Source organism: Heterocephalus glaber, unplaced genomic scaffold (assembly GCF_053883595.1).
Source record: "Heterocephalus glaber isolate CG9 unplaced genomic scaffold, H.glaber_assembly_v1.0 deba00001600, whole genome shotgun sequence".
Classification (NCBI taxonomy): domain Eukaryota; kingdom Metazoa; phylum Chordata; class Mammalia; order Rodentia; family Bathyergidae; genus Heterocephalus; species Heterocephalus glaber.
Genome location: NW_028258372.1, coordinates 42,430,220 through 42,495,810, shown reverse-complemented (window position 1 = coordinate 42,495,810; position 65,591 = coordinate 42,430,220). Strand labels below are relative to the sequence as shown.

Here is a 65,591-nt window from a genome sequence, read left to right as displayed (position 1 = left end):
GGCAGCATCTGACATCCTTGAGTAGCCCTTCACCATTTCCGGTTCTAAACCCAGAGGCGCCACCAAGAACCCCAGAGAGGCAGTCTCCGCCTTTGAGAGAGACACGTGTTGCTTGGGACAGGGTGGGAAGTGGCACGCACCTAGCCAAATGGATGGTAGAATTTCAGAGCGGAGAGATCCTTAGAGACTAATGAGTCTAAAACCCCCAGGCAGAAATGAGGGGACTATACCAGGGCCTGCGTGGCGGAGGGGTCTGCAGAGTGGGAGTCCAGGTGGTGGGAGATTGAGAAAGGACAAAGACGAAGAGATACAAAAGAACAAAGAGAAGCAAAGCTGGGGCCAGGTAGGGCTCTAACTCCTGATGGGAGAAAAAGACCCCAGGCAACTGCAGCACCTTTATTTGTAGTGTAGAGATAAGAGAAGTGCAGGGGAAGGCAAAGGGGCTGGTCTGTAACCCTGTAACCGGAGCCCGGAGAGTAGCTAAGGTCTGCAGGACGTCATGCTTGAGGGTTTTCTGGGGAATGGACGGGAGGAAGATGCATCCTCTCCTCAGCCAGGCCTTGTTCCACCACGCCCTCTTGTCACCTGTTCTCCTCCTGAGGGACCCTGCCTCATCCACAGGAGGAGGCAAGTTGGGCCTGGCCAGCGCGATCTACAGCACAGCGCTCTCCCAGAACTAACATCATTGACTTAACCCAGCTGTTGACAGCAGAGTGAGGACTAGAGGCAAGAAATCGTGACCTCGGTCTGGTGCGTCCCCACTCCACCACTGCTAAGCAGTGTGTCGAAGCAAAACTAATTACTACACCCCCGATACCACAGTCCTCTCTCCAGACTCTTTTTGTGCCCACTAAACTCTCTCAGGGACTTGCCTGGAAAACCCTCAGACCAGGCAGGACAGACTTCCTTATCCCGTGCCAACAGGAAGGTGAGCAGGCCCCGGTGGGCATGCAATTCAGCCAAGGCCACTTAGCTTATTGACAGGGCTGGGCTAAGAACTCGGCCGTTAGCTCCACCCAACCGCTGTTTACCAGAGGCGTCCACGGAACACCAGCCTCTCAGGATGTTAAGGGGTGTTCATGGGCAAAGCAGGTTTGATAGATCTAACTAGTTTGGGGAATGCTAAGGTAAACAGCAAACGCCTTAAGCTATGCAGATTTCTCAGAGCCTTCCACCTCCGAAGGAACATCATAAACGCCTCTGAAGGTGGGAATGTTAGGCATGTCTCCCAAGCCCGTTAGGGAGGCTATGATGTTTTGTGAAGCAGTCTCACTGCACTGGAATCCCTCAAATCACTCCTTAGGGAAGCCCTGAGCACTAGAGCAGGGATCAGCCAGCTTTCACTACAAAGGACCAAGGTGTAACTGTTTCAGGCTTTGCAGGCCTCGCTGCCCCTATGGTAGCCCCTCGGTTCTGTCTGTGCAGCACAGGAGCAGCCAAGGTGGCTCATTCACCCATGGCTGTTGCTGCGATCCAGCAGAACCTGTTTGCAGAAACAGGAAGAGACTGCATTTAACCTTGAGCCATGACTGGTCAACCCCTGCCCCAATTCTTGAGGACTTTGCGACTCTGCCCTCTCTGGTCCGAGGGTCAGACCCTCCTCTTCAAGAGCTTCCTGGATGCCCTCTCTGGGACCTCTCCTTCTCTGAACTGCTCTGATACTTTTTGTTTGGGACAGAACAGCTAGAGCCTGTCTGGCTGCCCCATTTGGTGGGGGAGGGGGGGAGGGAGGGACAGCCAGGCACCACGAGTGCCCAGAAGCAAGGATGTTTTAGAGAAAGCTAAGATGTGGCGGTGGGAAGAGCCAGTACAAGGCCGGAAGAAAGGCCCAAGAGCTTGGAGGGAGGCAGAGATAAGATGTGGAGGTGCAAGGAAGAAAGCACACCGGGACCGTCCCACTGTTTACAGCCCTCCTTTAGGGGCCAACTGCTGCAGGGCTGGGGCAGCAGCTGCGCTTAAAGGGCCAGAGGCGAAAGAGCAGAGCAGTTCAACTCCACTGCTTGGTAACATCAGAGATTCCTTTTTAAATATCACCTCATAGCCCCAGCTAGAGCAGTGGCCCCACCTTGCCACGGGGCTAGAATGAGAGGAGCCTCTGCTTTCTAATGCAGGAAGCAGAAAAGCCACTGATTTTCATGAGATGGGGCAGCTTCCCAGGTCAGGGCCAGCTCCCCTTCTGTCAGTGCAGCTGCTGCTTGATCATGTGTGTCTACATGGCACATTCTGCAGGGCATTTGATGCCACATTTCTGAAAGGTGGCAGTGGTCGTCCCCATTTTACAACTAAGAAAGCCGAGGTCCAGGGAAATGAAGTAGTTATGCAGCGGGGAAAGGGCAGGCTGGAACTTGAATTCAAGACAGTCCAGCTCTGAAGCCTATATCCTCAGCCTCTGTGCCGCCCTGCCTCCCTCTTTGTTTGGATTTATTCCCATTTAGAGTTCTACAGGTTTGCTGCTTTCTGTCTTTTTGGCTTGTGTATGAAAAGTTACATAATCATTTCCTGTAATTTGTGATCTCTAGTCACTAATTAGCTTATTCCTTTCCTGGCCTAGTGAAATGTTAAAAAATTAAAAAAAGAAAGCAATTGGAGGAGCCAGGCTGAGAGCTAAAATCTCAGACACTAGCCCTGGTATTTGGAACAAGGGCTCAGGTGTTAGTGACCCATGAGGGTGGCTGTCTATCTCGGTTACAGAAACAGGTGCGCCCTAAGCCAACACTTCCCTGCTGTCCACCAGCACTCAGGGGTCCCTTCTCTGTATTCAGTGTGGTCTGAGAAGCACAGAAACCACTTCCTAGCAGCCACAGTCAGACACTGCCTGCACTGAGAAGCCCAGGAGTCTTGGGAGGAGAAGCAGACCTCCGCCGTGGAGGCCTGGACTGGCACTGAGCAGAGACCAGGGCCTCTACACAGCAGGAAATGGATGCCCAGTGTCACCCCACTGTCCATTCCTCATTAAGTGACACAGCATGGCTTACAGGTGCTGGCCACTGGGCCAGCGGGACACCCTGTGTCTCCTGGGCCCCTTTCATGAATGACACAGCACTGATTAGGATCCAGACTCTCTGTGTTCCACCTCTTCCAACTTCTGGCCTCCTGCTCACCCCTCACCTAGTTGCCTTCCGGATCCAGAACTACCAGTTCTGCTCTGAGCACCGAGGTTCACACCAAGTTCACTTCTCTCCTGAGTTGCGAGTTCCTGCCTCCCCACGCTGAGTATTTCAGGCAGAAGGGACAGAGTTGGGCTGCCATGTCCAAAGGGGTTTTCCAAGTTGCCCAGCAATTTGTCTGAATGTTGCAATTCACTTTGGACAAGCATTCTGGAAAAGAGGATCAAAGAATCTGTTTCTTGGGGTCTGGGGTGGGAGGGCAGTGCGCTTCCCAGAGGCAACCTCCTGAACGTCTCACCTGCCAGCGGTTTCCTCCCTCACCCCAGCAGTATAGCACAACCGAAGAGTACTCACAGCTCACAGCGCATTGCCAGAGAGCAAAGACTCCCCTCCTACAGAGAGGCACAATGAGGCTCAGATGGGCACAGAGTGCAGTGTTTACAGGGGCTATTTTTCTAGTGGTTGCCTGCCAGGCACACCTTGGGCTGAAGGCCAGGCCCAGACCAGGAACAAGGAAGCACTAAGAAGTCTTCAGAAGGACCCCAATGGCTTAGGAGAGGGGCTGGGCCCTGTCACCTGAGACTCACCTGTTGACTTTGGATGTCTACTCTTAAAAGTCTTCCTCTTTCCACTCCTCCCTAGCCAGGGTGCGGAGTAAGAAAGGGCAGGAGAGTGGCTTAGTAACCTCAGAAAATGTTTGTCTCTGCCTCACAGAATCAGAGAATAAAAGCTTTTTAGAAGTTGGGGATTGGGGATTATCCTAAAGGGGAATTGAGAGGGCCCTTGGACCTTGGCCAACTTTCCATTTCCATTTCTTTGGTGTTCAGTTCTACAGCTCCCAGCTCCCTTCTCCTCAGGGCGAGCCTCCGCCCCTCCCCTCCTCTGCCTTCACTCCGGCTCCTACTGAGTAGGAAACAGTACCACAAGCCCTCCGCCCGGGGTCTGCAGGAGTACGCCTTTCACTTTGGGATTGAAGGAGCTAAGAATCAAGGTGAGGGCCTGGACACGAGGACAGTGACACAGGGAACAGGTACCCATGACGGAGTAAGAGATCGGAAGCTCACACACTAAGTTTGGCCAGCAAGTCACCCTGCAGCCCCATTTCTTCTCTTCTTTGGCCTCCCTAGCCTCCACCACTCAGCTTGTCATCCTCTGATGTTTCCCTCATTGGCACAGGGCTGCCAGCGTGTAGACACTGTACCCTGAGTGCCTTAGGAAGGAGCCTGCCAAGCGCCTGTAGAATCTCCCAGTAGTCAGGGAAATGTAGAGTTCTTGTAATTAATCCTCCTCTCTCCCACACCTGGAAGTCTCATCTGGAAGAAGGCTGAGCCCTCCACACGTAAGCCTTAAAAACTCGCCCAAGCCCAGCTGACTGGACTGTTCCAGTTCCAGCTCTCCGGTGAGATTCCAGGCAACGGTTACACGCGGGCTGTTGTTAGCCAACAGCACATGCTGCCAGCTGAGCAACAAGGGCATCAGTCTTATCCCATGCTCTTCTCCCCAGCTCGAAAGGCAGAGCAGGAACAAGAAGAATCAATGCTGTGTTCCTGCCAATTCCAGCGTTATCTGTTCGTGGGGTCAGTGGGTGATTGGTGTCTGAATAGCTCCAGACATTCAATATCGGCCACAAAGATGCAAGGACTGGCTTGGGCAGACTCACTGTCACAATTCTATTTTCCACTAATTAATATAAAAATGACTCTGTCTCAGGCTTGATAGGGAATGCTGGATTACAGGGCTGGCCCGCCTGGGATTAAACATTGACTCCAGACAAAGGTTAAACATTGACCCAGCCACAGACCTGCTGCTGGGAGGGGAGACCTGACTGCAAACAGCATTTCGTCTGTTCACTCCTATCTTGCAGGTTTGGCAAAAGCAACAGGCACAAGAAGCATCCATCCTGCGTTGTGCCAGGTGGGCGAGGAGAGTGGAGAAGGCCTGCATGGCCTGAGGCTCCTTTCTCTACTGCGGGTTGGGTCAGCATCTTGGAGCCTCAAGCGAATGACCAAAACCTGAAAGTTGGATCCGTGTGAGCCTGACTCTCTCCAGTTCTCTCTGGATCACCCCAGGGTGTAAATATATTTGCTCTCTGTATCAATGTAATCCAAAAGATCTTACCTGAGAGAAGGCTCTGGGAAGTAAAGGAAATGTCACTGCTAGAAAATCCTGGCAATAGGCCATCTGTGCACCCTCCCACTGCGCACCCTGGGGAAGGCGTTTTGCGTCTTTCCTCAGACCTTTGCCGTTCAGCGGGGCCATGACACTCGGTGATGTTGAACCACAAGCACCTCCTAGTTGCCAGCCACTGTGCATATCATACTTAAACTTTATAACATCCTTATGGGGATAGCACACTTGGGCCCAAAGACATTAAATAATTTGTCCAAAGTCCCATGGCTAGCAAGTGACGAGGCTCGGATGTGAACCCAGGGCTGCCTAGGTGCAGAGCAGGGCCCTTCCCATGTGGCTTACTGTCTTCTGTCTGGTGCTGCTCCATGGCAGTGCTGTATGTGGGTGACAAAGCCTCAGCTGGACCTGTGTCCTTGGGGAGTAAGGATGCAGATTCTTGTGTCTCTAATCTCCCTGGACCTTAACTGGTCACAGTCATAGTAGATGCTTATCATAGGTTTCTGAAAAACCTCTTCTCCCAAGCTGTGTCTATGTCCCGATCCCAGGAACCTGTGAATGTGACCTTATTTGAGAAAAGAGCCACTATAGACATGATTATGTTCAGGGTCTTGAAATGAGAACATCATCCTCATTATCTGAGTGGGCTCTAAATGCCATCACAAGGGTCCTCACAAGAGGAGGCAGAAAGGTGTCGAGACACACACAGAAGGCAAAGCAGTCCTGGAGGCCAGGGTCAGGGGATGCGGCTACACACCAAAGAGCACCGAGGAAGGCCAGGAGCAGCCAGAGGCTAGGAGGGGAAACGAACACATCCTCCCCTAGAGCACCCACAGGGAGGGTGGCTCTGCTGACACCCCGATTTTGGATTTCTGGCCCCCAGAGCTGAGAGAGAATGCATTTCTGTTGTGTAAAGCCACCAAGGTTGTAGTTCTTGATTACAGTCCAAGGCAGCACTCAATCAAAACACAGAATCCTAGAAATGGAAGGGGCATGGGAACCGTTTGGCCTTGGCCTTTCCATTTAACAGACCAAAAGCCTGCAGATCTGAAGGAGGAAGAGATTTGGCACTGGTCGTCCAGCCAATCAGAGGCAGAATCAGGACAGGATACAAGTGAGCTGGCTCCAGAGCGCTGTCCCTGACTCTCTCCCCTGAGGCCCAGTCAGGAAGGGCAAATGAGGACTTGTACTTCTTGTTCTCTCTCTATATCTTTATAATATATACAGATATAATATAGATATAATTTTTTAAGCATTACTTTATAAAAGGAGGGTGGCTTAAGCAGATGAAGTGATGGCAAGATAACCACTGCTGTTGATGTCATGGAGCTGGGCACCTGGACCCTCTTGCCCAGTGCCTTCTCCCCCAAGATCAGTCACAGGGGCCCTGAGTTCCAAATGGGCAAACCACAGTGTGAGAGGGAAGCTGCTGACACCAATCGTACTACTAGAGTGTGGCGAAGCCCTAAATAGGTCACAGGATTTTGATTTCCTGATTCCCCACCATGTTCTACTTTTCACTTTCCCCTTTCTCTGATCTGGGCCCATGAGGTCGGTGGGCCGCGGGTCTGTCGGGTATGTGGGGCGTGTGTGGCTGCATGCGACATAGGTGTGTGACACGGTCCTCTAATGCAGCCTGGAGGCCACTGGGAACATGCACCAGGACATGATCGAGCACGCTACCCACTGCTGTGGGAGGATGGAGCTGAGAAAGAGAGCTGGTTGCACCTCCAGGCAGTGCAAGGAGTCGTGGTTTGATGGACGTCCCTCGCCCTTCCCATGGGCCTTTGCTCCTCGAGTGTTCATGCTCATATTCAGTGGCCTCCTGACCCTTCCTGCAGACCAGACAAGACCCAAGTTACTCCCTGCTTCAGGGGAAGTGGATCACTGCCAAATAAGAACACATACTCTGCAAATATCTTGACTATTGCGTTCAGATGGACAGACGTGTAAGGAAACTTTTGGAAGGAGCTGGTACCTGGCAGAAGCAGGCTTGGCCCCCACTATCTGTGCACAGCTCTGTCTCCTCTTATGCCCCTCACTGGATATTTACATTGGAAGAGGGAGGAAGAAAATTGCTAAAGCGGAAGGGAGCTCAGTTACTGATACTCTGTGGCCTCCCACCCTCCACCATGGGGCTGAGCCCAGGCTACAGTGCACAGGAGAGGACTAACAATGGTAGATATCCAGGTGGATTCGAGAATCCCAGAGCCAGTGGGGGATTGCACCTTGCCTGTCCTACACAGAACCTGGGTGGCCTGCAGTCTTACCAATACTCATTGCACCCCAGGTATATGGCCACAGAAGGCAAGCATTTTGGGGGGTACTCAGCTCTGCTGCTGGGGATCTTCCAGAGGCCCCAGAAGGATACAGTTCAGGTACAAGCAGCCGAGTAGGAGCTGAGGGGTCTGGCAGTCCTGCCAAAGGGGCTGAGCAATAGGACAAGGGGGACACAGATTGGACCACAAACTCTCAGGATGAAGAGCAATAAAGACCCGCTGACCAGGCAGGACAAGTTACATCTTGGTTGAGGGAACCATGTCCTCCCAGAGCACAAGGCCATTACGGAGATAAAGGACTGAAACAATGGGCCAGTCCCTCTTCTCACTGTCCCACGTGACCACAGGCCACCCCAGAGGAGAGAAAGGACAAATCAAAAGAAACCCAGAATAATACTGACTTTTAATCTGGAATGAAATGACCAAGGTATCAATGAATTAAACCCGGTTCCTTGGGAGTGACTATGGAACATTGGCCTGAAATTAAGCTCCATAGTAGAAAATACGGTTTCCTTTCTTTGCTATTGTCATCTGTGATCATGGGTTAATGTGCACTAATGAATGAGTGGTTAGCTAAAATAAGACTCAGGCCTCTGACTTCCCTGTATTTCTCCAGCCCTGTTTCTCCTTTTCTCCTTCCCTGTCTGGGGTTTGGCCTGTAGGGCTCTGCAGGGAGAGCCGGCTCACTCGCACACAGGTAGGAGAGGGCAGGACTTCTGCGTGTGGGAGTGGGTGAGGGGTAGGGGCTGTGCTGCTGTTTGGGGGAATGGAATCCACTTGTGCGACACGGGACAGCTACAGTCACCTGGGGAGACCCGGACACCTCATGCCCTGGGAAACTGTTGAGGACTGACTGTGGCAGGGAAGGAAGCTGCCCCTCCACCCGGCAAGCCAGCGCCTCTGCCATGTGGGGCTGAGACTCGGGACAGCCCAGCCTTGGGGGAGCCCGGAGCAGGCAAGGAGAGGGAAGGGAAGAACCATGGCCTCCTGGGCTCCTGCTCTGGGAGCTCTGCCTGCAGGGCTGGTAACGGGGCCTTGCAGAGGGTGAGTAGGGGGCGTCTTGGTCCAGGTTACGCATCCCAGGGAGCTGGGGGAAGAGCGTGTGCCCTCTCGGCCGGAGGTGTGAGGACCAAGGGCTAGAAGAGGCTCGGCGGACTGTGTGGGCAAGCGAGTGTCAGCTCCACGCCCTCCCTTAGGCCAGGCGTTTTACACAATCTAATGTCTATGTCCTCTACCTGTAGGTGTGGTGTCACTGTCCCTATTTTCCAGTCCGAAAGGAATATCAAGGCGACTTGCCTAAGATCTTGCAGCTAGAAAGTGACAGAGCAGGATCTTCATGTTAGAGGCTGTCGCACATTCTGCAGCTATAGTGATGGAGGATTCCCAAGTCGCAGAGCTTGCCCCAAGGTCAGGGGAGAGCAAATGGAGGCAGACAGTTGAGCTGAAGTGAAAGGAAAGCAAGAGATCTGAGAGTCACGTGCCCTGCTGGCTGCTGGCCCTATGGGAAAGTGGCCCTTTAAGAGCCCAGGTGTGGGTCAGTCCCTGAGCACAGTTTCAGTTTTGGCAGCAGAATCCAGTGCCCTGCTGGCAGCTCCTAGAGAGGCAGGAATTACGGACTGGCCGGAAGGCTGCACCCTGGTCCTGGAGCAGTGGGAGAAAGGAAGTAGCTAAAAGTAAGTGTGGCTGCCTGGGCTCCCTGGTCAGGATGCTCTCTGGGATGGCAACCCCACATCTCCAGCTCTCGGGCCGGCAGGAGAGGGTGAGGGCACGGGGCAGCAGGCTGCCGGCGGTGTGTGTGTGTGGGGGGTGCGGCCTTGTCTGCGAAATATCAGCGGAGGAGAGGAAACGACTGTGGTCAGCACGACGCTTTCCCGTTGAGCTTGGTCTCCAACTCCCCTTACTTCTCTGGGGTGGATGAATTGTGTGACCTCAGGCAAGTCACCTAGTCTCTCGGAGACTCAGTTTCTTCAATCTGTAACAGTACCTTCCACTCTAGGTTGATGTGTGCTCAAATGAGAAAGTATGTGTGAAGTAGCTTTGTGACCTCTAGAACAAAATAGCGATTATTTGCTGTTTTTCAGTGTAGTTCAATTACTCGGGGATTCACAGAGCACGTCACAGTCCTGGATTCAGAGGCTGCATAGAAAGTGCGGGGACAAAGTGAGCCTTGCTGGTCTCTGAAGTTTTCCATCTCCAGTTTTTTGGGAGGCCACCTTCAATCCTTTTTTCTGGGCTTCTAAGTGTCTCTGAAATCCTTTCTAGTTTCCACCCAGCACCATCTGAAACACAAGTGTGTGGCACAGTGTTATCCTGTCCTCCCTCTTTGTGGGGAAAATGAGGTCCTCACAGAGGAACAGGGTAAGGTGGGCTCAGCCACCCCAAGTTCTGAGCAGCTCCCTGGCTCTGACACGACCGTCCCTCCCTTGAGCTGTCCTGATGTTACCCCAGCCAGCTGTGGCACCTGTAGAACAATGGCAGCAGCTGGTCAAGCTCCATCCCACCCCCAGCTCCAGGGGCCCCTCAGGCTGCTCCTGTGTTGTAGGACAGTTTTTCGTTAGCTGTCCCCATCACTGGGAGAATGACAGCTCAGTTAACACCCAGAAAGTGGATGCGCCATGTCTGGGCTTGGAGCAGAGGCAGCTATTGGGTGGCTGGGAGCAGAGGGTCAGCCCGGAGCCATATCTGGAACTCTCTGTCCTGCTTCTCCCTGGCCCTGCTGAGGTGAGGAGCGGAAAGACTGACTCAGGAGGCAGGAGAGCAGCTTGCTCTGTGACTGTTGTTTGTCTCTCAGCGTCTTCTGGTCTTGGTTTATACAAAGCACGATGGTATCGGATTAGATTTAGTAAACCCTGGTACCCCGGGCTTCTGCAGCCTCCACTTCCCACCCACACAGTGTGATGCAGGAGAAGCAGCTTTGGTAATCAGTGCAGCCCCTTCCAGGAAGCAACACAAACTACACATGGTGGATGCTAAGAAAATACAGCTAATGTTTTTAGGGAGATCTCGCTCTCTTGGCACCTCCCTGGGGGACGGGCAGCATTGGTATCATGATTCTACCTCATAGTCAAGGAATCTGAGACTCCATGAGTCTGTGTGAGTGCTGCAAAGCCACCTAGCAGGTACAAATGACACTCAGTGACGCATTTGGACAGTCATTCTAATGTGGCTGCGAGGTCATTTCAGTATCACCTAAAAAACAAACTATCATAAAAAAATTTAGAGTTTGAGCATCCCTGAACTGAAACCTGAAATGCCTCCAAGCCAAAAACTTTTTGGGCACCAGCTTGACACAAGTGGAAAGTTCTCTACCTGACCTTGTGTGACAGGCCTCGGTCAAAGTATGGTGTGCAAAAAGCATTGCATAAAATCACCCTCAGCTTATACGCATAAGGTGCCTATAAAATGCAGGTGACTTGCATTTTAGACTTGGGTCCCACCCCCAAGATATATCCCATTGGATAGATGCAAATATTCCAAAAATGCTTTTAAAATCTCAAATCCGAAACAATCTTGGTCCCAAGTATCTGGAGAAGGAATGCTCAACCTGCACTGCTCATGTGTGTGTCCGCCTACATCTCAGTCTGTGTGAACCTGGGCCCTGGTCTCAGAGTCCTAAGCACTGACACCATGTGAGGGAAGCGTTGGTCTCCATGGGCCCAGCTACAAGAGACAAACATAACATACATACACCTGCTAGATCCTGACTGAATAGCAGCGAATAGATTCCTGGGAGAGATTTGTCTCCCGGCACCTACTTCTGGGTACAGATGTGTCTTCCCAGAAGAAGAGAACGGAACTAATCCTCTGCTCTAGCCTCGGACATCCCGCTGCTTCCTGTCCCCACTGCTTCCTTGCCAAGCTCAGCCCCTCCGCGGTCCGGCCCAGAGGCTAAGAGCCTGCGCCTTTGATCCAGATTCCCGTTGTCGCAGTCATTAGCAGCTATGTGACCCCGGGCAAGCTTCTTAGCTCATGTGCCGCTACTGTGTCATCTGTGAAATGGGGCTGCCACACCATCCTACCTCCTTGTGTGTCTGTGAAGATGGACATGCAGATCGCTGGGAAGAGCTCAGTGTGCGCTCTTCAGACCTGGCCCGCTGGGCCTAAACGCCTCTTTTGGGCATCATGGCCCAACCTGCAGCCCTCACTTCCAGGCTTGACGGGGTGCCCAGCAAGTAGCCTCCTCTCCTCGCAGGCTGTGGCAGGGAGAAAGGGAAGACCGCGTTGATTTTAGACATGCGGAAGACCATGTATTAGTTTTTATGCTTCAAAGAACTCTTGCACATGGTACATTTGTCACAGCTCACAGATCAGGGGATGGAGGCTCAGAATTTAGCCTGCTCCAGGGCCGGGATGTAGCTCAGTGGTTCCGCTGCCTGCCTCGAAAGCGCAAGGTCCCAAATTCGATCCCTGGTACCAAAATAAAAAAGAGAATTCATCCTGCTCCAAATCACAGCCAGGAGGAGCCCTTGATATTATTTAAAGTGCTTCCCTGGATATTATTCCACCATCCTCCCTCACATTCTCTCATCCCCAGGCCTCTAGCCCTTCAAGCAGGAATTGTCAGGCAGGGACTCTTATCCCATTTTACAGATGAGTGGGTGAGAGAGCATATTTTGCCCACGTGGTAGAACTCTGCTTGTAGCCCGTGGGAGAGAAGGAGCCTGGACGCCTGGGTTCGCTTCTGTCCTCAAAGCTCCTCTTCTGCAGCTCTGGCCAGGCTCTGTCTGGTCTGCACTGGGCCCCTGTACCCATGGGAGAGAGTGACAGTCCCAGGTGGGCCCAAACAGTGCCTCTCCTGGAAGCAGGGCAAAGCGCTGTTTTGTCCAGGTGAAGAAAATCCCTGCTCCCGGCCAGGCCAGCCAGTCTGCGATCCTCTGAACTCCAGAGCTTCCTGCTCCCTGGTCTGCCCTCCCAGGCTGTGAGAATCTGCCGGCTGGCTTCCGCCTTCTCATGGCATGCTCTGTCTGTTCCCCCTGCAGCCCCTGGGGCTGTGAGAAGGCCAGGTGACTTTCTCCTGCCATGAAGAAGATTAGGATCTCAGATCTCTGAGGTTACAAGGACAAGTGGCTCTCCAGATGCCCAGCAAGGGCCCAGGCCCAAGCAAACCTTCTGCCCTGAGCAAGGGGACACATGGGACAAGACAGGCAAAGGCTCAAACTCCAGGCCACGAGAGCTGAGTAGCACACACTGCACTGCACCCGAATGGGGCTGACTAAGCTCATTTTATGAGGAGACATCCTGGCCTCCATCACAGCCCATGGTCATTCCTGATCCACAGCTGCGGGACACACGTCATGAGCATATCAGGTCCCCACACAGCAAACTAACAGTGACCTAAAACGACTATCTCCGATCTTAGGACCAGAAAATGTCCTAAAACATGATCTACATTTAAGCCAACAGAACAGAGCCCTTTATCCATTCAAGAATAATAACAAGATTGTGATCCTAAATTCCATTTCTGCCATGGGTCTTGGGGTCAAGAATCGCTCTAGCCTTAGCTGTCCATCTGCAATATGAAAACAATAAAATCTACCTGGGTCAGATAAAAGAGGAACCCGGGCTGCCCAGGGCTTATTACCACATGGTACACAGTAGGTGTCCAGTAAGTGCTTCGCTCTTTCTTTTCTTAAGCAAATCCTTTAAATCCAGCTTCATCCCCCCTACAACTGCAGCTTCCCCGAGTCCTGACTCTCCTGAGTTGGGGAGAAAGTCCACCTGAGATGAAGGGGTCCCTACTGATTGTAAAGGCACAGGGTCTTTTGAGCTGCTACCACGGAACTTTTCTAAACTTTACCATGGGCCAAGAAAGAGTTCCTGTTCTCCAGAGCACTGGGTGCCTCTCTGGCCCAGCGTCCTCCCTGCCACTGTGCTCTGTTTCCTTGCCAGGGTCATTTTCTGCCAGGTTTGCCTTCCCAGCTACGCATGCTGGATGCTCTCGCCCTGTGCAGCGGGTGATGGGCCCACAGAACTCTGCCTTCCACGGGGACACTCCCAGCCACCCAAACTTCCCAAATGGAGAGGAAGCCTGGGCTGGAAGTCAGGTCTCCCACGTGGAACTCTATAACACGGCGCAAGTCACTCACTTTACCAATCTAGAGGAAGGGCTGCAACCCCCACTCAGCCCATGGAAAGAACCTCTCTGGTCTCAGGAAATACTAAGAATCTTGCTGCTCATTGAGAACTGAGAACAGGAAGGAGAATCCAGAATAGTCACTGGGTTGGGCTCTTGAAAGCGAGCGCATGGCATTTGGCCTTCCCACCCAGGACTGCACTCAGCGCAAATGTCAAGTGTGGTCCCCACAGCTTCGCAAATGACACAGAAAGGACAGGTTTTAGCTGCTCCTGCCTGGGAGCTTCCCCTGCTCAGCTGTGCCTCCAGCCAGAGGGCCCTGAGCACTTCCACACTGGGGCTGAGTCTGGCATTTGCTGAAGGTGCCATGGCAGGGGTTTGTCTCTGGCCTGGTGAGACCAGTCTGGGTCAAGAAACCACAATTAAGATAGCCTCAAGTGGCACCTGACTTCCATCAGTCCTCAGCCTGCCCTTAACTCTTCCAAAGAACTGGAGAAACAGATTATCTTTATCTGCACCAGGAAATAAAAGGGTTCCTGGCTGGGAAATTCCCCTACGGAAAAGCAACAACCAAGATAAACAACTCTATTGCCTTTGGCTCGAGTTGGTAAAGGAAGTCGTTGGGCACAGGTGCTGGGACCAAGGCAGGGGGAGAACTCCTGGGCTCCTTCTGGTCCTGTCCATCTTCCTTATCTTAATGGGTGCTCTCTACCACCGAGGTTTATTACCATCGCTCTTCCTTTAACTCTTTGTCCGATCCACTCCAAAGTTGAAAGTCTGTCAGAGTCCCTGGGCAGAGGAGATCCCTTTTTACTCCCTTCTCCCCTGAGCTGTCTTTTGGGTGGGAAGACAGCTGCAGGCAGGCATGGTTCACAGCGGTGACAGAGTCCACATCGGCTGCCTCGGATTCTCCATCTTTTCCTGCCAGGCCTCACCAGGCAGGGTTACAGAGACCAAAGCATCTATGTTTTCAACTCTGAGCCTATATCGAGCTCACTGGGAGATCTTGGGCATCATCCGGCATCTCAGGATCTCAATTTTCTTACCTGTGAGATGGTTATGATTATACACGTCTGTCTCATTTCAAGGGAGGTTATAAAGTTCAAATGAATAGCATCAAAAATGGGGTTCTACAAACCACAAGAGTCAGTATCCAGTACAAACATCCTATCAGTGGGTGCAATGCAGGTGGACAGGTTGGAAGAATGGATTCTGGAACCAGGCAAAGCTGGGGTTCAGATACTCCACCTCGCCTCTCTCTGGTGATGTCAAAGAAAGTATTCAACCTTTAAGCTTTCATTTTTCTGTGAGGTAAAGTGTGGATAAGAGTGCCCAATTTATAGGTTTGATATCAACTTTAAATGCGATAACGCATATAATTTATGCACCATGGTGCCGGGGGCATGGTGAACAATAATCAGTGATGGCAATGACCTTGGTCACTGTATTTACAACCTTAATAATGATTAGATCTACTCTAAGGTTCTCAGTTTACTGATCTGAACACACCAAAAAATATGCCAGCCTCTTCCATCTGCCAGGGACGTTGCAGGGCCACCCGAACAGGAAGATGGGGCCCACTTATTGGTGTAACCAATCATCCGGCGAGACCATTCGTGCTGTCTTACGGTGTGCCTGCTACTGCGTCTCCTGAACAGAGACACAGAAGCCCCTTACAACTACGGAGAAACAAGCTCTGCAGGATGGTGGGCTCTGCATTGTAAGGGGAGAGGAGGATCCATTCATTCATTCATTCATTCACTCTATGGGACTCCGGTCAGTTGCTGGAGATCGAAAGCCAAGTAGGCGCTGTAGAAACTCTCGGCCCAACTAGTCCTCAAAGGCGAGGGATCTTTACCTCCTGGTATTGTCTTTCAGCATCTCAACCGAGGAGTCAGCCTGGCCAGCACAGGCCCAGGGAGCCACCACCAATGATGCTCTCCTTGCTCGTGTCCCTGCTGGCCGTCTTCCCAGGTATGTCACCAGTCCCAGCTCCCCGGGGGCTGCTCACCTTGCCCCATGCCCTCCAGGTCCCAGGTACCCAGGGGCACTGAAGTCAGACTCATCCCTAAGGTGCTCCGCTCAAATCGGCACTCCTTTAAAAGGGAGCTAGTCGTGCAGAGGCAATGCAGAAAGTCACGTCTGCAAACGGGTCGCCAGGCCCTGCGAACTCGGGGAGTAGGAATGGCAATCTCTAATTTCAAGACCAGGGGTCAGTCTTTTCCGGAGATAAAAGAGAAGTTCACCTCAAACCAAGCATCTTCAGGAGTGACTAGTGCATTTGGAGGAAATCAGTTATTCTTCTTGGCTTTTAATATTTTTATCTGGAAAAAAGAAATCAGCTGCAGAGAAATGCAAAGTATCTACAAAAGTGATGAATTGTTTAAAACACCAAGGATATCATAGTTGTCATCCATTGTCCTCAAAAAGATTCTCATCAATGAATTACAATAAGAAACAAATAATGATTAAGGAAGCTTTTGACTCATACAGCAATTGTCTGGCTGTAGTAGATGGTAAACAAACACAGAGTGCACGGGAGCTGGGTAGAAAAGTTGCACCTCTGTGGGGGGTGGTCTGGCCGCCTCCGCCTCCGGGGAAGCTGCCTCTCCGGGGCTCAGGGAGCCTCTGCCCTTTCTTTCCACAGTGGTCTCCACGAAAAGCCCCGTATTTGGCCCCGAGGAAGTGAACGCTGTGGAAGGTAGCTCAGTGTCCATTAAGTGCTACTACCCAGCCACCTCAGTCAACAGGCACACTCGGAAGTACTGGTGCCGGCAGGGAGCCAGCGGCAGCTGCATAACCCTCATCTCCTCGGGAGGCTACGTCTCCAAGGACTATGTGGGCAGATCCAACCTCACCAACTTCCCAGAAATCGGCGCCTTCGAGGTGAACATCAGCCCCGTCAGCCGGGAAGACTCTGGGCACTACAAGTGTGGCCTGGGCATCAACACCCGAGGCCTCAACTTCGACGTGGGCCTGGAGGTCGTCAAGGGTAAGCATCCAGGCCCCTGCGGCCTCTGGACCAGTAAGTGGGAATCGGTCAGGTGGGTGGGGAGGCAGGCTTGGAGGAAAGATTCCTCATGCGAAGGGCATCCTGGCGTGGAGTCAGAGGCGCTTTCTCCCGAGGAAAGACTTTTCGTAACAGGGCACAGGAAGGAGGCAGCTTATCTGGGCCCAGTGAGTGAACCTCTCTTGGTCTTCCGGGTCGGTATCATTTTAGGGCTTTGCTGAGGCCCTAGCTTAGGACAGCTTTTCTCCTTGTGTTTGTTGGAAGTTGGACGAGAGGTCTACAGTTTAAGGAGATAGGAAAGGCACGGAAAGATTTATCGGGATCCTTAGAGTCCAGCTACAAATACACCCTTGAGATTAAAGTCGTGTACTGCCAGTTCTTTGGAAGTTTTAAAAAACGGGATCCAGTAAGCCAGGAATGCTGCTACACACCTGTAATCCCAGCACTCGGGGAGGCTGAAGCAGGAGGATCACAGGTTTGATCCCAGCCTGGGCAGCTTAGCAACTTAGTGAGATCACATCACAAAATAAAAAATAGAAAAGGACTAGGATGTAGCTCAGTGTGAGGCTCTGGATTCAATCCTCAGTACTCCAAAAACAAGGACGACGATAAAAATGGGATCCATTAGTCAGTCCATCAAAACTATCAGCGTCAATTAGTCATGCTTCCTGGCCAGTGAGCAGGACCCTGGAGAGACAGGCAGGGAGCAAGCCTGTTCTGATTGAAGAAAGGTACAGAAGGAAAGACTCTTTCTGACAAGAGTTCAACAAGGAGAGCACTTTAGAGAGTCATGGCCACTTAGAAATCTTAAGGGAGGAAATCGCAGGAACGCTTCAAGATATGTCTTGCTCCTTTGGGATAGGTGTGCTATTATCTGCGCACTAAATAAACAGGTGGTTCTGATGATGATGGAGACTCAGAACCCCCACAGACTCTTACGAGCCAGGAAACACTCAGAGTCCACGCTCTCTGTGTTCCTAGAAAACTGTGATGATGGGGCACAGCTCTGAGCAGACACTTCCAAAAGCACTAACCACTACCTCCAAAGGCAGCCCGTTCCACGTCTGGACTCTGGGATTTTTAGAAAAGTCTCTTGCAATGCCCTGAAACCCCCCACCCTGTACCTCCACTCCTGTTCACTTCCACGCACAGGAGTTCAGGATCCTCCCAGGCTGAGCACTGTGCTGCACACAGCAGGAGAGTCACATGTGAGAATAATGTATCTCTGCCCTCCAGGCTGGGAAGGTCAGCATTAATTTACCCTGGATTGGATGCAGCGAGTGACACAGACGTAAGCAGAAGAGTGCCGAGGAGGCAGAGGCCAGTGTAGCTGGAGGAAGGCTTCGTAGAGGAATCAGCACTCAGGTTGAACCCTGGGAGGTGGAGGGAAGGTGTCACTCCCACCCTCACCCACCATGAGGGCCATGACCTGTACAACAAAAGTCAGCTCAGCAAGAGAGTACAGAACAGAGTCACTCAAGCCGAGTTTCACGCAGACCAAGCCTTCAGGATGCTGTTCCAAAGACACAGGGGAAGCCTTCTGATTATGCTGAGGCTCCGTGAACCAAGACTGGCCCCGAAGAGCACAATAGGGCCAAATGGCCTGAGCTAAGAGCAGTGACCCAGCAGGAAACCAGCAGGGCTGTCTGTTTAGAGCCTTCTTGGCTCCTCAGTTGTAGCATTTCTTCCTCCCAGGTACGAGGCAGGATGCCTTGGGATTGAGGGTCTCAGGACACATGGTGTGGGTCAGAGAAGCCTCTTATGGCAAGCTCTTCTTACATAGAAGGACAGGGGCAAGTTCGAGTAATATTTTTAGAAAGGAGGGCTGAAGATCAGAGAGCAGCTTTGCTTCTGGGGCTACGTCTAAGGCCTCCACTTTTGGGGTACTGTTTTCTGAGTATCAGCAGGCATCTTCCGACGTGTCCCTCTTGGCAGTGAGGCATTTGTAGCCCACCCAGTCCCCTAGTGGGGCAAACTGGAGTCTCTGATCTCACTGGAAGACAGAGAAATCACAGCTCCCTCCTCTTGTCCTGCAGATCCCCGGCTCCTGAATAACACTGAGGTCTACACCATGGACTTGGGCAGGACAGTGACCATCACATGCCCTTTCAGAAGTGAGAATGGTGGGAAAAAGAAGTCCTTGTGCAAGAAGACAGGCCAGTCCTGCGAGTTAGTCATCGACTCAGATAAGAATGAGAACCCCAGCTTTGCTGGCAGAGTGCGCTTAGTTATTCAGGGCACCGACCAAGAAGTGTTCAGCGTCGTCATCAACCAGCTGAGAAACAGAGACGCGGGGATGTACGTCTGCCAAGCTGGGGAAGATCCCAGCGGGGACACGAAGAATATCCATCTGCAGGTGCTAGAGCCTGAGCCTGAGCTGGTGTACGGACAACTGAGAGGCTCGGTGACCTTGGACTGCGCCCTGGGCCCTGAGATGGCGAATGTACAAAAATTCCTGTGCCGGGTGAACAAGGATAAATCCTGCGATGTGATCATCAACACCTTGGGGAAGAGGGACCCGGCCTTTGAGGGCAGGATCCTGCTCACCCCCAGGGACCCCAGTGACGGCCACTTCAGTGTGCTGATCACAGGCCTGCAGACGGGGGATGAGGGGGAGTACCTGTGTGGTGCCCACCCGGACGGAGTGCCGCAGGAAGGCTGGCCCCTCCAGGCCTGGCAGCTCTTCGTCAATCAGGGTGAGACCCTGAGGCAGGAGGGAGGGGAGGGGAGGGGCTGGCTGGCTGGTGGGAGGCCGCAGGACTCACGCCTCAGTCAGCAGCAGGCCCTTCCCCGGGGCCTGATCGGGGGGCCTGACCCGGAGGCTACAGGGCAGCAGAGCAGCCTCTGCCTGGTGCTAGGCCCTGACCACCCGCCCTGCCTTTGGACGGCCATCTTTGGTTCACAGGAGCGAGGAGAGCTGAGCTCCGAAGGCAGGACTCGAGCCTGCCTGGGATTCTGTGCCCTCCCCTGGGCCGGAGCCCTGAGCAGGTGGACACCCCGTCCTCACATAGCATCCCTGAAAGGCGGGGCCCGGCCTCCAGTTTCCCACCTCCACATCCCTGCAGCTTCCTTCTTGTGCAGCACAACCGGCCCACTCAGCTGTACTTTGGAGAAGCATCGACATAGTGAAACCATGGAAAATCTGCTGCTTCTCACCCGCATAGCTACGCCCACGAGAAGCAGCAGACCAGTGCTTGTGTCCTTGTTCAGCTCTTCATGGGCTCTGCGCTTCCACTTCTGGCTCCAGATCGCTCCCCATCTACAGCCACTCGGTCTCTCTGGGTCTCAGCATTGGCTGCTCGGAGAAGTAGCTGCCCTTCTCTGAGATGCTTCTTGGGGCCTTTGATTAGCAGCAACACTGTACTATTTATGTGTTAAATCATGCCCATCAAAAGTTTTTTATTAATGTACAAATGGTCCGTCAGGACATTTTTGTAGGATAAGCTAAGACATACACACACACACACACAGATTTATGTTTTGTAAGAAGCCAAAGGAAAGGCCTGATATTCTCTCCCTAAATTCACTCCATTCTCTGCTCAGAACTGTATATGTACTGGTGTAATGCGTACTGGTGTACATGTACTGGTGTACGCATACTGGTGTATACATAGTGGTGTTTGTGTACTGGTGTACGCGTACTGGTGTATACATAGTGGTGTGTGTGTACTGGTGTATACATAGTGGTGTGTGTGTACTGGTATACGAGTACTGGTGTACACATAGTAGTGTGTGTGTACTGGTGTATGCGTACTGGTGTATATGTACTGGTGTATCTGTACTGGTGTACGCATACTGGTGTATACGTAGTGGTGTATGTGTACTGGTGTATGCCTTCTGGTGACGAAGGGCACTGGAGTCTGCTCCCAGTGGCCCCAGCGGTAGGCTGTGTGACTCAGGGAGGCAGAGGGGCAGCTGTTTCGTCTATACTTCACCTTCCTCCCTGGCTGAGACCACCTGCTCAAGCCATGCAAGGCCTCCCTGCCTTGCATCCCTTTCATGCCGTCTCTGTCTGTCTTCCAGAGACCCCAATCCCCCAGACCCCCAGCTTGGTGAAGGGCGTGACAGGCGGCTCTGTGGCTGTGCTCTGCCCCTACGACCCCAAGGAGAGCCAGAGCTTCAAGTACTGGTGTCTCTGGAAAGGGGAGAAGAATGGCCGCTGCCCACTGCTGGTGGAGAGCCAGGGGCTGGTCCAGGAGGAGTTCGAGGGCAGGCTGGCTCTCTACGAGGAGCCAGGCAATGGCTTCTACACGGTCATCCTCAACCAGCTCACCACCCAGGACGCTGGCTTCTACTGGTGCCTCACCAATGGTGACACCCGCTGGAGGACCATGGTGGAGCTCAAGGTTGTAGACGGTATGAGCTGACCCGGGCAGGAGGGAGGAAGCCCCAAGGCCATGCCCATAGGCAGCTCCACCCCAGCCAGTCCCCCACCTTGCCCACATCCACGCTGAAGCACAGATGGGGGCAGTCCCCAAGAGAGAGCCCGACCTGTCTAGAGGCCACGTTTTCGTGCCTGTGACAGACCCCTCTGGTCTTCCAGTTACCGCATGTGGCAGCTCCTAATGTGAGGAACAGCAGCCTCCCTTGTGTGGGCAGGGAGCCTGAAGCAGAGTGCTGGAGGCGGCTCTGGGAGTGAGCCTAGAGGAAAAGGAAGAGTAAGGAAAGCATACTGCAGTCATCCGGCCAGGATCTGTGTTCTCTGAGAAACACTGGACCATCACTACATTAGCACATCACTCCATTCCATGTGCATTCAGCATAATGCGTTTATTTACAGTGTTATCCAAACGGGAAATACACACAGAAGTTACCACCATGGTCACTTCATGCAGCATCTCCAAGGGCCACCTTTTAACCAGTGTGACCTGTTTCTTCCTCCCTCCTTACTGCAGGAGAACCAAGCCTCAAGGTACCAAAGAACACAACTGTTGTGTTGGGACAGACCCTCAAGCTCGACTGCCACTACCCGTGCAAATTCTATGCCTACAAAAAATACTGGTGTAAGTGGAGCAACCAGGGTTGCCGGGCCCTGCCCAGCCAAGATGAAGGTCCCAGCCAGGCCATCGTGGGCTGCGACCAGAACAATCAGAAAGTCTCCCTGACCCTTCAGTCAGTCACCAAGGCGGATGAGGGCTGGTACTGGTGTGGTGTGAAGCAGAACCAAACCTTCGGAGAGACCGTGGCTGTCTATGTGGCAGTGGAGGAGGCAGCAAGGGGTGAGTCTCGAAACCCACGTCCCATGGCACCCTGAAGGCCTTTGCTTAACACCTTCTCAATCTCAGGGTCCCTAGGTTTGGCTGTAGGAAGCTGGGGCCAGAGAGTGAAGGGAAACTGGTGGGTTTGCTAGCTAACCACACCATGAAGACAAATCTCACAGCTGTCCCTTCACACCAGATGGAAACCCTTCTAGATCCAAATGCTGCTTCTATGTACAGAAATTTCAGACTCACTATTCTATGCAACATATTCATCCTCCCTCACTGTACCCAAACCTGCTCTCAGAAGAGGATCTGATGCCTTATTCACAAGGTCTGATCCAAAAAATTAAGGCATGGAGCTGGGGGTGCAGCTCAGGGTTGAAGCATGTGCTTAGCAGGTGTGGAGCCCTAGGTTCAATCCCCAGCACCAAAAAGAAAAAAATTTAAGGCAACCTTAATTTGCATTTCCAACCACTTTTTAAAATGCCACATGAAATCTCTTAGGTGTTTTTAGTCGCCCGGAAGTCCAGATGGGGTCCAGGTCCCCTGGGTCTGGTGCACTGAGGGGGCATTGCCAAGCCGCCACCAGGTGGCAGCACCATCCTGCTCAGCCCTGTGGACAGCAGGCCTGGAGGAGGGTTTCAGTCTCTGTCCCTGTTCACAGCTAGAGCTTCAGCACCCAGCCTTGAACATGGAGGTAAACTTGGCAGCACTGGGGCACAGATAACCTGTGGCAAGCTAGGGAACACCCTGGCTCCTCTGTCTCCAGTGTCGTCCGAGAGCCCACCCCAAAAGCCCTGACTCTAACCCCAGCCCCGTGATCCCTGAAGTCTCATCGCTCAGACCTCCTAACCTCCAGGAGTAAGAACCTGAAGATCAGACTGTAACCCAGCACTGGCTCTTCTCTGCTCCAGGGTCTGGAGTCCCCAATCCAGTCAACCCAGTGATTGCAAACAGTGCTCCTGAGGAGGAGGTGGTAAAGCCCCGTGGCAGGGAGGTTGAGAACGAGGTCATTGAGAACAAAGCCGTTCCGAACCCCAGGCTTTTTGCAGAGGAAAGAGTGGTGGAGGATTCAGGAAACCAAGCCAGTGGGAGCAGAGCATCCGTAGATGACAGCAGGTGAGGAGAGATCCGGGGCTTCACACCTCAGAGGTCAACCAAGCAACTGAGTCTGGACCACTGGGTCCAAAGAGCAGAGCCTGCCTGTGTCTTCAGTGGGGGCAGCCATCCCTGCCTCTGCTTGTGCTTTGGGGGGTCCCTGACACCCTCAGTCCTCCTTCCATGGCTGGGACAGGGTTTACACTTTAGCTCCATCTCCCAGGGCTGGGGTGCAGAAACAGCCCCATTCTTGCCTTGCTGGGCCTGGAGACTTCTTAAAAGAGCATGCCTCTGTCAGGCGGGTGAGGGAGGGCCACTAGCTGGAGTTGATTTGCCAGTGCAGCCTGGAGCCCTCGACTCCCCTTCCCTGTGATGGACTGATGTAATCCTCCTTTCAGCTCTCAGGGACAAAGCAGGAGCTCCAAAGTTCTGCTCTCCACCCTGGTACCCCTGGGCCTGGTGCTGGCGCTAGGGACCGTGGCTGTATGGGTGGCCAGAGCCCGGCACCGGAAGAATGTGGGTGAGTCCCCAGAAGCTCCCCTGCCTCCTCCCTCCCTGAGCCCTGAGCCCCGAGCCCCAGCACAGATGCCTGGAGAGGAGGCCACCACATCTCCTTTCCACAGGCTCGCGTGGGGATTCTGAGGAGGCAGAGGCTGGGGAATGGGGGTTAGGAGGTGCCCCCATGCCCCCCAAACTAACAAAGTACTGCTCCCAGACTCTGCCCATGGGAGGCCGTCTTCCATTGCTTGGGGCTAAGTTCACCGCAAGGCTGCCAGGAGACCGGGATGCAGGGAGACCCGGGCTTTGACCTCCTGGATCACTACCAGGATGCGTGACTTTGGCATGAAACGTCCCCATTTCATTCCTCCATTCCCTCATAGTTCCAGGCAGGATGATAATAACGTCCCACGGGGTGAATGAGAACAAAATGGGGCACTGAGTGGCAAAGGCCAGGGACCCTCAAGTCTTGATCACCCCTGAGAAGAGACTGAGATCTTTTCCAGCAGCTCTCGTCAGAGTCGGGGGTGCCCATGAGAGGCCCCCAAGCCTTCGGCTGTGCTGCAGGCTGCAGAGGACCTGCTCAGAGAGGGCAGATGCCCGGGGGCCCTCTGTACAGCCCGTTCCCACACCAAGTCTTCTTCCTTCTCAACAGACCGCATATCGATTAGAAGCTACCGGACAGACATCAGCATGTCGGACTTCGAGAGCTCCAGAGATTTTGGTGCCAATGACAACATGGGAGCCTCCTCAGTCACTCAGGAGACAGTGCTCGAAGGGAAAGTCGGTATGTCTGGTGCCCAGGCCGTGGGACAGGCTTTGACCCCGTCCCTGGCGAGAATACGGAGGGTGGAAACCGACCGCTCTCTCCACGCAGAGGCCATGGCCAACGCCGAGAGCACCACGGACACTGAAGAGCCCAAGAGGGCAAAAAGGGTAAGGGGAAGAGGGAGGGAGGCCCGACTGCGACAGAACTGCAGCAGAGGGGCTTCAGTTAGACACTGGGGGGAAAATCACCCCGGCGTTGGGCTGGCCCAGACCAGGGAAGAGGGCGGAAACAGTGCGGGGGAGGGGGAGGGGGAGGGGAGGAAGGGGAGGGGGAGGTCGTCTTTCTGAGGGAGGGAGGTGGCTCCCTGGTTGTGGAAAGTTGATGCGGATGAGGGTGCGGAAGGAGGGGAGCTGCACTTGGAGGAGGGAGGGAAACCAGGAGCTGAGGAAGACAGAGGGAGGAAGAAGGGAGTCCACCCAGCAACACTGGGGACTGGGTGGAGGCGCTTCCGGGGCTGTGGGACCCAGGGACTCCCCAGGGGCTGGTGACCCATCCTCCTTTGAGTGCTTGGCTGGACCCAGAAGACATTTGCTCGCAGTGGACCCCTCGATAGCCACTGGAAAGCCCTGCCCACTCCCACCAGGTGCCGGTGCCTGAATCCACAGGGGCAACGCCTACCTGTGGGCTCCGCCGCGCCCTCCCCTCACGCCTGGGCCCCCGAGAGGGCGCCACCTCGCCCCTGACCCTAAGGCACAGAGGCATCTGGTCTCTGCTTTCCTCACAGCACTGGGCTCCCCATTTGGCCCGATCAGGAGACGGAGCTGGCCTTGGAGCCGGGTCCCCCACCAGCCCGGGGAGTGCTGGAAGTGCCCTCTCGGAGCTGGTGGGGAAGGAAAACTGCAGACCTCTCTGGCCGGTGCCATTCTAGGCCACCTTGCACGGGGGCTGTGTGGCCCCACTTCCGGGGACAGGCCCAGGCCACGGAGGTGGTTCTGCCCCATGTGTCAGAAGGAGGTAGTGAGAGAGAGGGAGGTATTTTTAGAGGCTGCAACTTTCCATTTCTCACAGTTAGTCCTCTTGGTGAGCACAAAGCTGGAGGGAGGACAGGGGTCGCACAGGCTGGCCTTGCTCAGGCCAGGATGACACATCCCCTCCCCAGCTCACCAGCATCTCTGCTGTCGCCCTTCAGTCATCCAAGGAGGAAGCTGACATGGCCTACTCGGCCTTCCTGCTCCAGTCCAGCAGCATTGCTGCCCAGGCCCAGGACGGCCCCAAGGACACCTAAGCAGCGCCGGCCGCCTGTTGCTTGCCCGTGACAATCACCTTCAGAATCATGTTGATCTTTGGGGCCCGGCTCCGGGGGCCTCCACTGCCTGCCTTCGCCCCCCTGGGCTTTCCCTCATCCTCAGAGGTGCACTACTCCACCTTCGCCACCCTTGGTGACACTGAAGCCTGACCTAATCGCTCCTTAGGGCTAGGCAGCGATTAGGGGAGAGGCTCCCACCTGCAACTCCTTTCTGTTGAGAGGACTTGGGGTGCTGGGGAGGGATTCGGGGAGGGACAACTGGGGCTCCTCTCAGGAGAGAGCCACTTGGAGCCCCCTGTGCCCCAAAGGGGAGATTTGCCCCTCCACTCCGCTCTGCCTCCCTCCCTTCCTCTCTTCTCCTTTCCTTCATCCCAAAGACATGCGTGAATCCAGGTGCCCTGCTAGACACCGGGACAGGTGTGCCTCAAAGCCAGATCATGGCGAAAAGGCTACGCATGGCCCTGGAAAAGGCCTGAGTCCTCTCTGTGTCACAAGACCTCTCACCTCTGCCCTTGCTGGGTGACATCATAAAGTGCCAGGGTCCTGGGGCACCCACACAGTCTTCACAGATACCCATTCTTACACCACTGGACAAAACAGGGAGGACCTGAGAGGGACCCTCGAGGGAACCCCGTGACATAAACCAGTGCCAAAGCAGATTTGGCGTCTCCTGTCTTCTTGACCAGCGATCTCTCTTCAAGACCCCTGTCCCCTGTTGGAGGCAGTTGTAGAATAAGCAGGAAGGAAAGAAAAACATACATGGAGACAGAGCTTTCCCAGGCCCTAACCCAGGGAGGACAACCCTTTCCCTTCCTGTCACTCACGTGGGTCTAGGATGGAGGAACGATCAACTGCAACTTGAAGAGTTCCAAGTGAAGAGGAGGAAGAGCTGGTTGACCGATCCTGGGAGGAGCTGATCTCCCAAGAGCTAAAGATGAAGGTCTTTTTCCCTCTCAGCTCGCTCCGTACTTCACCCAGCATCTACAAGCTGGCACTTGCTAACAAATCAGAAATGTTACTTCATAATTAAAGACCATGATTGCCACCAAGGAGGCTCAGATTGCATTTGTCCCCGTACCTGGGGTTTCCCAGACAATCCTTCCAGAGCATTTTGCTTTGGTCCCACTTTTAGGCACCCATGTCATGCGTCGAAACCAACAGGCTCCTTCACCTCCCTGGCTGAGCTGAAGGGGGCTGGGATGTGACGAAAAGTGGAACCAAGATCATCTTCAATAAAAGAATTGTTTTGCGTCTATTCCAGTACTCAAGACCCTAAAGTTCTATATTGTAGAACATCAGTGAGACTTCAGTGGGGTGCACTGAAAGCAAGTGGAACCTCGTAGGTGCTGAAAGAAAACTCTTGGTAAACCGTCCATGGGACACTTAACTTTGAATCTCGTTGCTCTCCAAGGTCAAGATGCTGCTAAACAAAACCATAGAAGCTAGTTAAATGATAACTTATGAGGTACAGTAGTGGATGTAGGGTCTTTTTCAGAGTGAAATGATTAGATAAAAGACCCCCAGTCTATAAGATCGCCCCTAGATCCTGGCGCTAAACTATGTGGCGTCCTGTAAGGAAGCTCCAAAGTGTCCGTTGGCAGCTTGGTTGCCTCTCTTACACCAAGTGTCTCCCTCATGACTTGGTGATGGGGAGTTCTGCCCAGAGAAGTCCTCAGTCCTGCGTCCTCCCTCCTGTGAACACTGACCTCGAGTGAATGCCTTGGATGTGGGACCCTCCTCAAGCCTGCCTTTGTTAGCACTAAAACTGCTGTCCGTCTCCACCGGCTGGAGATTACTGTCCCTACTCCCAGGCCCAGCCTGGCTCAAAGCCTAGGGATCTTCTCCAGGCAGGAGTGATTGCCATCAGGAATGTAAATTCCTTCTTCTCTGATGGGGCTGTAGATCTAGCTTTTCCTAAAATGACAGTAAACCATCCTAGGAGAACTAAAATTGTAAGGAGTGCCAGCCCCTGTCACCCCCAGGAATACGCAGCTTCTGCACTAAGACCAATAACCTGCAAGCCAATTGCAAGCTTGTGTAGCCTGTCCTGAACCCCAGAATCAAAGGCCGAGAAAAGTCACCAGACCCACAGGCAGTCTTACTTCATTTCTAATGAGGATTGTCAGTAGCTGATAGCAAGTTGACCAGTGTCCTGTCCAAAGCTCATCTGCTCCCCAGGGAGCACGTGAGGAAACCCACTAAGAAGGAGGACATGCATTTGGCAAGGGCATCCTGCCTCCCCACACAGAGGAGTAATGATCGACTTGTGGCTGGTGATAACACATCAGCTGCCAAGGACCACAGCCATTCAGGGAACTACTTAAATATCTGACAACAAGGAAATCCTTTCCAAGGTCTTGGAGTATCTTGGTTTTTGTCTTGTTAAAGGTCTGTTAGGTAATGATACGGCTTTTCCATTACCAAGCCCAACAGTGGTTAGAAACTTGTTACAGCAATTAATTTGGTTTTGTGGTGCTAAAAAAAAATTTCTCTGAACTTTCCATATCTGAAAAAAGAGAAACTGTCCTAAGAACATTAGATGGCAGAGAGGAACTGCTCATCATGGGGGAGCTGGTCCCCAAGCCAGAGAAGCAGGGAGAGTTGCTACCTCCTAGCTTCCCCCAAATAATCAATTCTGCTAGTGAGTCTGTACAATAAAAATAACAAGGACCGTCTCAGGAGAACGACGCATCGAAGTGGCCAGAGGGTGCACACGTGAGAGAAAAGATGCAAGACTGAGGCCAGTGGTCCCCAGGTGGCCAGGAAGAGCAGGCAGGAATGGGGGGATCGTCCAGCCCGAAAGTTGGATCTAGAGCTTCTCATCTAAGGCTGATGAAGAAAGGGTATCTGCGGCCTGGGAGTGGAGCTCAGCGTAGAGCACTGCTGAGCGAGCACAGGCCCTGGGTTCCATCCCCAGCACCACAAAAAAAGAAGAAAAAAGTGGTGCCAATGGACTCTCACTCACGACAGCCCAAAATCTTTGTCGTGGAGACAGGGATGTGAACATTTTAAAATTCAGGATTCCACAGATAAATAGCATTAACCTTCACCCCAAAGCCCCGTGTATGTAGAGTTTTAGCCTTAGGACACCAACAGGCATACAGCCACGTTCAAGAAATAAACCTCAGCCATGAAAATTCTGCCCTGATTTATGAAGAAAATTGTAAGGAGGCTCACTGGGGCAGTCAGTGACCCCAAAGCCCTGCTTCTGTGCAGCCATCCGCCCTGGGACAGGCGAGCCTGTGCACAGGGTCCTGGAAGCAGGGGCTGCAGGATGCCTGGGCCAGGGGCCTCTGCTTGGAGGGGAGCAGCTCCCTGAAGAGGCCACCAGGAAGAAGGATTGTCATGGTCTGTCACTGCACAGAGGAGCACCCAAGGGTGCAGAGGACCACCCGAGGAGGGAGGCCATCCCACAGACAGGCCACCTGGGGACCCCTGGCCTCAGTCTTGCATCTTTTCTCTCACATGTGCACCCTCTGGCCACTTAGATGCGTTGTTCTCCTGAGATGGTCCCTGTTATTTTTATTGTACACACTCCCTAGAAGAATTGATTATTTGGGGGAAGCTAGGAGGTAGCAACTCTCCCTGCTTCACACACTCATACACCACAAAGTACACACTGCAGCCCGCAGACTCAGAGCCACACATTGTGTCCTGCACATTCCGTGTTCATAGATCACACGACACGCTCACAAATCGCACACTGCACTCACTGCAGTCATGCACAGCACATTCGCTCATTCCTATTCTCTCTGTCCCCTGGGCCTGCAGGGCAATCCCACCCTGCAGCAATCGGCTGGCAGAGCCCAGCTGTGGAACAGCTGCAGGAGCCTCTCCCTAGGGAGGGAGCGGATGCCAGCTGAAGCCTCCACAGGCACTAGCCCGAGCCCAAGCTGCCCTCTGACGCCCCGGCCTGCCTGCTGTTGGAGGACATGACGGTGACAGCTGCCAGTCGAGCCAAGCAGCCTCAGCTGGGGAGGGTGAAGCAGGCAGCCACCCCCACGCTTCCCTGCACCTGCTCTGAGGCGCACACGCCTTCCACTGCGGAAGTTGTTCTGTGCTTTGGAGAGCGTGTGACAAACCTGGGGTGTGGGGTGAGGGGAACTGGGGTGCACACACCCACCCAGGAGCCTGGAAGCTCCGGCAGCCAGCCCCGCCTGGGACGGTGTGGGAATGGCCCTGTCCTCCGGGACACAGCGGGCAGCAGCACCTGGAGATGGGGCCCTGAGAGCCAAAGTCTGACACACATGAGACAGACAGGAGGAAGCCCGGAAATCCTCTTCGGAGGAAAACCCTGCACCTGGCGGCTTTCAGGGCTCACACAGCACGTCCACATCTGGGATTCTGCCGGTGTCACAAAAGGTGGGCAAGACAGCCTGCTGGGGCCGCCCTTGTTAATCAGTGGGAAAACTGTGGCCCAAGGAAGCTTGCAAGAAGCTAGACAGTGCCAAGAAAAGACGAGGACTTGAGCCTTCTGTCCCGAATCTCAGGGCTTTCCCAGGCCTAGAGGCTCAGCATCTCTCTTCTCCTGCATCAGCGGCCCTCACCCCTGGGCCCTTGGGACTTGCAGGTGGCTCTGCCGGGCTACTGCGAGTTCCAACAGGATCGCTGTGTGCCTGGTCCCACTCTGCTCCTGGCATTGCCCCTGTGGCCACTGGACAGTGCTAGAGGACAGAGCCGTATGGAGGCAGCTGGGGGCACTGAGGGAAGAGGGATGGATGCTCCCAGCACTGGTGAGCTGTCAGGAAGACCCAGCAACGATGCTCGGCCTGAGGGAAGGCCAGCGGTCATCCAGTCCTGCGTTCATTTAATTTCTAAATAAAGGAACCGAGGCTTAGAGGGAAGTGGAGAATGCCCATAAACCATGGTCAGCACCTCCACATCAGAGAAGCCCAGAAGTACTAGTCAAATGGTTGATGGTGACTGATTAGGACCACAACCAGCATCTTTGGACTTCAGGTCCACGCTCTGTCCACATGACCTTCGTCCAATGGGGTAAAGGGGTTAGAAGATTCCTTTGCTCTGAAGACAGGAATAAAGTAAGTGACTGCAGCTCAGGGCTCTACTACTACGCACAAATCACTGGGGCCCCCTGGAGAAAAAGTGCCAAGGAAGGAAATATCAGGCCTGTAGTTGCCTAGAGGCCCTCTGAGCCCAGCTCATCCATTCTTGTGCAGCACAATGTGCTTTCTCAGCTGACTTCCCCTGCGGTCTGCTGATGTTTTCTTTTTTAGACTAAGACTAGTTAGCAAACAACACAAGTTATCATTTCCTCATTTTGAAGCCTTTGCCCCTCAAGGGGACCAGCATCTCTTTCAAGGTCCTGATTGTGAAGGGTTCCTGGGTGAGCACTGGGTCGCTGTCCCCGGCCAAGGACTTCTGGCCGGGACCTTGCTCCTGAAGGAAACATGGACCTCCGGCTTTGGTGGCTTTACCTCCTGCCGGGTAAGTGCCCCGGGGAAGCACCTCGGACTCATGCGAGGCTTGAGTCAGCCACAGAGTCAGTTGTCAGACATCTCCAGCTTTGACTTTTCTGGGCAGATTTAGTTGCAAGCTAGTACGTAGGGCCAGACAAGGGTGGGGGCCGTGTGAGAGGGGCCCCACCCTGCTAGTGAGCCTCTTTCCACTCCACACTCTTCTGTTCGCTTCGGTGTTGACTCTTGAAGGCTGAAGGAGCCACCTCTGCCAGGTGTGCTCATCTGTTAATATGGGGTCCCGAAGCTGTTCTTTCTTCTGGCCTCTGCTTTCTTTCTTTCGCTCTTTTCCACTCTTGAATTTCCAACTTTCCACTCCAAATGAAGATGTCCTAATCTGTCCAACATCCCTCGTCTATTTCCTGGTCCCACACCTCAGTTCACAACTGTCTGGCAAACTACCTGCACACCTCCCCTTCAGCATCACAGCGGGATCTGCAATGCGGTGTGCCTAATGCCTTATCTCAAAATCCCCATTGCTCACCATCCAAAACAGCTATTCCAGCTGTCACAAGCCTCTGAACATCTGCCACCAAGTGCCAGCAGGGCTTTTACCACCTCTTCTCTTTATGCCCACCCAGAGTTTGGCCCAATCAATGGCCAATCCATGTGGCTGCTAGATCCGCATTTACCAGGATGAGAAACAATGGCAGTCTCGCTCCAACAGGGTAGTAACAGTGGAATGGACGAGGAAAAGAATCCACAGTCATCTCTCGGCTCTCCTTCCGACTTCACCCAGCTCAGCCTGCATGCAGTTCCAGATAATCTTCCTGCAACTTGACTCTAAGCGTACTAAGACTGTCCCTTCTCAGACCCACAATGGCCCCCATGGCTACTGAGTTAAATATTCACTCCTCCTTGTGCTCTGAGCTTACCACACCCCCTGAACTTTCTCCTGGCAAATAGGACTCTGCCTTGAACATATGCTGCATATTCCTGCCACCTTGCCCTGGCTCAAGCTATTCTTTCTGTCAGGAACATCTTTCCATTCACCTTCATCCTTTACGGGTTCCTCAAAGTCCATCTCAGACTCCATGTCCTTCGCGTAGGTTTTCCTGAGCCTCCTCTTCTGAACTCCTGTCACCAATCCCATTGATAGTGTGGCCCAGTCTATGTTTATCTTATTTGGTTTATTAAATGATATGATCCTTAAGGTCAAAAAGTTTTCCTATCTTATTTGATTTCTTTGTGATGTCTTGAATATGGAAAAAACTCAAAGGCTTGCTGTGTCGAAGAGCGAAAAGGCTTAAAAGCCAAAAGGAATAGATTTGCCATGCAATGCCAGACACTCTGAGGTAGTTGGACACATGTGTGCCCAGTAGATGGTTAGCTAAACTTAAGTCCAAGGAGGAAGAGGGTTGGGTGGAAGTAGAAGATCTACAGGTGTAAGGGCACCTAAAGGTTACCACCTCGGTCGGCCAAGCTCAGCACCACCATTCTAGCTGGGCTGGACAGGTCCCTGCCCTGGGCCCATCCTCCTCCACGCCCAGCCCTGCAGGGAGAGGAGCAGCTGGCTCAGGGTGGCCACACCCACGTCCCTCTTCTAGAACTGGAATTCCCTCTGCAAATGACTTTGCCCCTCTCGGTGACGGAGCGAGCTTCTGTCCTGACCCCTGAGGAAGTGGCCACTGGGGCAGGAGGGAGGGACGGGGAGGCTGCACCTGAGGACTGGGGAATCTGTGCATCAGGGCTTGGGGACGGGCAGGAGCCGGGCATGAAGAGGGGGACAAGCCAGCGGCGGGGCGGGGAACTCAGGCCGATTCCCCTTGTGTGGCCACACTTTAAGATGGGCATTTGAGGAATATGCACCTTCGTCAGGATAGGGGAATATAAGCTATTTATCCAGCAGTTGGTCAGTTTGATTTACAGCTTTGTAGTTTTTATAAGCGTGTGGTATTTGGGGCTTTTATATGTAACCCTAGGTCCTGCAAATGTTGGGTGCCCAGTGCGTGTTGCACACGTAGCCCACGCTGACTACAGCCTTCTGTAGGTTGTAAACAGGGTTCTGCCCTAAAGCAGGCCAGTCACAGGGTGTGGGCTCAAGCCTTTTTACCTTAGCCCTTAATAACAATAACACACACACACCTGATGCTGTGATCCAACACATACACACACAAACACACCTACCTAAAATTTATTCTTGACTCACTGGTATGAGCACAAGTATTTTTTTAAAAAATATTTTATTAATATGATATATTCATTTTATTAACATTTTATGTGTATCTTATCTTTCATTTTTCTTCTTTTTTTTTTTTTGGTACCGGGGATCGAACTTGGGTCCTTGCGCTTGCGCAGCAGGCGGTAAAACCACCGAGCTAAATCCCCAGCCCAAGCACAAGTATTTGTAAAGAGTTTCCTTGGGGGGAGTGGCCTTTTCTCCCTCTTTTTTTCCTTTTTTGGTACCGGGACTTGAACCCAGGCCCTCACACTTGCCAGGCAGGCGCTGCACCGCTGAGCTACATCCCCAGCCCTGCAAGGATAAATTTCGAGCTGGACAGGTGACAGTATGGTTTTCTGAGATGGAAAGGGTGTGCGAAAAAACAGGTTTGGGAAGAGAATCCATCTGCCTACAATGAGTTTGCTGTCACCTTAGATATTCAGGTGGAGCCCAAGTAGAGATGTCAGAAGGGCGAGTCCGCAGCCTGGAGGGGAGGGGAAGACAAGGCTGGAAATAAATAAGCCTGCAGGTGCCATCTGTGTGGGGTCACTGGAGTAAGTGAGCGGGTATGGGGAGAGGAGGAGCCACAGGAGGACCGGGAAAGAACAGATGCAGGAAGCAGGCACCAGCACTGAGAGATGGCAGAGAAGCGGGGGAGCGGAGCTGAAAGGTGGGCTCTGCTGTCAGGAGGGCCACAGGACACTGCTTCCCGGGGTGGTTCAGGTCTGTCTGCTGCTGAGGGGACAGAGGCGGGAGGTGAAGGTGAACAAATGACCCCTGAAGGACACCGCGGTGACCTAGGCAAGAGCAGCTTCAGTGGAAGGCCCTGGGTGAAATCCTGCCGGGAGCAGGCTGGAGAACTTGGAGGTGCGGAGTGAATTTGAGTGAGTGGCTCTGGTGAGGAATTTGAGAAAGAGAATGGAATGCTGAGGTGGTGGGTGGCAGGGAGGGAACGGTTAGAGGTGGGGTGTGAGATCCCATGGCAGGCTTACCCAGAGGAGCCCGGCTGCAGGCCGTGCAGCGATCACTGCAGACGGAAGTTGTGAGGCAGGAGGGAGCATGGGCTCCTGGCCCAGGCGGAGGATCAGCCTCGAAGAGAGGCCGGACGGAGGCCAGGCAGCTGGCCTGTGCGCTCCCGGGAAGGGAGAGGCCAGCAGGGACAATACTCATGCTTTTAAAAAGATTCGAAAAATCCCATGGCCCTTCTGATAAACAGAACTACCAAGGCAGCTCATCTCTTGTCAACATCCCACACCCGAGAAACACAGTGATGCTCAAATCTAAACGTTTATTATAGTGAAAGGCACACTGCCATTAAATCCCTCAAAACATGCCCCCACATTTCGAACACACCTATCCCACCATCCGTGCCACTTTCTGAAGCAGTTCTGGAAGTGCTCTTTCATGAGTGTCTTTTCATGGCTGCCTCGGTGTCCTGAATCGATTCAAAACATTCATATCAATTTGTATCAATAAAAACATCATGGTGTGTCCTCATCCACTTTCTTCAGCGGATCTGGCACTGTGCAACTTGCGGCTCTTCCCCAAAGTCAAAATGATCGTGAAAGGTAAAGATTTTTAATTGATTCAGAGCATGGAGGCAGCCACAACAGTGCAACTAAAGACACTCACGAAAGAGGACTCCAGAGCTGCTTCGGAAAGTGGCAGAACAATTCGGGTAGTACATGTGCTCAAAGTGAGAAGGCGTATTTGAGGGAGGTGGTGGTTACTGGTCTTTTACTGTAATGCATTTTTCAAAACTTTTAAATATTCACCATACTTTTGATCACAATTTGTACATCCAATTATATTTTAAGTGACTGCTTAAACCAGTATCTCCTCCCCACCACCATTACCGTTAAAAATCTAGCACCAATTTAGAGATCAGTACCACTTGGCTAGCAGCCTTCCTAAAATATTGATATTAAACAGGTTGGCTCCTTAGAATACTCTCTGCTGCCTTCTGGATGCAGTTCTCCAGCCCAGGGTTGCAGAAATGCAAGGGCCCTGGGGCATTCGCTTCAAACGCAGATTCCCAGGCCCAGCCTAGGCAGCGGCAGGACCCCGGCCAGGCCAGGGCAGGGCCAGGCCCTCTGTACTTAGTGAGCTCCCCTCAGAAGGTGCCTGTGTTTCCTGCACCGTTTTAGAATTCTAAACCGCGTGAGAGCTACCTTTGCTGTTTGGGAAATGTGCTTTTCCAAGTCCTCGGTAAGGCTTAGAGGCTGGTATGAACTCCAAAGCAAGACTGTTACTGCTCCTGGGATCTGGTCGTTGCCACGGCGCCGGCTGTCGTCTGGTCAGCCCAAGCTCGTGTGCAGCTGCGCCCGGGCTCCGTCCCTCTGGTGAGCGGGCAGCGAGGATCCAGCGTGCAGGCCAGGAGTTGACCGAACGCCCAGCCCTCAGCGGAACGGGGCGACTGCGCATGACTGGACGGGTGGCGGCCCCACCTCTGCTCGCTTGCCCTGGGTGCCCTCCTGGTGGTTTAGTGTCATTCAAAGTGTTCGTGCACCTGCGCCCCCTCGCTCAGCTTTCCACACAGGTGTGGGCTGTCTGGCGCTCAGGGTGGTTCCCCAGCCCGTCTGGTTTCCTGTCCTACAGTTGGGACATTGTGAGCAGGTCACCCTCTGCTGCCTCCTCCCTGCACCGACGCGCCGTGCGGCTCTGTTTCCAGGGTGCAAACGTAGCGCTGGGTTTTGCACAGGAGCGTTTCCCCGCCAGAGCTCACGTTCCTCCCTGGCTGGGCCCGCGGACCACATCGACACCGGCTGCACTTGTGCGTCACAACGTGCTCCTGTGGAGGCGCCTTCCTGGCTCCTCCCCAGCCTCATCTTTGACCCCACGCCTGTCCACATGTCCTTACTCTCGTCCACGGCCTTCCGTCTCCCGGAACGTCTGATTGAGCCTCCGTTCTCCCCATGCTGCCCCTGACTCTCACTTGCCTGAACCCCTTGGAGGTGCTCTGAACGCCTTGTGGCCGCTCTCGGGCGTCCGCAGACCTCGCTCTGCCCCTGTGCACCTTGTTCTCTCTTGTTTGTTCGTTTGTTTTGTTTTAGTACTGGGGATCGAACTTGAGACCTGCCGCTCTCGAGGCAGATGGCAGAACCACTGAGCTAAATCCCGGCCCACCTTGTTCTCTCCTGCCTTCAGGAGGACCGTTCTCCCGCCTGGAAGACGCCCTTCTGCTGTACCCCAGCCCTCCAGCTTCACCCAACACACACACACACACACACACACGCAGGCACGCACGCACACGCACGCACTTTGCCCTGTGTACTCTCTTCTTAGAAACAGCCAGCCACTTATGGAACCCTCCGCTGACATTCAGTCACCTGTGTCCCTTCCTTCCCTGCTGCTGGCTGAACCGCACTCGGCCTTCCTTTTGGATGTCCAGGGCTTGCAACCCCGATCTGTGATCCCTCCCCAGTACATATGCGGTGTTCACACCCACACGCGTGTGCACTCACTCACACACGCCCTTGCCTTCCCTCCTATGACTTCACTCCCTCCGTGACAAGCGACATCCTCCTCAGCCCCCCGTGCCTTTCCTTCCAGTCGCAGCTTGGAGGTCATTCCCCCAGCAATCCCATTCCCACGACCGCAGGACCGGTCCCCTTCCTGCTTTCCCCAAGGGACCCGCGCTGTCCCTGCCGTGGGATTTATTACCCCTGCACCAGCTTGGCTGTCCGGCCATCATTTGCTAAGGGATCCCTTCTGCGGGGGAAGGATGACAAGGAGGCATTCGGGAAATGCTTGCTGAGAGATTTAACACACAAGCCTGTTGGGGTGCACGGTGGGCTGGGTGGGCCTGAGCAAAACCAAACGGCGGGGAGTGTGTGCTGCAGCACAGCCCTGCCACGCCCCCCAACCCGCAGAAAGGAAGTCACTGGGAGCTATGTGCCGTTTGGGGTCACCAAGGTGCATCCCTTCCCAAAAGGGCGCTGTGGTTCTGACTGTATTCTCGGGGGTGGAGTCTGGTCCTTGAGGGTTGAGGTTTGGTGCTGAGGCTGGGGCACAGCACAGGGTGGGCACAGACCCAGCCTGAGACAGTAACTCGGGCTGGGCGTGGGAAGAAGCTAAGGATGTGGGCAGGAGTGGCCATGGGGTGACACTAAGGGTTGGCAGAGGCTGACCTGACAGCAAGGATGGGCTTCCTCCACATCAACCCCCTCTCTCTGCAGTGTCCGGGGCTCTGAAGATCCTCCCGGAAGTAGAGCTGGAGGGAGCCCTGGGCGGATCCGTTGTCATCGAGTGCCCGCTTCTTGAAAAAGGCCAAGTGCGGATGTACCTGTGCCGGCAGATGGCTAACCCTGGGATATGTAGTACCGTGGTGTCCAGCAACTTCATCAAGGACGAGTACAGGCACCGAGTCACCCTGATGCCATGTTCAGACAGGAAGCTGTTCCTGGTGGAGATGACTGGGCTGACCGAGAGGGATAGCGGGGTCTATGCCTGCGGACTGGGCATCCACACAGACAAAGGCAAGACCCTGAAAGTCACCTTGAGTGTCCACAATGGTAGGTCACCCGGCTGCTCACCCTCCCCAGGAGTAAGACAACCCCTAACCATTAGAGTCTGATGCTCTGGCTGTAACAGCCAGGCCAGTAACAACTGGTCCAGCTGAACTGCAGTCACCTCCTGGCCCATGCAACTTTCTACACAGTGGAGGAAAGGGATAAGACGGGCGCTGTACTGGCACGAGCATCCTAGCCAGGGGACGAGGGAGAGGTGCATGAGCTTGTGGAGAGGCTCTGAGACTGGGGGAACCTGGAAGCAAATGACACAATGGTTCTGTGTCTCGTGCAATGAGAATCCCCAGAGATGAACCTAAACAGAAGACACTGAGTAATCAAGCCGCATTTGTAGGCCAGATCTGTCACTGTGTGGTCCGGTTCTGCCTCTTCCCTCTTCTCCAGGGACTTCCTGCTCATGTGCTACCCCGAGCCGATGGCCTACAGTCCCGGTAGCCTCCGATGGCGCAGCAGGGAGTGTTGGCTGGGCTGGCCTCGGGAAAGAGCATTTCCTTCAGGGAGCCCACGCCTGGCTCCTGTTCCGCTCCTCTCAGTGTGCCCCCTCGGCCCCTCATTACCCTTCACCTCAGTGGGGTCACCTTCTATTTATGCCAACACCCCTTCCCAGACCTCAGTCTCCCGCTGGTGACGTCCAATGCACTTCTCTTGCTTCCAGCAGAGTATGAGCCATTCTGGGAAGAGGAGCCAATGTCTGAGTCTCAAAGTTTATGGCTTCATAAACTTCTGCAGCAGCAGATGCCCAGTTGGCTTGAGATGGTGCCACATGCTGCCGGGCCTCCAGAACTCCCATCCAAAGGTCAGTGCGACAAAGAAGGGGAGGAGAGGCGGGGGAGACGCTGCGGGACCGTGCACGTGCGGGGGGGGGGCGTGTTCAGCTCACAGACTGGCTGGCAGAGCACAACTGGGTCCCGGATGTGCATTTCCACACCTTCGGAGACGGGACCTTCCTCGGGTCCGCCTTCCACTTCCCACAGCCAGGAGAGCCGCCCTGGTCTTAGAACTCGCACATCGCCACCAGGCGGCGCCACAAGTAATGAAGGTTAGGCTCCATTCACAAAATCTAGCTCTTTTTATGAATGACTGCTGAAACCAGGTCTGGGCCTGCCTTTCCCAGCTGCAGGCCATCGTGCCACCTGCTACAGGGCTGTCTTCTCCCTGCAGGCACCCAGCAGTTCTATCAACTCTACTGTGCAATACGAAATGAATAATTATCATGCTAGCAGTTTTACATTTCAGGATCATTTTCCAGTTTAGTGCATTTTGACCAGCAACCTTTCTCTCATATCCTCACATATCCCCTATGAAGTAGGCACACTGACGGAACATTGTTACAGTAGGAGACCCTGCTGGGTGCCGCTGAGCATAGAGGGTTACAAAGTCACAGAGCCTCGCTTGTGACTGACAGGTGTGAGGTGGGCAGAGCAGATAGGCACACAAACACAGCACAAGACAGAGTGGGAAGGTTTCCCCACCCGCTCAGGCCAGAGTAAGCTCTTTTGCCTGGGGATTCAGGGAAGGCTTCCCGGAGGAAGCAGCATTTGAAGCCAATGCACATGAAACTGACTGGGCATCAGTGGAGTGCTAGGGAGGCATTTCAGATCTCGAGGACTGCAAAAGTACAGCGCAGGCAAAATGGAAGAGGTCATTGAGGAAAGACATGGTGGCCAGTCCTGCTGGACACTGTGTATAGGGGGCACTGCCTTTCCTGCCATCTTCTGCAGATGCTACAGCTGAGAGGACAGAGGCCCCTCCAGTCCAGCGCTCCGCCGCCGCCACTCCAACAGCCCACCGACCTCAGACGCCTGGAGCATCTTTGGCAGCAGCTGCCAAGCCGCCACCCCTTCTGCCATCCACCACAGCCTCAAAGGCTTCAGCTCAGGAGGGGTTGCTTGGGCCCCAGGAGGCCAGTTACAACCACCGCACCTGGCTGCACAAGCAAAGGTAAGGGGCGCCTCCACCCCCGTGATGGGTGAAAGCCCAGCAAAGCAGGCTGGGGCTCAGAGGCTCCCGAAACCTTCTGGCAGTGCCCACTCCTGGGGCACTTCTTGGCTTTGTCTCCAGGGACAGGAGTGGAGTACTCTGAGCAGAGCACTTAGCTCATTAATCCCGTTATCAGAACACACCTGTCCATGTTCCCGCATTAACCTTTCAGAAAGGAGTGAAATTCGTCTTTCAATCAGATTCACTCAAATCTGTTTTGATGGGAAAGAACTAAATGAGAATAAAATTAATTGTCGAAATTATTTTCACTTGGGGCCGGGGATTTAGCTCAGTGGTTTCGCCGCCTGCTGCGCAAGCGCAAGGACCCAAGTTCTATCCCCGGTACCAAAAAAAAAAATTATTTTCACCTGTTTCCTTTCACCTTTTTATGGGGTGCCACGCAGTTTGAAATTGCACAGGTGACATATACAGCATTGCTATCAGCACTTGGCTAGGGCGAAGGCCGTCCAGGAAGTACAGCAGTGGACCACTAGGTGGCAGCATTAGAGCGGATGCCAAAGAAACCCCTAGAAATCGGAAAATCGGAATTGTTTTTGCTTAAGCAAACACAAATACAGTAATGTAGGTCAACGAGGAAAGGGACCTCTACCATCATTTAGGTTCTGGAAATGGGAAAGCTGAGGCCAGGAGAGCTCAGTGGTTTCAGAAAGAACCAGGACTCTGATTCCTAGTTTGGTAAATCACATCAACCTACCACAGAAAAAGAAAAGTAAATTTAACCAACGTTTTCTCAGTCTCAGCTATGTGCCAGGCAGTGTGCTATGTCCGTGAGATGTTGGAACGATTGAAATAGGAGATATCTGGGTCTCCCTAACACAAGTCTGTGACGAGCTTTGTGACGGACATGAACACAAGAGTTAGGAACCCAGCACGAAAAAAACGGATTCAGGCTTAGTATGATTGTAGAAAACAGGACTTAGGCACATCTCTCTCCGAAAGGTAAGGTTCCAGTGCGTAGAAGGCATGGAGCGAGACCTCGCGTGCACTTTGGGGCACCCAGGGAAAAAAACCCAAACCACTCCTCCACCCTTCTAGAAACCGGCTCGTTGACTCTGTGGAGTAAGCATGAGCGGGCCGCCGTCCTGAAGCTGCTAATGCGCCGGATGCATTCAGTCCTTCTAACCCACTAAACTCTCTCCCTGACGGCTCTGAGTTAGGCTTTCCTATACCCATTTGGGGGGAAGTAAAACTTAGAGAAGTTGGACTTGTCCGTAAAGAGCAGAACCTGAATGTAGGCTCGAGTTTCCTGACCCCGCAAACAGGGCCGCTCGGGGGGCGTGGGGCGAGTCCTGAGGAAGGGACCGATCTAGGGGTCACCTCCCCAAAGCTGGCCGCGCCCGAGCGCCGCTGGAAGCCTGTGTCCCTTCCGAACCTTCTTCCCCGTCTCTCCTCGTCCCTCCCTACCCAGAGCATCCACCCCCGGCTCCCCGGCCAGGAGGCGCGACCTGGGGTTTCACATCCTGATCCCCAGCGCCCTGGGCCTCCTGCTGCTGGCGCTCCTGGGGCTGGTCCTGAGACGGGCGCTTCAGCGGCGGCGCGGTGAGCAGCGGCGCGGGACAGGGCCCTCGGCCCGGGGAGCGGGAGCGGGAGCGGGAGCGGGGGGCCCAGCCCGGGAGCGGGAGCGGGAGCGGGAGCGGGGGGCCCAGCCCGGGAGCGGGAGCGGGAGCGGGGTGCTGCAGAGGGCTGGCCGCGGACAGGAGGGGCCGGGCGCCGTGGCCGAGGTGGGGCGCGGGGCTCCAGCTCGCTGACGCCGCCCGCCCGCAGCCCTCTCCAGACGGATCCGCCGGCTGGCCGTGAGGATGCGCGCCCTGGAGGCCTCGGGGCGGCCCGGGTCGCGCCAGCCCCGCGCGGGGCAGCGGCCGCGCTCCCAGAACAACGTCTACAGCGCGTGCCCGCGCCGCGCTCCGGGGGCCGCCGAGGGTGAGCAGCGGGGTGCGGGGGGCGGGGGGCACTCGGGTGGGCGGGGCGCGCTCCTTCCCGGGAGAGTCGCCCGCAACCTCACCCCGCCCTCCTGTCCCCCAGACCTCGCCCCCGAGCCCCAGCCGGAGCCCGGACCCTCGACGCCCCTCGCCCCGCCGCAGGTTAGCCCCGCCCCGCTGCAGGTAAGCCCCGCCCCCGATAATCCCCGGTCCCGCCCCTGAGAGGCAGCCAGCTCCCGGCCTGCGCCAGGGGGTCGCCCCGTTCCCTTTCTCCGGGGTCCGTGCGTGCTGGATGCCGTGCTGGGAGGGGGTGATCGGGGTAACCCCTCGTCCTGAGAAGGGCTTTCCCAGGACCAGGCTGGATTTTAGGGAGCCCCTAGGGGATGGGGCTGCCCGGTGCGCCTTCGGGGGACAGCTCTCCCCCCAGCTCTCCGATCCCAGGGCTGTGCTCACCCCTGCCGGAGGGGCCAGGAGGACCCCGAGGGCGAGCCCAGGGCGATGCCAGCCGCCTTCCTCCGGGTTCGAGCAGGGGCCAGGAAGGGGGACCCGAGACTCAGGCCGTAGGGGCTTCGGGCCCAGCCTGTGGTCGGCACTCAGTGGCCAGCGCTGAGGCCACATTCCGGCCCTGGGGACGGGAAGGCCAAAGTTTCCAGCGTCCCGCGCCTTCGCACGCCCTTGGCCGGAGCTTATTCCTAGCGCAACTGGGAGCTCGCTGGCCTCCCTGCCCGCTCCAGGGTGGCCCCACGGGGACTGGCCGCGGACTCCACACCCGCAGCCTTTTCCTCCGAGAGTCACAGCGCTGCCCTCGCTCAGTTTCCCTGCGCCCCACTTGAGGCCTCACCCACTCCTGGAGCAAACCCCTGGGAACAGATTTACAGAGAGGTGGACGTACACTTACTTCATGGCTGATTGCTTTGACCTGCTCGGGGAGTGTTTTCATTTTCCAAGCCAAGTGCATTAATCTTCAGTGATGAACTACACTATCACAGGCAGTGGGAGATACATTTTGAAGCAAGCTGCTGCTGCTTCCGTCTTTGGTACAGTTGGAAACAAAACAGTTGCTTCCAGTGAGCGCTTCCTGAGCGCCTCCTGGGTTACACACTGCACTTCTAGTCCTTAGTGTTTAAAACCTGATCAGGGGCCAGGCATGATGCACACACCTGGAATCAGCATTCCAGGAAGCTGAATCAGGAAGATCATAAGTCTGACCCCGGCCTGGGCAGCTTAACAACTTAGCAAGACCCTGTCTCAACATGGAAAATAAAAAATAGGCTGGAGATGTAGCATGGTGGCACAAGCCTGTAACCCTAGCACTCAGGAGGCTGAGGCAGGAAGACGGTGAGTTCAAGACCAGCCCAGGCTACATAGTGAGACCCTGTCTCAAAAAAAGCACCAATAAATAAATAAATAAATAAATAAATGTGTAATCAGAGTCCCTACTTTGGCATCCCCAGGATACTGCAGTGGTTGGGCCATGGCATAGCCCAGTGCCCTGAGAACTGACTCACGTCCCAAAGGTAGATGATCCCGAAGTGTCAGTCCAGGGAAGAAAAGCGCTTCAGTGCCCAGGTGGCTGGCAGTCTCCCTGCTCTCACCGCCAAACCCTTTGTGGAATGCACTGTCACACCACGTCACAGCCGCTCCAAGCCCTTACAGAGGTCTGGGTGACTCAGCCTGCCTCCGAACACCTCCCTTGAAAGATGCCTTGTTATCCCACAGGTGTTGGCGTCTTAAGCCCAGGGCCCTCCCGTGTGGCTGGACCCCTTCACACCTGTGCTTACCCCACTGTACCAGTCTGAGCCCCGGGTGAGGCATTTCCTGTCCACCTTGTAGCTAAGTGCGCTACAGTCATCAGGGTGAGGCACCACCCTGCAAAGCCCCAGGGTGGCACCCCGCTGGGGAGGCCCACCTGGAGGAATGCAAAGACAGCACCCAGATCCACATAGGCTTCTTTGTGTCCCCAGGTGCCTGACGCTCCTTGGCTCCCTGTCCCATCGCTGAAGACCAGCTTTGAATATGTGACCATCTGCCACCAGCCTGCTGCCAGGAGGGAGGATGCTGAGTCCAGTGACTACATCAACATCCCCAGCCTGACGTTCCTTCCGAGCTGAGCTGTCCTCCAGGGCCCAGACTGTGGCGCCAATGAGTCCTGTCTGTCTGAGGACCCCAGCGCCTGCCGAGTCTCAGCAGAGGCCTCGTCGCCTCTCGTGTTGCATGCCCCATCTCCCCGCATACACATCCGTCTGCTCTGCACCCGGCGCTGCCCCAGCTCACCTCACATACACCTGCAGACCGTGTCACCTCAGAGGCTCCAGGCAGGCAGGGCGTTTGTCTCGATGCCACCTGCTTCTTCTCCAAGCTGTTTACCAGGCCATGAGATCTGCAGGCCATCTCATCAGTGCCTTGGGTCGTGGGGTCTTTGCTGCCTTGGCTTTAGATCCTGTGGCATCAGGATGGGGTGTAGGCAGCAGCTTCCCTTCCCAGGCTTGGGCCTCATCCAAGCAGAAGGCTGTAGGGGTGCACAGGAGGACATGCCTCAGCCCCACACGCTTCTGTTTATCTGTCTCAAGTCCTATGTGCTAAGGGCAATTTATTTTGATGGGGGGACATATTCTACATATGCAGAGCCGAGCTTGTTAGTGTTAGTGGTATAAATATAAGCATATTAATGTTTATACATAAAGCCTCCTTTAGTCTCCCTCTCATGCTGTGGACACATTCCCTGACCTCAGCTATTCTCCTCTTTAGGCATAGTCTTTGTCATCTCCTTACCCATCTTCCACGTCCTAGCACTGATGTTTGTGCATTTACCTTTGGTCTACTTTATCCCAAACCATCACTTCTCTGCTTTCAGAAATGCACCTCATCTCTTTGCCAGCTCCAGATAAGTATAGAAAGGTGGGGGAGGGAAGCAGCCCGGGTTCCTGGGCATCAAGGCTCTGCAGTGGGACTCCTGTCGTGGAAGAGGAGGCATCCCACCTCCTCCACATACTTTTCTCCTAGGCTTTTGAAGCTAGGTCATAGTTAGACACTCTCTTTGGATCTGTGTCAGCTACAAAGTACAGCCAGAGCTTGAGGCTACAGATGCTGACTCCTGCCATTGGAAGGACCTTTCCCGGAAGTGTAGCACAGCCTCCCGGACACTGGTCCAGAAATGGAAAGGAAATGCTGCCAGGACTGAACTGGGTTTGCCTTTATTAGCAAGGACTGTCATCACAGAGGGGACGATCCAGCCAGGTACGATGACCTCAGCAGTGCCAGCTGGGCCCTGCTGCCGTTCCAGGCAGCAAGGAGAGCACCCAAGAAAAGGAAAAGAGGAGCGGATCGAGAGTGAGCCGGGTACTTCACACACTGTCTTTTGTCATTTACTTCCCAAGCTGATGCCCCTCATTCTACCCTTGACCTCTGTTCCTGCGGATGAGTGATTCCCATGCACTGTGCTCCATCTCCTATCCCGGTACCCCTCGTTCTTGCTCCCCAATCCAAAGACAGACCCAAAGCTTCAGTTTATTAAGTATTTACTGAGCACCATCCACTGCCCCATGTGATAGCCAGGATCACTGGCATCAATAGGGAAGCGTGGGACACTATATTCTGGCGCCTTTATGGCACTTACAGTCTCACAAATAAATAAAACTTTGGTTACAATAATGGCAGTGATTAAACAGGCTCGTAATAAATACAGGAATTCGGTTCCTAGATTATTCACAGCATCTAGAGGAGCCTTCCATGATGGCCATTGGGCAGCAGAAGATGGAGTCTGAAGGGCCTGGCCAGCGAGGGCCCAAGAGCAGCCAGGAAGGGACACGCATTTGAACGGCACGGAAAGGGAGCGCGGACTGGGACTCAGAACTGGTAGAATCTGCCCATCCAGGTTAGGAGAATGTCCACTTCCCCAAAGGCTTTGGTCAGAGCTGCTTCAATCTCCAACTACAAGGGAAGCAGAGTAGAGATCCGTTAGGTGAGAAAGGAGTTTTCGCCGGGCGCAGTGGTACACGCCTGTAATCCAGCACTCCGGAGGAGCTGATGAGCTCACCTGCCTGTCGCTTGTCCCCCGTGCTGTGTCCGCTCAGGGGGAGGACAAAGAGGCCACTGAGCAGCAGTGGGAAAAGACTGAGGGAAAAGCACACGGCTCCCCTAACACCAAGAACCACAAAACACAGCTGTGGTGCCCGTGGTGGCTGCAGCCCAGCACCTGAGTCTGCCCTGCAGCCGGACGGCCACTTCCTAACGTGCATTAGCTCAGCACCATGTGTCTACAGGCTGGTGTGTCTTCTCCTCCAAGTGTGATCAAAATCATCATGCATGTTTTTTTTTTATATGGGGGTGAGTAGGTGCTGGGAATGAAGTTTGGAATTTCTTGGGTGGCTTATTTTAGGAAAAGGTTAAAAAATCTCCCATATTTATAGAATAGCATTTTAACTTGAAAACTAGCAGAAAAAGACCACTGTGTGATGCTTACAGAAAGCATGCACTAAGTGACACATTATATGTATGCTCCTGCCGGGTCAGGAGGGTTTGGGGCAAGTCTGGCGGCATCACCTACATTAAGCCCTGCATGAGGGTCCACGGCACCCTCGAGGGACAGCCCGAGCTGGTCCAGCCCTGCGGGACAGACTCACCTGTTTGAACGCTCTCTTGAACATCAGGAACCGCCTACGCGCTCTGTCACTGACAGAGAGCATCTCATTCTTCTGCTGGATGACAGAGAAATAAAACACAGCTGTGCCAGAGCTGGGCAGGGTTAGCGGCAAACACCCTTACTCTCCACTCCTGGCAATGTCGCAGGGGCTTCCACGCCCGAGAGGGCAGAGGCAATGCCCGTGTCCTCAACAGCCCGCCCACCATGGCAGCGTCGTCACCTCCATTCTCCAGCTGATAAAACTGAAGCCCAGAGAGGCCGAGCACCTCGCAAAATGTCACCCAGCAGATTAGAAGCAAACCTAGACCCGAACCCAGGACCCACTTCCATGACACCCACAATTCCCTGTTGTGGATTAAAGCCAGGACAGCATAAGGGGAGGGGAATATTCCCCAAGCACACAATTTCCCAGGCTCCTGAGCCTGGTGTTCTGCTCACACTGGGTTGAAGTTTTGACACAATGAAAACAAAGTTGTTGGCCAGGGTAGAGAAGGAGGGCAGCATGTTGGACTCAGCGATTTTGTGGTGGTAGTTTTTAAACACAGTGTTCAGGTAGAACTTCAGCAGGTCGTGGATGAGGTGGCAGCTCTCAGTGTCCTGGGGAGAGGCCCGGGTCACTGTGGAGCTGGGGCCCTGCTCACCTAAGCTCTGAGGGACACCCACACCCCATCTGAGGCAGAAGCAGCACAGTAGGGCAGGGCTTCCGGTGGACGAGGACAGCATGGGATTGAAGGAGCCTCCCAGAGCAGCTGCTGTCACACAAGAGGGACCCAGGTCGCAAGAAGAAGTGACCGCTGAAGGTCACACAGCCGTCACTGGCAGGCACAAGCCCGGCCCCGGGACTCCTGGTTCCCCACCTGGCTCATCTTCCACACCGCACAACCTCTCCAGTACGGGGAGGTGAGGGCCCTGAAAACACCGAACTGGGCTTTGGGTTGAGAGGAGGCGGGAAAATGACAGGGAAGAGAAGGAAAGAGAAACTTAATGTCCTAGAACACAGCAGTCACACTCTACCCCCTTGGTTCCTGAAGTTTGCTACCTCTCAGGGATCTGAGCTCAGTACATCCGTGTTCACTGACTGACTTGGTGGGAAATGAAGACAGCAATGGGTGAGAGACAGGATGGAAGAGAAGACAGCTTTCCCCCGAGTAGACATCCACTGTATTTATATAAGTAAAGAAAAAAAAGATGGACGGCCAGACTCTGGCTCAGTGGAAAAGATGTTTACAAGCTCAGTCCCCATTTCTCCCTACAAGCCCAGGTACAAGCAGTCCTGGCTCGTGCCGGGCCTTGTCCTGACAGAGGGAATGCTTCTGTCACCCCGCACATGGAGGGTGGCCTTTCCCAGCAACTGATTACCGAGACGTTCTGCAGGACCTCTCGCCGCAGCAGCCGGATGCTCGTGATGTTGTCCTGAGCTTGCTTTGGAAACACAGAAAAGATCTCTTCAGAGGAGGGGTCCACGCAGGAGCCACCCCTGCAAGTAGGGGCTGCTTCCCAGCCCCTGAATCTATCCCGGGTGTGAGACCCAAGGGGGCCCCAGGAAGGTCCATGCGCAGCTGGCCCCAGAGACGTGGGCACCTATGAAAACCACTTGCTTATCCCCAGCTCCCAGGAGTGGATGGAGTCCGGGCAGGAGTTCTAGGGCCCTGTCTGATGTCTGTGGTCATTTGAGGGGAGAGGAAACCAAACCCACAGGCCAGGTTCCCCTCCTGGAGCTGCTCTGCTGAGGAGGAGGGGACAGGAGGCAGAGGGCCGTGCCTGGAGCTCCCTCCTCAGGCCAACCACACATGTGTCCTCAGATGAACATGGAGCCAGAGTCCATCCAGGTCAAAGCCTGGATGAATTGAGCTTCCTTCCTTTCCCGTGGGCTCTTTATTTCACTAGGGGCCGACAGCATGTTTCTGAGCTTCCTCATGTGTAACATAAGGCTGCGAAGGCTCCTGACCTTGCAGAGTTCTTCTGTAGGAACGTGATAGGCAAGTTGCCAGGCTTCCCAACCACAAGGTCCAGTCCCAGCCTCCAGGGAGCCCCACCGTGTCCAGGTACAGACCCACAGGCGCTCACCACAGTGTCCTTCAGGCTCCGGAAGGCCTCCCACAGGCTGGGGAGAGCCACTCCCTCCACTCGGCATGGCCCAAACCGGAACTCGTGGCCCTGGAGCCCGGGCACCTGGCTCCAGAGAAGCAGGATCAGACCGAGAAGAGGGAAGGCAGCCGTCTGGAGCCAAGGGCCCATCTGTAGCAAAGGAAGGGCTGAGCGAAAGGGAGGCCACTGACCAAGAGGAGCGCCCCAGAAATAGCTCTGCTGCACAGAGTCTAGGGTAGTGCTGAGTGTGACCGTGCCCAGCGGCGCTCGTGTGGAAGCTGGCTCCGCTGTGACACACCGAGAGGTGGGACCGGCAGGACTGCTAGGAGGTGATTATGTCCCGAGTCCCTGGGAAAGGGTTAATCAGCTCATGGGCTGATGGGTTGATTCGCGGGTTATCTTGGAAGCAGGTCTGTCATTAAAGCCTGTTTGGCTCTGCATATGAGCACCCCTTCCACCACAGGATGCCCCTCTCCACTGGGGGGCCGCAGTCTCCCCGACAAGGACATCAGATGTGGCCCCCGATCTCAAACTCGCCAGCCTTCGAAATGTGAGCCCATAAGCATCTTTTCTTCGTACATTAGCCAGTGTCAGATATTCTGTCAGAGCAACAGAAAAGAGACTCAGGTGTGGATGTGGGTGCCTGTGGTGGTGGGAGGGGTTCCCAGGCTAGACTGTTGCAAGCCCGTGGCCTTGCCGGGTGCCCTGGGGTCGGCTAGGACCTCTGGGCCCCTCTGTCTTACTCCTCAGGTCTCGGCCTCCCAAACCATGCCCAGCCACGTCCACACATTCGGCCTGCTTCCTTCTCCATCATGGTTCTCCCTCGCCTCCAACCTGCTTGTCGAATGTAATCAGGAAGAGGGGAGAATGGAGTTCTTACGTGCACAGAGCACATCCAGGAGCCAGCCTCGGGAGAGGCAGCATCCCTCTGGCGGGAAGTCCCCAGGCACACTCAGGCAGGTCTGCTTCCCGGAGCTGGCCAGCCCTGATTCTTCCTTATCGGGGAGCCTGGGGTTCGTCCTGGCCCACGGGGACCGGCACAGAGGCTGGGCTGGGTCGCACAGTCACTCTGCCACTACAAACTCACTCAGCTCCAGGAACTGACTTTTCCAGGAACTGAACCAGAGGGAGGGATCAGAGCGCCCCTGAATCACCGTTAAAGCTTCCTCTAAAGGGCCATTGGGAATGACTGTGGAGCGCCTCCCAGCGGAAGAACTTGGCACCACCACCTATGTGTCATAACTACATGCAGACATCTTTCCAGGGCCGCCTTTGCCCCTGCTTTGCTTCTTTCCTGTTTGCTTCCCTCCCTGTCTCTGTCCTTCTCCTTCTTCCCTTCCTGTCTTCCTTCCTTCCGTGACTATAGAAGAACTGCCCTGGTCCGGGTGCTGTTCTCACACCAGAAGTGACTGTCACCCGCCCCACAGGGACAGCAAGCCCACAGGAGCCCTGGCTCTGCTGACAGCAGGATAAGCAAGGGGGGCCCTGGGCCAGTGTCCTCCTGCTCTGTGCCCCAGCGCCCCCATCAACATATTCCCCCCCCTGTGCTTCCAAACGCTGTGGGCTGAAAGTTCCTCTCTGGGACTCATAACCCAGCCTTGTCTGCCCAGCTCAACGTCTCCCTGGGGGAGAAAGCAGCCCTGTCCGATGCTGTCTTGTCCTTACCTGAACACTCAGAATGTTGACCTCCACCCCCACCTCCCTGGACCCCAGGCCCCAAACAAGGCGCAGTCTACAGCTTCCAGGGAAAGGGCAGGAACCCTCGCCACTCACCTCAGGTCCGGCTGTCCGGCTGTCTGCAGGGAGCTGGTCCTTCTGCAGGAAGGGAAAGCAGAGCAGCCCTCAGTGCACTCCAGTCCTGAGTAGACCTTCCCAGCTGTGGAAGTTGTGTGAAGGCAACCTCAGCTTCTGGCAGGTTTGTAGATCAGGGGATGGGGAGGGGCAGAGGAGAAAGGAAGACTGCTCATGCTTCCCCAGGGAATTCCTTCTCTCCTAGTCACCCTCACTTTCAGACCACAGGCACGGCAGAGAGAAGTCCCTGAGGTGAAGCAAGACCCGCGTCTGAGGTCAGGCTCTCACACTGCCTGGGTGATGGCAAGCAAGTCTCCTAGCTTCCTGGAGAGGCGGGTTCTACATTTATAAAATTAAAATTTAAAAGAATCCGGCTGGGGATTTAGCTCAGTGGTTTCACTGCTTGCGGCACAAGCACAAAGACCCGAGTTCGATCCCCAGTACCAAAAAAAAAAAAAAAAGAAATGACCAAAATTTAAAACACAATGCAAATGGTCAGAAATCCCCTACATACAAGCCTTCTTTTACCTACGTTCTTGACCCTCCCTCTGTCAAACCTGCTCACCTTCTCAAGTACTTCTAGCCCAAATTCCATCTCTTTGTTCAGAGACAGCCCGGCAGATTGTCCCTACAATAAAGGCTTGTTGTGGCCTGGTCTGGTATTGGTTTTTGGCTTTTTTTACCTGACACTTTGGAACCCTGCGTACAGCCTCTCAGCTCCTCTGTCAGTGTCAGCTGTCAGGATGGGTCACGGCCTTGCTTGACCATGTTACTTTCAGTGAAAGCATGGGAAACTTTTCCCTCTTTGTGACCCTCCTTTGGCATGCGGTACATTTGTCCTCTGGTGCCCAGCAATCTCCCTGCTCAGAAGGTTGAGTGACTTACCAAAGACGTAGGATCCTGTAGGAAAGGTTCCTTTGTGTCTTGGATCTTTCTTGACCTTGAGGGGCCAGGGCCAAAATATTGGCTGTCCTCTTAGCCCAGTTACCTTTCTAGTTTTGGCCTCCAAACTTTACTTGTTGAACACCCAGAAGAGAAGATCAGTCACATAAGTATTTTAGTAGGAGCAGTGAGCTTAACTTATAATTTCATCTGGACATTCAGCACTTCTGAAATATATTTTATCAACCATGGTCATTTTAGTAGTTGAATCCATGTCCATCTTAGCACAGAATAGTCTTTTAGTCAAACACCTCCATCTGATCACAGGACATGAAATGACATAAAGAAAACTCTTATTTATTGTCCTTTAGTAGGATGCCATCTAAAGAGAACATACAGATTAGCCTATAAATGTACCTTAGGAGTTCATAGTGTCTAGCCTTTAATTTTAGTGTGTGACATTGTTTCAACTGGTTGGTGACTGAACATCCCTAAGTATGGTGACACATATAACATGCATCACATAAGTTTTTAAGAAGACTATTATTTGACTCGTTTTCTCATGCTGGCTTGACATGTACCTCTTATCACAAGTAGCTGGAGTGCAAGAAAAAGGCAGATACCTGAGTCAAAAAAGATCATTATCACAAAGAATATCCTAGAAGACTCATACTACATGAAACCCTTTGTCCCTTAATTTTGTTTTGTACCGAGAGAATTTTAAATAAAACCTTATTGTTTTCCCACAGAAAACTTAACTGTTTGACCATGACCAATTTTTACATATCACAATAATATGTTTAGCTATGTATTTCCCACAGGCTATGGGAATTATTGGGGTCTCCTTTGTGAACAAAGGCTGGAATAAATTTTTCCAGGCAGCTGCTCCTTTATTTACCAAGGGGAGTCCTGTCCTATAGTTTTCCTAAGCCCAAGAATCTTTATTTAATTATCTTAACAATTTTTTAGATGACCTATGAGAGCCAGATCGTAACAATTAACACATTATTTTTTGAAAACCAGTGGACATTATTTGGATAATCTGGCAACCTGGGAGAAGCTGTCTTTTATTAAATTATCTATAAGCCAACTTGAGTTACAGGCAAACATCTTTAAAAAATCCAAAATGCCAAAAGAAAAAGCTCAAACATAACAGCTGTATGTGTTGTAGCAAATTGAACAGAAACACACACACATACGACAACTTGTTTATAAACTCAAGTACATTCAGATGTATTTGGCCAAGTTGAATTATAACTTTTATAATTTTTAGTTTTATAATTATAAAAAAGACTAGTCAGAACTTTGTAGGTCAATTACAGAGATCTCTTATAATAAGAATCAAAAGGAATAAAATCTTCTACATCTGTGAAAGCAAAAACAGTTTAAGATGGGCCCTAAGCTGACGGTTCATCTGACTGGAATACCCAGCTATACAGGCTTCTCATGGTTGCTTTGATAACCATAGTTGTTCGATAGCTACATGTAATTGTTCCCTCTAAAGGGACAGAACTTTAAAGGTAATTGTGACTATTTCCAGTGGGATCTGATCAGGCCAGGTTTGCATGTGGAAGAGACTAGGTGACACTCTTTGGAGCTAAGCATGAATTCCAAGCAGTGAGGGAAGAAGGCCTGCCAAGGCTCCAACCTGCTGTGCTGCAAATGTCTACCTATGACAGTTTTTCCCATTTTGAAAAGAAACAAAGGGAAAGAAGGTGTCCCCATCTATCCCTCTTGTTCTGTGCCCAATCCAAGGTGCCCCTTAGACTTTTATCTCATCCAGTGCCAGTGGCTGCTGACTAGAGGTGCAAGGAAGTGACAAAGCCAGGTTAGCTGTTCTTACCCTTCTCTAATTTTGCCTGAGGGCTGAAAGACAAATAAATCTGGACCAAAACTTTTACATTTATTTTTTGAGAGTTTCAGGATTAAACCTAGACCAGTTTTCTCTATGTCCCAGAGATAAATGAAGGTCAGCTTTACTCTGGAAGGATTCCATGGAGAGGAGACTCACCACTCTGGAAGCTTTATCTTGAAATCCAACAGCCACAGAAAAGGGAAGTGTCTCAAACCAAACACTGTTGAAAACTGCGTTATTTCTCAGGAGCAGGGCAATGGAGAAGGGACAGAAGAGTGCCTTTTAGTATGGCACCATCTCAGGTGTAGAAGGACAATTAAGACCAGGAGCTTTTCCAGAGTGGATCTACGATCCTTAGCAAAACATGTCTCCAGAGACAAAAGCTATGATTGACTCCCACTCCATTGCCAAGCAGAAAATCAAACCAATAATCAAAGAACACGAATGGCTGCTTTTTGCCCCTTGAAAGGAATGAGTGTTCTTAACTATATTGTTTAGGGCTTACCCTTTTTTTTTTTTTTTTTTTTTGGTACCGGGGATTGAACTTGGGACCTTGCACTTGCGAGGCAGGAGGCAGAACCACTGAACTAAATCCCTGGCCTAGGGCTTATCCTTTTAATGAATTACTCTGAATCTATAATATCTAATTTATGATTTAAATACCCTACAGGCTGTTGAGCAGGTCCCTGATGTAGAAACACTCCCAAAGTCATGGCTCACCTTTTATTAACATACAAACTGAAATGGTGTCCTGTAGTTATGCACTTAGAAGTGCTTGTTTGAACTCCTAGTGTGTGGTCTGGGAATGAGTTCCCCAGGTGTCTGTCTCTTGGGTTTTTCTATAAGCTGATAGAGGAGTCACACAATCTCATTATATCCTGCTATCTGAAGGCCACAAAAGCCTGTAATTTCCAGGAATCTCCTTAGTTGTTTTGGAGTCTTGGGCTGTGGAAAGGAAAGAAATGGTTTAATTCTTTCTTCCCCCAGTCTTTAGGTTCCCTTAGATATAATAAGGCCTAAATATTTTACCTCAAGGCTATAAAGTTGTGTCTTAGATCTAGAAATATTGTAACCCCAGTCTGTTAGAAAATTCAACAGACCAGATGTCTTGGCTAGAAAGCTCTTCTGAGGGGGCACATAACAGCATACCATCTACATATTGCAAAACTGTGACTTGGGAAAAACTATAGTATTTCCTTTTATCAAATCAGGATGTAGGTTTGAACCACCCCAGGCATGGTCTTCATCATTTATGTGTGTAGGGGAAAAATGCCTTTATGGACAGGTTATGGACTTTGAAATGTTGACTGTGGACTTCTAAATGCTATATGGTGATTTTTTTGGATGTTTAACCAGCTTGAGCTTTATTTGGACTTTTTCTCTCTGCTAGCGAGTTAAAAGCTCCCCTTAAATTTTTCTTCAACTTGTTCGGAGTTTATTTCAAAATCCCTAGTAGTCAGACCACTCCTCCTTCCAGAAAGTCAGACTAAGACAAACTTGCAACAACTGTTTTGTCTTAAACTAGGGAAAATAACAATCAGTAACTTGGCACTTGTGTTTTTACATGCTAACTAGAATATGGGACTATTTTAGCCAGCCTTTCTCTTCATTCCTGCCGGCATAGGAAGTCAATAAGAGTGCCTTCACTTGGGCTGGGGATTTAGCTCAGTGGTTCTGCTGCCTGCCTCACAAGCACAAGGACCTGAGTTTGATCCCACCACTGTGGCCTTGCTGGTTGTACCCCACAGGGCCTCTCTTTTGAACCAGCTTCACTCACAACCTGCAGCTTTCCTGAAGCAGATGTTCCACATCACTGGCATCCTTAACTTCCTGGAGTCTCCACTGCAACTTTGACATCATTCCAGTAGCTTTGTGCACTGCTCTCTCAGGGGCACATTGCTTGGGCTTCCTTTGAAATCTGGGCTGAAGCCTTTTAACCCCACAGCTCTTGCATTCTGCATGCTGGTGCATCATATGAACAGTCCCAAAATCTGCTGTAAATGAAAACAGTAGATAGCTCCTCTTGAACTAAAGCTGTGACAGCCTTGGAGTACCTGTATGACTGAACACAGTGAAATGAATCCTGAAGAACTAATTCTCCAGAAGGTGCTTTCTGAGCAGGAGTCCCGGGGACTTTCTACACAAGTGAAATGTTTTTATTTTTGTATCTTTGAGCCTGTAATGGGTGATGTGTTGCTGATTTCTGAGATACTCTCAAGGTATCTTTCTTCTTATCCCTGTAAAAAATATTTAGTTTCTTTTTAATGACACCAATCTCTTCAGCAACCACACATCTTTTAGCTCCAATTCAACATGTGGTTCCTTTTGGGAAAAGATTTAAGTTTTTCAAATTTCTCTGCTCTGCTTTTTGCCCCTGATTTTCACTATAAATCTAACTAAAAGCAGCCAGCAGTGTCCATACCACAGGCTGAATGTTGAGCTGTCTTGAAATTCACCCCACCAGATAATTAGTCCACTGTTCTTAAACTTATTCTCATGAAAAGCCTCAAGACATAGGCATAATTTGGATGAATTTTTGCCAGAGTGTAACAAATATGACCTGTAGTCCAATTTTCAACAGGGCCTTCATTCCCATCTGAAACCTTCTGAGCCTGGCCATTACTGTCTGCATTCCTACCAGCATTCTCATCTTCTTACAACATTCTGGGACTTCTCTGGGTCACAACTTCAAACCTTTCCAAAAACCCAATTCAAAACTCTTTTGAACAACATGGTAAGATACAGTAACAGCAACAACCCCACTTCTCTAGCACCCATTTTCTCTACTAGTCAACTTTCTCATCACTGAGACACAATACCTGACACTCACAATTTAAAGTAGGAGAGATTTAATTTGGCTCATGGTTTCATGGGGCAGAAACAGTGTGGTGGAAGCATATGTTGGAGCAAGATAACTACTTCACATTGACAGAGCAGAGAAATACCGATAGAGAGGAAGGGACAAAGGACCAGATATAGTACCCAAGGTCACGCCGTCACATCCCACCCAAACATACCCAAAAGTGTGCTTTAATAATCCTCTTATCAGCTCCCAAGTTGATTACATTGGCTGCACTAAGCTTAACCCCACAGCACCCTTCCCCACACTCCTCACACAGGTCAACTGTCCTGCAGTCTGATCCCCCTTTAAAATCTCTCTCACTCACTTAGACTTCTTTAAGCTCACAACTCTTATCACATTATTCCTCAGCTCTTAAATCACCTTTGGTGTCTGGTAAGGAGTGGTCCTCCCTTCCACCCATTGTTCTCTTTCCACTTTTATGCATCTCCCACTCAGGGCCCAGCACAGAGCCTTCTCCTTATCCAGTGCCCATTTAAGGTGAGTCAATGCCCATTTTCAATAGCTCTATTTTCATTTTTCCTTCCATTCTTTTTCTTTAAATCCCTTTTCCCTTCCTCCCCTCCCCTCCCCAATCTCTGGCTCCCCTCCCCATCTGAGCAATATTAGGGAGCATTCCTACTCCCTAATATCTCTCCTCAGTTTTGTTCCTTATTTTTCCCCATTAAGTTTATTGGTACATTTTAGATATAAAATACAGTTACATTCATCATTGGGATCTTGTACCTTTACATGAGTATTTTGATTCTTATTTTTCCCCTTCCCCTGGCCTCACTTCACCCCCTCCACCCTTCCCTATTTGCAAAGACTTTGTTTCCACTTTTTTCTTTTCTCACATTTTTTCTTTTCCCTTCTTTCCTTTGCCCTACCCCTCCCACTTCCCCTACTCCTTTAGACCTTTTCTTCCTATTACATAATATCAATTATACATTTTTATTACAGTATCAAAATTTAGAGGACATTACCACAGATTTTACAGAATTTAAAAGGATATAGAAAGCATATTACAAAAATATTTTTTGAAATAAATTTGACAACTTCTAAGAAGTACCTTGGAAGACAAATTAATGAAACTGACTCTGGAGGAAATATAAAATTTGAATAACACCTACTAAAGAAAGTATATTCCTAGCTTGTTAACCTACCTATATGACAACAGGCTCATATACATTTTAACTGATAAAATATATCGAACATTTAAAGCAGAAAAAAGAAGGAACACTTCTCCCCTCATTTTAGGAAATCAACATTGTGCTAATCCTAAAACTGGATAAAGATAATAGAAGAAAAAAGTATGAACATAGATAGAAATTTGTTTAACAAAACAAACTATTAGAAGTCAGATTTGGCAGTATGTAGAAAGTGGTTTTATTATAGGGATGGCAGTGTTGGTTCAGCATTGGAAGATCCATCCCCATAAGTCATCATTTTAACAGAGGAAAGAAAAAAGCCATATGATCCTGTCAGTAGTTGTAGAAAAAGTATTGGACTAAATTCTACAGCTGTTCATGGTAAAAGCTATCAGGAGACTAGAAATAGAACAGAACCTTCTCAACAGATAAGCCATATACTCCATACTTCCAGCAAAAATGCCTTATATGAATGGAAAAGATACAATGCTTTCTCCTTAAGGTGGGGAACAAGGGCAGATATGCCTACTCTTCATCTGTCCATTAAACATTGAAACATAGGCCCAAAACAAAATAGTCTGCCAATAAAAGGAACAAATAGCTTAGGATTGGCAAGGTAGAAGTAAAATGTTTATATGTAGATGAAATGATCATCTACAGGGAAAATACTAAGAAATCTCTAGGAGCCCCTAGAACTTGTATTTGAATTTAGCCGATTAGAAAACATTAAAAATTCATATAAAAATTCAGGTTTATGTATACTTGCTATAAATGAAGAACTGGATATTGAAATTTAAAAGTTATGTAGGAGTACAAAGGACCTAGAAAAGTAAAAAGAAAAAAATAACAATGTCAGAAGACATTAATAACTTAATTTTAAGACTTCCTCTAAAGCTACAGTAATCAAGGCAGTGCTGGTGTAAGGAAACGCATATAGATCAATGGAATAAAACAGAGAATCTAGAACTAGAACCACTCATTTATGGTCCACTGAGTTTTGAAAGATTATTTAACATTAACATTTTATAGAACATAAACTCAATTCAAGAGCAGAGGAAAAGATAATGTTTTCAGCAAATGGTACTAGAACACTTGGTATCTGTATATAAAAAATTAACCTCAACCCTTTGTTTCCATACATAAAAATAACTTGAAAGAATCTATGAACCTAAGTATGAAAGACTAAAACTATAAAACTTAAGAAGAAATTATAAGGGAAAATGTTCATGAATTTAGGATAGGTAAGAATTTCCTAGGATACAAAAAACATGATGTATAAAAGAAAGAAATTGATAAATGAGATTCCATCAAAATTTAGAACTTTAAATAAAATCATTAAGAAAATGAAAAGTAGTCCTTAAACAGAGCATATTTATAATGCATATAACCTAAAACCAGAATATATAAAGAACTCTTACAGCTAATTAATAGACAACCCAATTAAAAAGTCGACACAAGAAGATGATAAATAGCCAGTAGAGATACGTATTGACTTGTCATTGTCATGACTTTTTCTTTTTGTTGGATTCTCCTCCTTTGCATTTAATTTCTTGTCATGCCCAATGGATTAATTCTGCTGGGCTTCCTGGGATTGTGATCCTTGTTGTCTTTTCCTAGGATATTATCTAAAATTTTTTGGAGTGCTGGTTTGGTATTCATGAAGTTCCTAAGGTGGTCTTTGTCATGAAAGTATCTTATTTCCGCATCAATTTTGAAAGATAGTTTTGCAGGGTACATCAATCTGGGTTGGAGGCTGTTTTCCTTTAGGGCTTGAAATACATCACTCCAAGCTCTTCTAGCCTTGAGGGTTTGCATTGAGAAGTCTGCTGTGATTCTGATGGGCTTTCCTTTGTATGTGATTTGTTTCTTTTCTCTAATTGCTTATAGAATTTTGTTCTGTTGGGTTTCTGGAATCTTAACAATTATATGCCTATGTGTAGATTTTTTGGATCAAGGCTATTTGGAGTCCTATAGGCCTCACTTATCTGTATGTCAAGTTCTTTTCCCCTGCTTGGGAAGTTTTCTGCCATTATTTCTGTGAAGAGATTTTTTTATGTCATCTCCACTCTCTCCTGTTTCTTCATTGAGCCCAATCAGTCTTATGTTATTCTTCTTTGCATCATCTAGCAGCTGCTGGATTGATTTCTCATGGTCCCTTACTATTTTTAAGCAATTTTTCTTTTCCTTGTTACTAATTGCAATCTTATCTTCTATGTCTTAAATTTTGTCCTCAAATTGGCTCATTCTGTTGCATAAGCTTTCAATGGAGTTTTTAATTTCCTGGAAATTTGTTTGTATCTGTTTTATGGATTCCATTTGTTTCCTATGTTGGGATTCCATCATGTTCCTCAGTTCCCCTATTTTTTTATCTGTGTCTTCTCTAGGTTTACTAATCATATCTTGCACTATGGGCACAATCTCTGCTGTTATCTGAGAAATTATTTCTGATTTTATTTTTTCCAGATCCTCTTTTGTTGCCAGTTCAGGGAGTCCAGGTGGCTGCATATCAGTGTTCCATCTTGTTTCCCTTTGGAGTTGCTTTAGGTGATCTGGAAGTCTGGTTTTGAGACTTGTTTACCTGTCTTCTCATTTTGACAGTGGTGGGGGTGTGTTTGGGGGGTGTTGCTGGCGCCTGCTCAGCTCACCTCCTGTGCACTGAGAGGGGTAGTACATTGGCCCAGAGGCCTCCTCCTGGGTGCTGGGAGCAGCTTACCTCCTGTGCGCTGGGGGAGGGGGTCAGTTTTGCTCCTTATTTATACTCTGGGAAACAATGTGATTGTTTAAAAATATGATCTTTAAACTTGTATGTCTGATTTATTTCATGTAAGATTAGGTCTTGAGATGCACCCATTTATCTAAAAATGTCTTAAGTTTATCCTTCTATATGGCAGAATAGTACTCCATTGCTTACAAATACCACATTTTCTTTATACAGCCATCTCTTGATGGGCATATGGGCTGTTTCCAAGATTTAGCTATTATAAATTTGTGGTGCTATAAACATAGGTATGCATATATCACTGTAATGTGATGACTTTAACTCTTTTGGGAAGATCTCTAGAAGGGGAATAGCAGGGTAAATGGACCCTCTAGTTTTAGCTTTTTGAGGAATTTCCATACTGCTTTCCATAAGGGTTGTACCAATTTACACTCCGCCAACAATGGAAAAGAATTCCTTGTCCCCACAGCTTCACCAACATTTGCTATTGGTTGATTTCTTGATGATAGTCATTCTTTCTGGAATTAGGTGGATTCTCAGTGTTCTTTTAATTTGCATTTCTTGAATGGCCAGTGATGTTGAACATTTTTTTCATGTATTTATTGGCTGTTTATACTTCTTAATCTAAGAAGTGTCTATTCTTTTGCAGTGCCCATTTTTTAATTGAGCCTTTAAATTTGATGGGTGTAATTTTTTGACTTCTTTATATATCCTAAATATTAGTTCTCTATCTGAGGAGTAACTGGCAAAAATGTTTTCCTATTCTGTAGGTTGTCTTTTCACTCTGCTGGTAGTTTCCTTTGCTGTGCAAAAGCTTTTTAATTTAATGTGATCCCATTTGTTGATTCTTTGTAATATACCCTGTGCAACAAGGGTTTTTTTCATAAAGTCTCTGCCTACACCAATGACTTCAAAAATTTTACCTATTCTATCTCCCAACAGAATGTTTCTGTTTTAATAATTAGATATTTAATTTATTTCAATGCTATTTTTTAGTGCTTGGTGAGAGATATGGGTCTACGTTCAATCTTTGGCATGTAGAAAGCCAGCTTCCCCAGCATCATTTGTTAACACCTCCAGCAAAGGTGTTTGGCCCCTTTGTCAAAGATATGGTACTTGAGTGCACCTGCAGTTGTTTCTGCAGCTTCTATTCTGTTCCATTGATTCACAAATCTGTTTTATTTTTCCCAGAACCATACTATTATTATCGCTGTAGCTTTGTAGTATAACTTCAAATCTGAGATTGTGATTCCCCCTCCCTTGCCTTTGTTGCCCAGAATTGCTTTTGCTATTCTAGGCCTCTTCTGGTTCCATATGAATTTTAAGATTGTATTATCCAGTTCTGTGAGGTATGTTATTAGAATTTTATTTGAGTTCTCATTAAATCTGTATATCAGTTTTGGAAGTATGGCCATTTTTGCTATATTGGTTCTGCTTATTCTAGAACAGGGGATATCTTTCTTTTCATTTTCTGATATTCTCTTTGATTTCCTTTTTCAAGATACTATAGTTTTTATTGTAGAGGTTTTACACTTCCTTGTTAGGTTAATTCCTAAGTATTTTGTATTTTTTGATACTATTGTGAAAGGTGCTGTTTCCTTAATTTCTTTCTCATTGGGAACTTCTTATTTTCTATGTATAAAACCTGCATGATAGAATGCTATTCCATCACTGAAAATAATTTATATATACATTCTCAATAAAAAGACTTTATAACAGTTTAGATTTTTAAAACTCAAGTCACAGATGGTATATACACTATGATTTCATTTTTTCTGAAGAATAAAATGGATCAAAAATGATCAAGAAATATAAATGCCAAGATGTTAACAGCTTCATCTTTGGTGAGATGATGTGTTATAAATCTTTATAGTTTACCTGTATTTCCGAGTTTTATGTAATGTGTCAGTCTTTTTTAAAAGTTATTTTAAATTTGAATAAATTATTATTTAATTGCCCACTAAAATTTTTGGAGTTCCCCAACCTGGCATTGCACATTCCCTGAGACGTAGGCCAGTTTCCTCTCCCTCACACTCCCACACAGCACCTGGGAGGGTCATGCACTGAACTGTTCATCTCCCCCTCAGCCCTGCTCCTGTGTTCAGTGGACTCTGGACATATTTACGGCCTGCAGCACACACACTTCCTCTGCAGCCTCGACAGCAAACATGGGTGCCTTGTCAACTACCAAAACCGATTGCATAGATACGTATGCACATGTGAACCTGCATGCACATGTATGTGTACACATGTAAATGTATGTCCATGTGCACTCACACATGTTAAGAACATTTATTTTGAAGGAATAAGATTACAGGCTGAGAAGATTTTATCTTCATCTTTAAACCATTTATATAATTTGTATAAATAAAGTTGACAAAGACCACTTTACAAGGAGGATTGAGATTTGCATTAAAAAATTTTACCCATTCTTCATGGATATTTTCTGGAAGCCATTCCCAAAAGTTCCAGGGAATTTCTGTACTTCTTGAATACTGCAGCAATTTGAACTTGCTTTGTGATGTTTAATTCTTATTCATCTCTCTCTCTCTCTCTCTCTCTCTCTCTCTCTCTCTCTCTGTGGGAAAAGGGCATGTCTCACGTGCTTCACTTTCCTCACTCTGCCCAACATAGTAACTTACAGAATATATAAGATATGGATGTGAAAAGTGTCCAGAATGATTTGAAATCTGTATTTTGTTGGCTTAACCTCACAGCATGAGCAGAGAATTGTTAGGTTGGATACCCTCTTGGAAATATGATGGACATTGCAGTTGCCACCTCCTACTTGTAGTTTTCCTCTTCTTAGAACACAACTTCACTGCCACATTGAAGTTAGCTTTGGCCATGGGCTGTTTTGACCAGTGAAACATGTTAAGAAGCATGTGTAATTCTAGTGGATGCATTTAGGATCCAGTCACAGCTCCCAAGTCCTCTCATCCTCTGCTGACGGTGAGATGACAGCATTATGAGATGGTAGCATTTCCTCCATTCTGGGCCCTGAGTGTCCATGATGAGTAATGTCTATTAGACATATGAATATCAAATAAATGAGTAACAGCATGTAAGGTCCCCCTGAAAGAGATTAAGGTGTTGTCTGCTACTGTAGCATAACTCAGCCTAACCAAATATGGAAGGAATGTCAGAGGAGAGAAAGGGTTTTAAACAAGCCAGGGGTGGTGTCTTGTGCCTGTAATCCTAGCACTTAGGAAGGCTGAGGTAGGAGGATTGCAAGTTCAAGTCCCACCTAGGCAACTTAAACGTGGTCTTAAAATAAAAAATCAGAAGGGCAGAGAATGCAGCTCAGTGGTAGAGCACCCGAGTTTGATCTCCAATACTGGACATAATGAGTGCTGGTTAAAATGAATTTAGACTCTTCTATCAGCAAACAATTTAGACTGTGACACCCAGTGCCACAGACTGCTGGACAATGGACTTAGACTCTGCTGTTGACAAAACTGCTCCCACAGGCTAGTGACATAGCCCACTGTACATCTGTGCTCCTGGGACACAGTGGTGACCACGCACTCACCGGGGTGAGGTTGTGGTGGTATCATGCCTCCACTTTAGGGCCCTCAGAGAGCTGTGCAGTTCACCCGGGCCACTCAGAGGGCACAAGAGCTCCAGAAGGGGTAGTGGAGGGAACGCAGAACACTTATCTGCAGAAGACATCCTTTTGCCCTTGGTGAGAGTGATGCAGAGCACCTCCTATTGCAGAAGCTGAGGTGTCAGTGAAACGTTTAAGAGGAGTCAAATGCTACACAATGGACACACACACACATGCACACATCCACACACACCACACACACAGTACTTACCACACAGACTTTAAAAGAAAGGCAAGGTAAGGCCTGGCGTGTCTAAGCTTGCCCCAGAATAAGAGAAACTAGAAATGGCATCTCCAAAAAGGCTTACATGTGAATCTTGAAATGCAGGACGTCTTGGGTTCTTGAACCAACAACTTTCCTTTTCTTCTTTTGACCTCTGTCTCCAGCCTTTGCCCACAGCTACGTGATCAGATGCAAAGACCATCGAAAGCCAAAGAAACAATGAAGAACAAAACAAAAGCTGTTTCCAGCAACTGTGGGGTGGGGCTGTCTCGATTCCACTTCTGAAAAATATCCTCCTGGAAAGTGCATTACTCATGCAAACGAAGGAAGCCATAGGTATTGTATTCCTGCCTAGAAAGGCCAGCACCTCTCTTTCTAGGCCCAAGAGACGACGGCCACAAGACAGTGGATTTAGTTACTTAATCCTGGTTGAGTGAATTCTGTTTTCTCACAATAAAATAATAATTATTTGGAATAGCATAACTTGAATACCCATGTTTCCATAGCCAGTGTTTAAAAATTAGAAATGAAAATCCCCAGTTCTGTGGGCCCATCTGCTCACATAAGCAGAGCCGATGCATGCAGTCTCTTTCCTTGGCATGTTCTGGGGATACGCAAGGGTGCTTCTCCTAAGTCCACAAACCAGGTGTGCTGTCAGGGCTGGCGGAGCCAACTGGCACCAACTCCAGTGCCGCCCACTTCCTGCTGCCACCTGCTCCTGCCAAAAGTGCTTTAAGGTCACACTCATCCCTAATTGGCCGTTTGAGCCCAGAGTGTGGCAGAGTTTGGCGAAGCAGCTTCCTTCACACTCAGAGCCCTTCTTGGATGCCTACAGACCTCTGGAGTGGTGCAACGGGGGAGTTCCTGCTAGAATGGGAGTGGACTTCAGCAGTACCAGGGACGCTGGTTCCTACGGCTGAGCCTAGCTCACCTCCAGCTCCCAGCTCCTTTCTTTCTCAAGTGAACCATCTTTGAAGGGTGGAGGCCGCCAGTAAGCCCTTTGCAATCTGGCTTCTCTATGCCGTCTGTCATCCATGCTTACGAGTGCCTGAACCCCAGGTATGACCAGAGTTCAAGCCCTTTCCTCACTGCATTTCAGTGGAAGCAAATGGACTTTTGCAGGGACCGAAGTTGCCTAACTCTGCTGGCTGAGTTTCTTTGTGTTGTGGGGTTAGAAGGGGTGTCAGCTCTAGCTCAATAAGCCAACCGGTTGTGCAATGCTTTACAAAGTACATCTACAATTTGATATTCACAAAAACCCTGAGAGATCAATAGAGCAGACAGCATTATCCCTTTTTTATGGGTTAGAAAGTCAAAGCAAAGTTTAGTGGCTTGCCTAAACTCATAGAGCTAGAAGAGCAAACTATTTGGAATGGGCCCCAGGTCTCCAACTCCAAGTCTAGCCATATGGAAGGCGATTCTGTGTGCCAATGATATGCAGACCGTGGAAGCATCCTCTTTGTTGGGTTGCCAGCTGTGTGGCTTCACTCCTCGACACTCCAGTTCCCTCATCTGCAAAGTGAGAATGAGACTACTACTTACATCACAGGCATTTGTGAGGATTAAATGGGAAAATACCTGCAAAGCACGTAAAAGAGTCTCTGGCCTGTTAGTAATGGGAAAGGATAGCTATGATTAAAATATGACTAATGCTGTTTTATACATCACCATTCCACACTCAATGTCTTTCACTAACTAAAAGTCAGATCGGAGAGGCAGAATGGCCAAAACTTTTTACTTGCTGCCTATATTTTAAAGGAATAAATACCCAACAAATTGTTCATAGGAGTACCCCAAATCGGAACCACAAATACTGTGGTTAACACAAATTTTTAATTTGGTTAAGAAACTTGAATAGTCTGGTTCCAAAACAAGTCTTATGAGAACTACATGACCAGATTTCAAGGAGCAAGCTGCTTTTTGACGAGCAATAGTAAAAGTAGGTGAGAAGTGAGTCATTTTGTTCTAAAATCATTATGCCTCTGCATCTGGCTTTTATGTTGAATTTTAAGAGTTGTTTATATATTCTGGATAGCAAGTTTCTTACCCGATGTAATTTACAAATATTTTCTCCCATTTCATGGGTTGTCTTTTCACTTTCTTGATGGTATCCTTTGAAGAACAGCAGTTTCTGATTTTCATAAATTTATCTGTTATTCTTCTGTTGCTTATGCTTTTGATTTTTATATTTAAGAACACCTTGCTTAATCCAAGGTTGTGAGAATTGTTTACCACTTCTTTC

At 50.9% G+C, this 65,591-nt stretch overlaps 3 protein-coding genes across 4 annotated transcripts; 2 read left to right on the top strand and 1 right to left on the bottom strand.

Moving 5' to 3' along the window:
• Positions 1-9,057: 9,057 nt before the first annotated feature.
• On the top strand, positions 9,058-26,517 carry Pigr (polymeric immunoglobulin receptor). Of its 2 annotated transcripts, XM_004862057.3 has the most exons (11): positions 9,058-9,186; positions 15,465-15,560; positions 16,234-16,578; positions 18,633-19,292; positions 20,620-20,952; positions 21,492-21,815; positions 22,712-22,916; positions 23,294-23,415; positions 24,049-24,180; positions 24,271-24,329; positions 25,352-26,517. In XM_004862057.3, the coding sequence occupies exons 2-11, from the start codon at positions 15,518-15,520 to the stop codon at positions 25,445-25,447; spliced, it is 2,319 nt and encodes a 772-aa protein (XP_004862114.2). In that variant the 5' UTR covers positions 9,058-9,186; positions 15,465-15,517; the 3' UTR covers positions 25,448-26,517. The 2 variants fall into 2 exon arrangements, with proteins under 2 accessions (XP_004862114.2, XP_087050130.1); XM_087194004.1 differs by lacking the exon at positions 18,633-19,292.
• Positions 26,518-33,247: 6,730 nt separating this feature from the next.
• Positions 33,248-45,203, top strand: Fcmr (Fc mu receptor). Its single transcript, XM_087194003.1, is given in 9 exon segments — positions 33,248-33,970; positions 37,282-37,617; positions 38,288-38,428; positions 39,354-39,573; positions 41,042-41,172; positions 41,398-41,567; positions 41,670-41,714; positions 43,517-43,660; positions 43,663-45,203. Coding segments are annotated over 9 exon segments (1,452 nt in total). The 5' UTR covers positions 33,248-33,741; the 3' UTR covers positions 43,699-45,203.
• Positions 45,204-45,254: 51 nt separating this feature from the next.
• On the bottom strand, positions 45,255-51,388 carry Il24 (interleukin 24). The gene is made up of 6 exons (XM_021242430.2): positions 50,056-51,388; positions 48,262-48,432; positions 47,554-47,616; positions 46,633-46,791; positions 46,175-46,249; positions 45,255-45,482 (listed from the first exon to the last, which is right to left on the bottom strand). The coding sequence occupies exons 2-6, from the start codon at positions 48,430-48,432 to the stop codon at positions 45,399-45,401; spliced, it is 552 nt and encodes a 183-aa protein (XP_021098089.1). The 5' UTR covers positions 50,056-51,388; the 3' UTR covers positions 45,255-45,398.
• Between the last annotated feature and the right edge of the window lie 14,203 nt (positions 51,389-65,591).

Excerpts from the sequence above, each read along its gene's own strand:
- Pigr (XM_004862057.3), top strand. The coding sequence starts at position 15,518 with ATGATGCTCTCCTTGCTCGTGTCCCTGCTGGCCGTCTTCCCAG. Across the intron at positions 16,579-18,632 it reads GGGCCTGGAGGTCGTCAAGG|ATCCCCGGCTCCTGAATAAC; the intron begins GTAAGCATCCAG and ends CTTGTCCTGCAG. Across the intron at positions 20,953-21,491 it reads GGAGCTCAAGGTTGTAGACG|GAGAACCAAGCCTCAAGGTA; the intron begins GTATGAGCTGAC and ends TCCTTACTGCAG.
- Il24 (XM_021242430.2), bottom strand. The coding sequence starts at position 48,432 with ATGGGCCCTTGGCTCCAGACGGCTGCCTTCCCTCTTCTCGGTCTGATC. Across the intron at positions 47,617-48,261 it reads GGAGCCTGAAGGACACTGTG|CAAGCTCAGGACAACATCAC; the intron begins GTGAGCGCCTGT and ends GTGTTTCCAAAG. Across the intron at positions 46,792-47,553 it reads AGGTCCTGCAGAACGTCTCG|GACACTGAGAGCTGCCACCT; the intron begins GTAATCAGTTGC and ends GCCTCTCCCCAG.